Genomic DNA, 72,089 nt, shown 5'->3' on the forward strand with positions numbered 1-72,089 from the left:
CAATTGTGTGACTCTCGATCTAGAGCATGGCTTCTAAGCTGGTGCATGTGTGACAATAAAGAATACCACAGTAACACAAGACATTTTGTCTATGGGTTAGGCAGGTCACTTGGTACCTAATTTACATTATTGCCTTCAGTCCTTAAAACTGTTTAAAAACAGCTTAGTCTCTAGTTTCAGATGAAGAAAAAGGCTGGGAGATTAATGATTTACAGTGAATGGTATATAGTTTTAAACCTACATCTGTTTGGCTTAAAGGCTTTGCCTTTAGATGCTCAATGGTAACTTAAATGGAACTTGGCCATAGCATTAATTCTTTATGTTGCAGAACTGGCTTCCTGTCAATCAATGGAAAACCAGATCATTGCTCTTGGTGTCAGCTGCTCTGACAGCTTGTGCTCAGTGCAGGTCTCTTGTGGTTCTATCTCTAAGATAGGTATTATCTGCTTATTTTTGCCTTTCATGTGTCATGGTGGAAATGTCTGTGTGGAGTGTTTCATAGACACTTGTTGGCTGACAACCAGCCTTGTGGTTATTGGTTAAGTAATTGGCCCTGGATCAGATTCAAACTATAACCCTACTACTTACTTGACTTACTTACTAGAATTGTGCTCCTGGGGGGGGGGAGTTAATTTATTCCAGGTTTTGCATCTGTAATTGGAGGTAGTAACAGCAATCAACTTACTGGCTAGAATGAGTCAAGGTTTTGGGATAACAAATGGTTATGTGAACAGCTTCTCCTAATCAAGCTTAGGAGAGTCCATTAAATATTAATTACAGAAAACAACAAGCTATTTACATACCGCTCATGACGATATGCAATTTCCCACTTTTGGTTTGATTCTTTAAGATTTATGGAGCAGTTGTTATTTGCCACATACTGAACAATTATAGATGTCTTGGGTGCAAAGAAGACTAAAACAATTGTTACTTCTTTCAAGAATATATGTGGGGCATGGAGAGATAACTTAGAGGTTGGGAACACGTGTTGATTTTGCAGAGGACCCAGGTTTAATTCCCAGCATTCACATGGCATCTCACAGCCATCTGTAACTCCATTCTCTGGGAATCTGATGCTATCTTCTGGCACCAGGTACACAAATGGTGCACAGCTATACATGCAGGCAAACCACGCCCCCCCAATGAATGAATAATTAAAAAAAGAAAAGTTGTATGTGGTGGATAATCATGTTAACAGATGCAATTGACTCAGTATGTTTAGAATGTATGTTTATTTGGAGCCTGGATGAGGGACACATGGATTATTTTGAATCTTCAAGAAGGAACAAGAGTTTTATGTAGAAAGATAAGGAAGAACTTCTATGAAGAGAATAGGTGTATATAAAACACACAGGGGTGGTGTCTTAGTTACATTTCTATTGTTGTGAAAAGACATCATGGCCATAGTAAGTTATAAAAGAAATAGTTTATTGGGGGCTGGTTTACAGTTTCAGAGGGTTAGTTCATAATCATCACGGTGGGGAGGCAGTCAGAAAGGGCGCAGAAATAGCTGAGAGCTTATATGCTGATCTGCAAGTTGGACCAGAGAGAGAGAGAGAGAGAGAGAGAGAGAGAGAGAGAGAGAGAGAGAGAGAGAGGAAGAAGAAGAAGAAGAAGAAGGAGAAGAAGGAGAAGAGGGAGAAGAAGAAGAAGAAGAAGAAGAAGAAGAAGAAGAAGAAGAAGAAGAAGAAGAAGAAGAAGAAGAAGAAGAAGAAGAAGAAGAAGAAGAAGAAGAAGGATGTCATATGTCATGGGCATTTGAAACTTCAAAGCCAACCTCCAGTGACATACCTTCTCTGAGAAGGCCAGGCCTTCTAATCCTTCCCAAACAGTTCTACCAACTGAGGGTCAAGTACTCAATTATTTGAATCTAAGGATGCCATGCTCAATCAAACCACCACAGGTGGGAGGAAGTGGCAAAGTGGAAAGAAGGGTCTGATGATGTTACGTATACATTTTATTTTGTATACGATGAGATGAAATGAACTTAGAGGGACTAGAGACAAGTGCAAGAGTAGTCACTTGGGCTTTGTTTTGTAGGTTTTCAGGGAGTCACTGAGGGAATTTCAGTGGGTACATTGTATTGTAGAAGGTGGGTCAAGAGGGCTGAGGAGTATGTGGTCAGGATGAAAGAAAGCAGGAAGGCCAGATGAGATCCTTTGAAATAGAAACTGGCCCAAACCTGTGAGCTCAAGGTAGGATGGAGGGAAGAGGAGACGAGCTGAGAGGTGTTCTGGAGGCGAGAATATGAAACCCTCAGGTTGGATGGGGTAAGGGAGGGAGGTGAGGAGTCTTTGCTCATTACCTCTTGCTGTTTTAAATCCTGATGAATAGACTTCTTCCCCGGGGCTCTCGTTTTAGAAGTCAGTTCTTGCTCCATGTTTTCAGAAGGATCAATTAGATGATTAGTTTCAAAGGAGTTGGAACCAATTCTAAGTGCTTCTAAACCAGCAATGGCTGGAGAGCTCCCACAACACCCCACGCCTCTGGGTCTCTGTTTTCTGTAAAAGCAGTTCTCTTTTTCTTCTGGCTTTCTTTTCTCTAAGGGACTATTTACTTTCTCCCTGGGGCTGCCGTTCAAGTAACTTCTGCTTGCATGAGGAAGATGCAGTCTCTGTAACAATGTCTGCCACGGAGCAAGGCCTCAAACTAGGTGATCCCCAGATGGTCTGCATTTTCTAGTTTCTTGTCAGGGATCTGGTCTCAAGTCTGAATTCAAAAAGCCTCAGGTTTCCTCCTACAAGATGGGGATGAGGATGGGATGATGAGATGTATCCCAAATGTGAAACACTGGCCCTACCCCCTCACCCACTACCTGCCACCCCACTTATTCATTAAACCAGAAAATGCAGGGTAATTCTATCTGATTTGCTCACTTGTACCTGAAGCAATGCTCTGCATAGAGTAGTCATCCACATGAGTGTGCGTGACTGTACCAATGACTGAACAAAGTGTTTAATGAAACTAAAGAGGTGGGGGGAGCGGCCTGCTCAGTCAGGGCCTGGAGGTCACAATCGATAATTCCTGACTTTAATTTTTTATATGGCAGAAAGTTCTATGAATTTAACAGATGAATTACCTGACCCGCTATGCTTTTTAAAAGCCACTTTGAGTTAAGAAATGACTAGAGCTTAACGGCTGGTGAATCAAGGAGAGGTGGCTCTTTCTCAGTAACTCGGTGGGCAACATCATGGGGTTAGAGTCAGTGAAGAGGGAAAGTGAGGCATCTGTGGCTTAGTTTTAAGGAATTCAATTTAGTAGGACTTTGATGATGCAGACTTTAGAGAGACTTTCAGACTGGTTTCCCAACGTATATTCTTCCTTTCTTCCTAATATACTTGCATAATATAAATTATGCAACATCTATAATATAAATATTTGCTGTGACCATAAACTTAATTAAACAAATCTCTATACTTTAAAGTTTCCCTCGGGTTGGTGTATGTATGCTTTTCCACCAATGAGGAATAAGGGAAGACTTGCTAGGCAGAAATTCTGGAAAGCCCAGAACGGCTTCAACTGCTAAAGGAATCCACCCCCTCACACATCTATTATTCTTGCCTGAATTCCAGATGGTGGATTGGAGCAGCTACCTTGAGGGCAAGAAGCAATCTTGTTCTTATATCATTGTGATAAACACCAGGACCAAAAGCAAGAAGAGGAGGAAAGGATTTATCCTGCTTACATGTCCCAATCACTCCCTATCACCAAGGGAAGTCAGCAAGGAATTCAAGCAGAGCGAGAACTGGAGCAGAAGCTGTGGAGGGATGCTGTCCCTGGCTTGCTCAGCCTGCTTTCTTATACTCTCTAGGACCACCTTCCCAGGAGTGGAATGATCTACAGTGGACTTGTTCCTCCTACATCAATCATTGCTGCTCTTTTTTTTTTTCCTACATCAATCATTAATCAAGAAAATGCCCACAGGCTTGGCTGAAGGGGACTTTTGTCCAGTTGAATTCTCCTTTTCCAGAACAACACTCACTGCCTTATGTCAAGTTGACACACACAAAGCAAACAAACAAACATAAAAAACCACCACCACCACCACCACAACAAAAACCCCAACCCAGCAACCAGCACCCCTCTCACTTTGTTTAGGATGTCTGTGTACTTTATTCCTCAGAAAAGAGAAGAGAAGAGAAGGGACAAGAGAAGAATAAACCAACCCTTAAAAAACCCAAAAGTCAAGCCTGTTTTGTTAAATCACAGCGAGTTAAAACTGCTCTCAGCTGCTGTGATCCACAGCAGACCATCCTGAGGCTTAGCATGGGTTTGGGTATAGGACCTTTTGTTATTTTTGCTAGTTTGTTTTTAACGGCAGATGAAGACAAGTCGCAAACTCAGTAAGGAAACCCTTCACTCCAAGTTCTAACTTTCCGTGGTGATTTTCTCATTTCCTCTGGGAGAGATCTCCACAATCACGAAGTGGATGTAAGAGAACTGCTTTGCTTGTGAGCCTAGAAGAACGTTAGCTTCCCATGTATTAGTCTTCTTATCCAAGCAATGGGTCTGCTGTCCTACTCTGGTGGACTGGGAAATGCAGCAATCATATTCAGTGAGGTGGCAGGCACATCGTGAGGAACACCACAGTAGCTTTCATCTCCTCATGGCGCGCTGTGAGTGACAAGCACCACCACCTGTTGGGAGTATTTCCCATCATCCCATCTGAACATGAGCTCTGCAGACAGGCACCACGAACACCTATTGTCTATTATACCCCATTTTGCAGAAGGAAAACTGGGCATACATGTGCACCTGAACATGTGAACACAGACACCACCCCTCCCCCCAAATCAACTAGCTAACCAATCAAATATATACATCAAATAGAAAAAGAAAAAAACTGCTTTTCAAAAGTGAGGCGATTGGCAAGCAGACAGTCCTACACGCACAGGCTCACCAAGCTGCAGAATGAGACTTGCTAGGTGACCAGAAAGGGGGCTCTTTAAGAATAGTTTTGAGAGCTTATAGATTAAAGAGCCTAAGAAAAGTCAGAACTGAAAAAGAACTGAGTGTGGTACAGAACCCAAGATTTCCATCAAATTGGGCATCAATGGCGGAGTAGGTCGCTCTGCCCAGAATCACTGAGTTTATATAGGAAATGGAGCTGGAAAGAACAGCATGTTCCTGGGGTGAGCTCATGATAGCTGTGAGGTGAATTAAGAGCCGGGGGCAGTGAAGCCCTGCTGGGTGCCGGGTGCCCTGTGCCGGGTGCCGTGTGCGGTGCGCCGTGAGTCAATGCTTCAGCGTAGCATGAGCTGAGCCTTGACATTTCCTCCAGGGGTCTTTGGCCTGGGGTGCTGAGAGCAGCGAAGTCCTGGGTGAGGAAGACGACCTCCTAGTCATTAGGTAATCAACCCATACATTTGTTCATATTTGATATGCAATCACTTCTATACCAACCTCTAGGGATACCGTGGTGCAAAGATGAACAATATACTGATTTTTATTGTACCCTTGCTCTGTTAGAGGTTTATGAGGGTAACTGGGAAAATAATTGATGGACGAGATAATATATAGAAACAAGTGGTATGAACGGAGCCAGTTGCGGTGGCATGTCGCAGCTAGAGCTACCTAAGGCAAGCTGAGGTAATAGCGCCGTAGCATCAGAGGCCTTGCCAAAAATGCCGAATCTCAGGAGATACCCAGACGACTAGTCAGAGGCTCCATTTAAACAAGATCAAGATCCCTTCATGATTCATTTTCAAGCTCATGCTTGAGAAGCACTGTGCTTGGAAATGCCCTGGGAGGGGCTTTTAAGGTTGTATCTATGTTGAGCCTGAAGGAAGACCTGGCAGGAGCGCATTTCCAGGCACAGAGAACAGAAAGCGCAAGGTGACAAAGCTTGGTGTGCTCAGAAAACAGAAAGGTGTTTCCTCATCCCGGAGCCCTCTTCTCTTTATCTGGCTAGGACCCAGCTGCCAGTGGCCATCCCAAACCTTCCTTCCTCCTTCCCTTACTCCCTACCTGTCCCTTCCATAGGATCCATTCCACTCAGCTCTAATCCTTATGAGAGTGGTGGACTGTCCATTCCCTAACAGGACAGAGATCTGATATTATTTAATGGCTATTTGAATGAAAACAAGAAACTCAGAAAGGTGGTAGAGGTAGGCTATAGACATGGCTTCTATTGCAGCTTACTGATGACCAAAGCTATTAACTTCTGAAAGCATCTGATCATCCCCACCTCGCTCTTAGAATCATCCCTCCTCACACACTTCCTTGTTCCCGACCCCCCACTGCTGTACAACATGTGGTCAGACTCTCCTTTACTATTTCCTTTCAGCCAGAGAGTTGGGGGTCTTTCAGAGGCTAACTATGTCCTGAGGAAAGTATGTGGAACCATTTAAGCTGCAACACAATGTATTCAGTGCAGTTGTGTAGTTGATAGGATCGACTGTTGGGTCTTAGAGAGGTGTTGGACAAGACTCTAGAAGGCTTGACCAGCTCCACTTGAACTTCTTTGAGGCGGGAAGATGTTTCCTTTCAAATTTAAAGAGATGATGGTAATGGGGTGGTCAAGACGGTGAGAGTTTGTCAGGGTAGATTTTAAAAAATCGTATGTGTTTCACATGGGCACATATGTGAATGTGCACATGTCCACGGTTCTTACGGAGCCAAGGTCAACTTCAAGTATTGTTTCTCAGGAGGTTTCCACCTTAGTTTTGGAGGCAGGGTCTCTCAATGCAATGAACACTTCCTGATTTGTCTTGGTTGGCCTCCCAGAGAGCCTCGGTAGTCCTTCTGTCTCTAATTCCTTAGCACTGGGATGACAAGTGCTTACTACTGTTTTTGTTTTTGTATTTATGTTTTGTAACATGGTTGCTGGGCATCAAACTCAGGTCCTCATACTTGTGCAACAAACACCTTTACCAGATAAGCTATTTTCCCAAGCCTGGGATGCTGGTTACGAAATGGCTGTGGTGATGCGTGATGGTGATGGTGGTGGTTGTGGTGATAATTGGATGTGGTAAAATGGTGGTGAGATGGCTGTGGTGAGAGTAGTAGTCACAGCAATTGTAGTGTTAAAACAGTTTACTCCAGACAGAGGCCACAGCAGACCTGGGAGCATGAAAGATCTTTATAGGTTTATATGGGAAAAGTTCATGTGGTAGGATGATGGCAGATGAGATGGGCAGTCAGCACAGCGATAGATATTAAGGACTGAGATAAGATGATGTCCTGTTCATTAACTCTTTAAGTAGGTGATGGGCTTGGTTAGTTTCGTTTTGTAGGCTGTTCTGTCATGAGGATGGGACAGAGATGACAGCTCCTGTCGTAACTATCTCTTGTTTAGTAACTGTCCAGTTAGATACCATTAGGGAAGAGCCAAAGGATTTTATGAAATCTACACACATCCATTTTTTTCTTTAAGTTACTTTCTCAGACATGAAAAGTTCCTTTTGGCACATGTTAATATTGAAATTACCCAAGAAGGATACTTTGTTATCTTATTCATGTGCTTCTCGTTGATCATTCATTTTTTCTTCTAGTTATTCAACACTCAAACTGTGACTATTAATACACATAGGGTGTGGCCATCAAAAAGAACTGTACTAGTTCCTGTTTTGTTGCTGTGAGGAGACACCATGACCAAGGCAACCTAGAAAGGGAGGTGCTTGATCAGATGCTTCCTTAAAGGATTTTGAGGGTTAGTTCAGGATCATCAAGTGATGGGAAGCAGACAGGTATGGCACTGAACCAGTAGTTAAGAGCTTTATATCCTGACCCATAGGCAGTAGGCAGAGAGAGAGAGAGAGAGAGAGAGAGAGAGAGTTTAGTCTGATGTGGGTTTTTAAAACCTCAGTGCCCACATCTAGTAACCTCCTCCAACAAGACCACATCTCTTAATCTTTCCTTAACAGTCCACCAACTGAGAACCAAATATTTAAATATATAAATCTACTGGGGGGGCCATTTTTAGTCAAACCACTGCAAGAAAGATATATGGCTTCTTTAGCTTTTAGGAAACTTGCAATTTAGAGGGTTCATAGAGGTAGGCCTAGAAGCAGAGGGAACTGAGAAGAATGACCTTGACTTTAGTGTCTTCATGTGCCACCCTCTCCCGGAGTCCTTCCTGTATTCATAGGATAAGTGGGGATAAGCGAAATAGTTCTTGCTCTAACAACAACAACAACAACAACAACAACAACAACAACAACAACAACAACAGAAAGTATGTCTAAGCTTCTGAAAACCTCCATAGCGCTCATTTGTTTTAGTTGTGGTTTGTGATTGGGTAGACAGGAGGTGGTTGACCAGATGGTTTGTAAGGTCCTCTACAAACTTAATGCTTTAGAACAAAAGGATTCAAGATCTGTGGGGGAGGAGTTTCATTATAAATGAATCGGAGTTTAATTCCTATTCTTTTGTTGACTTAGAGATCCTCTAAAAATTAATTACACAAGTCTCCCCTGCATTCCGTACCCATTACAGAATGCATCATCTCAAATCTTGTCAAAAGATTGTGGCAGGTGGGCTCTAGGGGCTGTCAGCCAGGTTTCAAATGTTGGCACCATCCAAGAGAATTTCAAGACCTCAAAGGTCGTGCGTGACTTGGGACACTGCCTTATAGTGAAAGACCTGGCTGTTCTGAGTTCATGCTAGGAACGTGGTTTGAGTGGCTATGGGAACTTAAACTTTCCTGTCACTGAAATCTCAAGCTCCGAGTGTCGGAGGAACTTTTCTGATGCAGCACACAGCTCCTTCTTGACGTCTGTTTTTCTTGTTCTCAGGAGAAGAAACGGTCTAAACAATCCTTACAGGCCAACAGTTGAAAAAATATTTGTTTTGGTTTTGTTGAGCACTTTCCCTGTTTAAAACATGAACATTTTGAGGAGAAGGGGGATCCCCATTGTGTGGTTTGGTTCATTTATGCTTAGCAAATCAATTGTTTTTAGGAGAGACGTTATGTACAAGAAGACTATAGAAAACTTTACTGCCCCTTTCCTTTCAAACAGGAAGTTGCATTTGGCCGAAAGTAAACAAATGTGAACTCGGGAAGGTTTGTTTAGTTTCTAATGATGACTTCAGGACTTGAGAACAGAGTCTGTTCTTGGCGGAAAAAAAAAAAAAAAAAAAAAAAAAAAAAAAAGCCGCCTTCTCCAGGATCTATCTAGGCCAAGATATTCTGTGCTGAGGACCTGGCCTCTGTGCTCTGGTAAACATCCTCCTCTCACCAGCCCCCAGAAACGCGCTGCGAAGCTCCGTTGCAGCTTTCCTTGCTTATCCGGAACATTCTGGAGCTTATGACAACTTGGAAACATGCTTTTGGTGGGACACAGCTTCCTGGAGGGTGGCCACTGGTGGAAAAATCTTGAGGTTTGGAAATCTCAGGGAATGTGATTGCAATTTGGGGTTCTTTGATTTGGGTGTGGCTTGGCCCTCCTTCCCCACGTGACCACATTGTGAAGAAGCTCCTGGGAGACGATTACCGCTCAAGTGGTGAGGCTCAGCCCCTCCTAAGATTGAGCCCATGAAATCTTCCCTGAAGCCCTAGAAGGAAGGTGCTAAAAAGGCTTAGGGATGGGGAAGGTCTTCCTATTAGTTCCAACGACATAACCACAAAACAAAGCCCTCTGCTCTCTCTGCATCTGGTTTGGAGATTTAAAGTAGTATAAGATCAATGTTTGAACTCTAGCATGTTACAAAATATTTGGAGGAGACCCACAGATATCATGTTAGCCTATGGTAATTTACCATGTCGGATTTAGTTTTTAAGAAATAACGCTGGGTATCAGATATCCGGTTCTAGGAGACACTGGTTTATAGCAGCGGAGAGAAACCTGGGCAAGTGTGAGTAGGAGAGATGGTCTAGGGAAATCTGGGATGACTCTCCAAGATGCCACTCTAGGCAGGCTGTGAAGGAATGGGGATTACATAAAGAACCTTTCAGACTTGGGGAGTAAGAATCTCTCTCTCTCTCTCTCTCTCTCTCTCTCTCTCTCTCTCTCTCTCTCTCTCTCTCTCTCTCTCTCTCCAGAAGTTTTACTAGAAGACACAGGAAGACATTTTAAGCATACACAGATCTCCCATGGACAATATCATTTCGTTCTCGGATTCTTACACATCTAAAGAGTTATTTGATGAATCTAAACATACAAAGCAACATATGGCCTGGCAACAATCCTCCCTGGGAGGCACCGATTAAATTAGTAAATACTGAATCCCAAATACCCCTGTTTCCTCTGCCCCCTCAGTAAGCATTTCCTCTCGAGCCTGTGTTCTTTCCACGTACTACTGCTTAGGTTCATCTCTCTCCTGTCCTTACACACAGTTTTACTGACATTAGTACAATTCTGTTATAGTAATCTAGGCCAAACCCATTTCACAGATAAGAAAACTGATACCAAAGGAGGTTAATTGCTTTAGCCAAATTATATGTCATCTTAATGAAGGAACCAACACACTGGTCATGGAATCCTACCTTCTAGCCACTCTACAACACAGTCCTTTAGGACAGAATCAGACTTCCCAGAGAGTTTTAAGCCGGTATTCTGAACTTGTTTAAAAATCCTTACAGAGATGTTAACAGCTTTAAGTCTGATGGTGATAAAACAGATTTGAACACCTGGCTGCATTTTCTTTTCTTCGGCCTGACAGGGACCCAGACCTCTGGCTTCCCTCATGGAACCCCCCCAGCCCCTGCTTTGAAGTGTCTCTGTTTGGTTCATTCAGGAGGACAGATCAGCGTCTCTCAAGCAAGGGCTGGCCCTGTGCCCATCTCACTTTTGCAATGAATCTAGCAACATCTGCTTTGCCCATTAAAGCGATTTTTTTCTCTTTCCTGGACCTGAGCCTGCGTGCGTGCTGCAATTGATTACTGGCCATTTCCTTCCCAAACCAGAGGATTCAGTGAACTCTAAATTGAATTGTTGCTCACTCTCCTTTAGTCCATATGGTTTACGTGCAAAATGATGAAGCCACTTAGTTCCTGAATCTCTAGACTGACGATTCTGGTTAAGCGCAGGGGAGGAGCGATCAAGTGACAGTTCCCATTTTTTTGTACATAGTTGCCCAGGGCTGTGGTCACCCCTGGGTTTCTTAATTTATACCTAAGGAGGGGGAAATGGGTGGAGGGATCACCTTGCTTCCAGCTAGGCTGTTGAAGTGTGCAAACTATGCTTGAGTCAGATTATAGATCACCATTGATTCAAGACCGCAGTTGACTTGGAACCCTGACTAGGAGTTATTTGAAAAACTTAAAACTTTCGTTCTAGAAGGATGCCATGATCGGATTGCACTACTTTGGAAATAACAGGGTTCGAGCCCCCCAACCCCACCCCACCCCACCCCACATGGTTTAATTTTTCCCTTTGTCAGAACAGAGCTGAGGTTGAATAGCTGACCCACCGCTCCATCTCTTCTCTGATTGGTAGGTTTATAGTTATCCTTTGGGAGAGCGGGAATGCTGCCTTCCAGAACGCCTGCCTGCCTCAATTCCTCTCTTTTCTCCAACACACTGAGCTCAGTGAAAGAGTGAGGGAACGGGAAGAATGCATCTTGGGAGGTTGGGTCCCCTGTGCTTTTCCTGATGTGTCTCTCCTTCCGTGAAGGCTGTAAGGGCTTCATATGAAGATGTATCGGTTACTTAGAGAAGTGGAACTCAGGAGTCTCCTCCACCCCACAGGAGGGAAAAAAAAATCAAAGGAACTTCATTACTAACCAAATTGCTGCTGTTTATCAGAGCGGTTAATTTAAAGCCAGGTGTCTAAAAATAAGACAGAGACAACATGAATGACTAAGTCAGTAACGGTGGCTGTGGCTTGAGACGGTCTGAGTCATTGCATTCTCTATTTCTTTGAGAGGATGGTCTCCCTTTTCCACCACAGTGGCTCACGGCACACCCACTGTTATCAGCAGATGCTCTTCTGAAATGATTATTGACAACAAGGCTGCTCAAGGCTCGACAGAACCAACAGAACCCTTTTGCAAACATCGTCAGCATCGAGTTTGAGGCTCTGTGCCTTTATTTCTGCAATGGAGCTCCCATATTGAATTATGACAATTAGCAAAGGATAACTCAGCGTAAAATGGAGAGCCAGACCCCTTAACCTTTGATTGTGAGCTGAACCCCCAAAGTGAAAGTGTTAAGAATTCCTGGGGGTTTGGAGATTCTGGGAAGGTCTTGGGCATTCATTTCTTTATTTAATCCCTGAGCATTGACAGATGGCTTCTTAGGCCTACTGCTGAACCAGGCTGATGAATCACAAGGGGGAGGGGGAGGAGGAGGGGGGAGGGGTGCTTAACTGGGCTTCTCGGGGTGACTTGCAGTTAAGGAAAAGACACCCCACACTTCCTGTGCCTGTGAGAATTTAACAGAAAAAAGACTAGGAAACAGATCCAGCCTCTGCCCTTGGCTTTCACCAGGCACTTACTGAGGTTGACTATTCTGAGTGCTCTTCCCTCCCTCTCCTCATGACAAGTGAGACCTGGCTGTACTTAGTCTTGTTTTGCTTCAGCTGCCCATCACCCCAGCAGCTGGGATGTGGAACTCATTCTTCCCCCTTCCAGGCTTTCTGGCAGAAGTAGAACAGGACTTTTCCAGAGGACAGGATCATGCGGAGATCCAACTCTTCAGGTCAGGGCAGAGTCCTGAAATTCCACGTGGAATAAAGCTTTGGGGATACTCTACGGTTCACCCAGAGCCAACTACCACAGTCACCACAGTGACAGCTTAACCTTAAGCAAATGCTGTCACATAGCAGGCCCTGGATAGGTGGGGCACCTCATCTGAGGTGCTCAGGCAGCTTCATGAACCAGATTTTATAGTCTCCTGTTGCTAATGAAGAAACTGGGGCTCCTAACATTGATTTTCTTCTAGGGGAGGATTATTGAGCACGCTGGGTATTGTGTGGGCAATCCTGTGCATACAATGGGAAATGAGATAAACACAGTCCTTCCTGTAGGCAGCTGGCATTCGGCTACTAATTGTGGCAGCGTCAAGACTGAAACCTTGGTTGGCCTGACTCTGAAGCTTACTTAAATTCTGTGTACAATTTCTTATAATCTGAGATACCTCCTGGGGGCATTCTGGAACATCAGCCTGCCCAGAGCAAACACCGAGTAGGTAAGATATGAACTAGGTTGACCTTATAATGTTAGACTGCTGTGAAGGATAAAGTCACACGGGCAGGCACCAGGTCTATCTCCTGTCACATTCTCAGCTATCCCTGAATAAAGTCTCTGCTGGATAACAGAAAACTAGCAGTTATATTCTGGTTTTCCTTTTGCCTGAGAATGGTTTCCCCAGCCTTGCTGTGAAAGCGCAGTGTGTGTACTGGGGTAGGACAGAGGAAGTCTCTGTGCCTTTTACATGTAGCGGCTTTAATTCTTCTTCTTTTTTCTCAATTTTCACACGCCCCTGCACTTCCTGCTCTTTCCTTTGCCTGGAAGCGGAAGTACTGAAGTACCGAGACAAACTGTTCTTACGGTTTTTAGATGCTGGCTGAAATCAGAAAGGCCAAGACTTCAGAACACCAATCCGTTCTGGGTTCTCTGTCTAGAAGACAGGGCTGGGTGCCGAGAACTTAAGAGTTTCTACTCCTTTGGCTTGTCTGGGCTCAGCAAGGCCAATTAAAAACTTGATCTTACCTGCAGCTCCATTGCTCAACAGCAGAACATCACTGACTTTCATTTCCCCTTTGTAACTGAGTGGATGGGTCGTTAACGAGAGGCAATACTGAGATTCAGCTCTTGATTATAGTTTGATTGTACATTGATTTGCCCACTCAACAAATATCTATCAAACACCTAATACATCCTTCATAAAGAACCCTTATGAACATTCCAAAGGAGACAACACTGTGTAGGGGGGGAAAAACCATTTAAGTATGCGCTATGATAGAAGAGGAAATTGCCGTGGTGCTTTGGGGTGGGGGAGACAATGGCTCTTTCAATATGACTGTCAGGAAGACCTGAAGGTGTCGAGGGAGCTTTCTATTAGATGTGGGGGAAGAGGGTTCTAGGCAGAAAGAAATATCAAATGCAAGTGTCCTGAGGCTCAAACTCCCAGTGTGCATAGAACAGCAAGGCAGCTAGTGGACTTGGAACACAGTCAGCCAGGGTCAGAGAGGAAGGAGACAGTCAGAGGGGAAATGGGGTCAGCTGTGCCCTGAAGACTTGAGAACAGAGGAAGTCTTTCAGGCTGTTCTGGGAGTGAGCTGGGGAGCCTCTGGAAGGTTTTGAGCTGAGAAGGGCCATGCCCTGATAGTTGCTAACTGCATTAGGTATTTTTGTAGAAGCAGAAGGGACCTCCAACTGACCTGGATGCACGCAAGGAGCAAGGGACAATGGATGTGAGATATGTTGCTGTCTCCTTACCTCTCCATGGCAAGGTAGCAGGCATAGTTCTAGAAAGCTCATGCAGGCATGCTTTCCCCAGCATCAAGGAAAGCATCTCTCTTTGCTTTTCCCTGCATCAGCAGCTGCTTGCCATTCTCGTCTTTAAAGCTGACAGAATCTCATCTCTCTCAGTTTCCCTCCTTTTGTCAGTTTCTCTCTGACGCCAGATGAAAAGGAGTCTCTATTCCTAAAGGATTCTCGAGGTCAAGTGGGGCTCACCCAGATGATTTGGAATCAACTTCTCAGCTCAAAGCTCCTCTGGAAGATACTCACAGATTCTGTAGTCGGTGTGCATGTTTCGAAGGATGATTATGCCTCACATAATCTTTAAGCACTTAATTATTATTACATTTAAGCATTATGACAACCGAAGGAGAAAACCGCTATTCTAATGTTTGTCCCCAAGGTAAGATAGTTAGTGCATATCAAGGAAGTTGGAAAAGGCTAGGGCAGTTAAAGTCAACCAGCTTAGTAACAAGATTCAAAGCAATGAATTGACTGTGTTAAGTCTTCAGAAAGGATGGGTGTCGGAAGAGGTTAGGGGATGGACAGGAGTGGAACACAGCACTTCGTCTGTGCATTAAGGTCTTTCAATAGAATTTTGAGGATTTCCAAACCGTTAAGATACTTTGACTCATTCTGGCCTTGACTGTAATTCTTCCATAAGGTGAGTTTGTCAGTTGCTTGTCTTCAGACCTTTGAGTCCCAGAAAAGTGTCTCATGTATCATAGAGCTTATGGAAATACTTCTATCAGGAACTAAATTTCTCCATACTTCATGCCCTACTTCAGGAACTTTAAAACATCCTTGGCATTTTTTGGGTGGTATTTGTTGTAGCAATTATGGGTTTGGATGCTGTGATAGTTTGTATGTTTGGCCAGGGAGTGGCACTTTTAGGAAGTGTAGCCTTGTTGGAGTAGGTGTGTCACTGTTGGTTAAGACCCTCATCCTAGCTGCCTGGAAGCCAGTCTTCTGCCAGCAGCTTTCAGATGAAGATGTAGAACTCCCAGCCCCTCCTGCATCGTGCCTACCTTAGATGCCGCCATGCTCCCACCTTGATGATAATGGGCTGAACTTCTGAACCTGTAAGCCAGCCCCAGTTAAATGTCCTTGTAAGAGTTGCCTTGGTTATGATGTCTGTTTACAGCAGTAGAGCCCTAAGACAGCTGCTTTGCTCAGACAGAGAGAATACCCAGATGTAGAGAACAGTCCTTACATTATATCCACAACTGGGAAGAAAATCTATTCACTCTTATAATCTTGAAATGACTTAATAAGGTAGGATTTATCAGCTCATCGTAACAAAGAAAGCCCAGAGAACAGAAGCTCATCTGATGTTGTGTGGATGCTTGGAATGGAATTCATTGAGAAGTCCTACTTGGGGCTGTTCTTATATATTATAACCAATCCACTAGGCTAAAGCAACAGAAATTTGCTCAAGGGGCCAGAAGTCTGATATCAAATTCACGAAGGCGTTCTGGCGTCTCTTTGGAAGCCTTAGGTGATGTCCCATGCCTTGTCTCTTCCAGTTTCCTTTGCTTGCTGGTATCTACACCTTATGGGTTTAATAAACTAGAAGCCATTTTCCAGGCCAACAACTTCAAATATCTCTAGGCTAGGGTTCTGGTTTCCTTTCTGCTACTGTAATAAAACACTGCCTAAGCAACTTAGGGGACAAAAGGGCTTATTTGTGTTATGCCGTCCATTGAGAGGAATTAGGGCAGGGATTTGAGCAAGAACGTGAAGAAGAAAACATGGAGGATGGTGCCTTCTGGTTTACTTTCAGGCTTGCACATTTTCTTAAATAGCCTAAGCTCACTTGCCTAGGCATGGTGCTGCCCATAGTGGGCTGGGTCCTTCAATATCAATAAATAATCAGGACAATCGCCACAGATATGTCTACAAGCCAATCTGATCTAGGCATTTCCTCCTCAGATGACTCTAGGCTGTGTCAGATTGACAAAGTTAACTAAAACAGCTAGGTTTTTATATTGACCCGACTGTATTTATCTCTTCCGCTCTTTGTGTGCTACATCTTCCTTGAATAAGGACAAGCACAATGGTATTTAGTGTCCACTTGACTAATCCAGGTTAAATACATCTCAATTCCCTTAAGGTGTTCACATTGCAAAGATCTTTTTTTTTTTCTCTGAATAATGACAGAATGATAAATCCCAGGGGCGGATCAGATATATTTTAGGGACTGTTTCTCAGGCTTCTGCAATGCTTAGTGTTCTCAACGACAACAGTAAAGACATGGCCTTCTCTTCTGATGTCATCTTGCTGCTTATGGGAGTAACTTAAGCACCCTATTATAAAGTTCCTTATTTAAAATAAAAAGGTCTTAATTGTACATAGAAGCAATTTATAATTAACTGCTGGTGTTGGGTATGTCTCGTTTTGATTTTTCTTCCATCTTGGAATTTTGCATGTGTGAATCCCACAAAGATAATCCACCTAGCCCACTCCTGTCATTCCTGTTTCCTCTTTGGACCACATCTGGCCCTTCTTGGCATGGAGGCCTAAGGTACATATTCCACCACCACTTGCACAGCCTCACCTGCTGAGCTCCACAGGGATCTACATAGCTGTGTGCTCACCCTGGGAGTTTCCTGTCTCTCTCTGAGTTTAAATAAATCCCCAGGTCCTAAAGAATCTCACCCCCCCCCAATTCACATTTTCTTGTACTTTCATGAGGGAGTCATAGCCGCTAGGGCCTTGGTGGCAATAGCTTTACCTCATTTCCAGAGCACAGGCACTCTCCACATCCCGTAAGCTCTTCACTGCCCCCTCCCTACCACAACACCATTTCTATTACTTTATATAGAGTATATTGAGTCTGCTCTTTGGGGCTGGGAACATTATTGTCCCCAGACACTTGATTCCAGCAAGGCACCTTTTGAGGTTTTCAGGGTTCTGTGTCCCAGGGCCAAAAAAAAAAAAAAAAAAAAAAAAAAAAAGACTATGTCATATGGAGAGTAGCAGAACCAGGAACAGTTTATTAAGAGTGTACTTCCAAGAGAGGAAGTAGGCCAGAGCTAAGAGAAAGGCTAGATGCTCAACGGCACACCCGCCTATCCGATTGGTCGTCATTTGCATAGCTCACAGGTTTCGTGTGGCCCAAGTCTTCCTCTCTGCCCACTGGCTTCTCTTCTGTGCTAATTGGACCTCACTCTCTGCCCTCCTCTCTGGCCACACTCTGAACTCCCAGTAATCATCTGCTTGGGTTGCAATCTATACCACAGCTGAATCAACAGAAGAAAGTTTCTATTCTCTTGTCCCTTCCTGGTCTCTCTGTGCCAGGGCTCAAGCAGTCATCCCACTCTGGAATGTTGCATATACACCCCTTCTTTTGTGTCCTGGAAATTCTTCTCTTCTTTCCCAGCTTATCTCAAACACCATCTCAAATCTCCATGAAGTCTCTTATGACCTTTCCCCATAGGCGTGACTTATCCCTCCTTTGAGTCTGTTCTCTGGGGCTTTGTACCTCCTCTTTGGGGGCTTAGCCCATTTTCCAGTTATTTGTATGCCTGCCTTTTCTTTCCTATTAAATTATACTCTCCTCAGACCAGGCATCCGATCCTGTTCCTGCTGAATTCCCCCATGGCCTCAGCACACATGTTGCCTTCTGAATTCGTGGCAAGAGCGTGTGCAGTCGAGCGTCTTGCAGTTTGTCTCAGAGTTGCTTTAGCTTATCGCCCACGTGGATGGTTGAGCCTAGGTCCAACGAGAGATCATTAGAACCAGTACTATTTTCACGGGTTATCTGCGTTCGTTATTTTAGTGACCTGAAAAGATGATTTTCACTGATGCTTCATTGAACTTGGCTGTTTGTTATGTGACTAACACGATGGTTCCTTTAATATTAGTTTGAATAGACTAATTTTACCTTGTCTTGAGCCATACATCCCACAAAATAAATAGGTTTGATGTGATATTTGCGTTAAATAATTACCAAATAAATACTGTTACAATATAATAAATAATATATGGACTGCCCTTTGGGTAATTGCTGGCCTGTGACACTGATAGGCTCTAAACAAGGTCCTTGGGCTGTTCTCTGTCCACTAAGCAACATTGCTTCCCCCCCATCCCTGTGGAATTTAGATGTGGGAAATACAGGGTCTGTGATTTTATGTATCTTATCAAGCTAGGAACCAGGTTGGTCATGTCTCCTTCTGTGTGGCAGGTACCAAGTGCCGCCTTACTAAATTAATATCTGCAGAACATATCTTTATGGTAGGTACTGAGTAATAACAGATTGAATTAATATCAATAAAATGTATCTTTAGAACTATAGCCATTCATGCATATATTCACATTTTCTGTACATTTTTAATTGTATTTTTTAATATTTGAGAATTTCACACGATAGAATATGACCCTATGTATCCCACTCCCACCCCACCCCTCCTTTTCCCCTCCTACTCCTCCGGTATTCTCAGCAATATGTCCTCCTCCAATCTTCAGGTCTCCTTTGTTGTGAGTGATAGGTCATTAAGTCCAATTGCTGTTGTTCACATGTACATGGGGTGTGGAGCTATTCTCTGAAGCATGGGAAATCTGTCGAATGGCTTTCTCTCCCAGCAGCAGCCATCAACTGTCGATAGTTCCTCATTACTAAAGGGTGGGGGCCTGGGGAGCACATCTGCCATCTGTGCAGGAATTTGGTTGCCTCAACTTTGTACATCCTGTGTAGGTAACCACAGTTGTGAGGAGAGTAATAGTCAGGTCACGTCCAGAAGACAGAATGTCACAACATTCTTCCCCACCCTATGACTCCTCTTACATCTTCCTCCTCTTCTTCAATGTTCCTTGAACCATGGAGGGCAGAAGGGGAGGAGGTTGATAAAGATATCTTACGTCGGGATAGGAACTTACGTCTCTAACTCTCAGCACATCGGCCAGTTGCACATCTGTGCACTGCTGCTCACTGCATAAAGAAGCTTCTGAAGGCAGCCCAGGAATTTTTGTATAAACATAAATGTTTAGAAAGCAATTCGGCAGTATGGCCGTTAAGCAAAAAAGCAACAGCAGGTTTGATCTCTCTGACTCGCCTAGTCCTGGCTTTTGACCCGGATTTCAGTGTCAGGCGTGAAATTCCCTACGGCGGAACAGTCCTCACCTCTAAGGAGAGAAGAGTCATGCAGTACATCCTCTGTTGTCCCGGTGGGCACGCCTTGCCTGGCCCGCCAGCACCGCGGCACGCAGGAGGGGTTCAGAGCCGTCCGTGTAAGACGATTTGTCTATTCTCTGCCAGGAACTTGCACAGCACCTTCTGCCAGTAGAAAGCTAGCCATCAGGGAGGAAGTTTCCTGATTGGTTTGTGATTGATTTTTCTACATCCTGCAGCCAAAGTATGTGGTGTCTTCAACAGTAGGGTCTTACTGCGTTGTCACGGTGAATAACCAATGATAATGGGATAGGCCATGTTGTTTCAGAGCACCCTCGGGTCTCCCTGACATTACTGCATAGGGAGGACCCTTACACCTTCCCTGAGAGTTTCATTTAATAAGCCATGCCTTCTGAGGACAACATTGTTTACCCATGCAGGATGCTTTCCTGATTTTTTTTTTAAAAAAAGTTTTATTTACAAAGTTACTTACTAATCCATAGGTCTCTATAAGGCTTCTCATATGGTATATAAAAGTGGTATGGTTTTGGTTTTGGTTAAATCACCCACTCTTCTATCTTCTAACTCCCAATTCTACCTGATTCTTTAACTCTAGTGTTCCTTCCTCTCCTGCCATGTCTTGTAATCCGTTCTGCTAACCCTCTAATTGTATTTTGTAACCAAGTTACAGTAGGTGTTCATATGACTTTTTCATATGCCCTTCCTTTGAGTCAGCTCAACCCCACAAGCCTCTGATTCCTCCTAGGCCCCTAGACTGCTTCCTGCCTAAGCCTTCCACCCCTACTTCATTTTACTGTAGGCTGCTCTCCTCACACACCTTTATACGGTGTGTCATTGTCATTCCGGCTCTCTCTCAAGTCTTCAAATTTTCCTCAGACTTCATCGAATAACGTGCTGTGGTGTGAATGTGTTCCTCCGTTCCTATGTGGAGACATAATAGTTATGTCGATGGCATTTGGAGATGGTGCCTTTGGAAAGCAACTGACATCAGATGAAGTAATGAGGGTGAGGCGCCGTGATGACATGGGTGGCTTTATAAATCGAAGAGAGACCTAAGCTTTGTTTTGGCATGTAATACCCTCTACCATGTTAAAACACGTTAGTAGATGGCATTCCATGCTCTTGATTGAATCTAAACTGTAAGCCAAATGTTTATGATCTGTAGCCTGAGATACTTTGTTACAGCAGAAAAATCGAAGTCAGTTTTCCATCCGGTTGACCTATGGCATCACCTCTGAACCTCAGCAAGATGCCAACTTGAGCTGCTCTGTGGGTGTCAGCCAGTGGGTTGCTTCCTCTGCTGCCTCTTTTGGGGTAACTCTCTTGTCATTCTGCCCATTCCCGCTGCCACATGCCTGGGAAACCCTTCTTAATATATATAAAGACAGAGAAATTCTTTTTAGGCCTTCAGATTTTCACTGTGGCCAGCCAGAAGAGACCCTGTCTTTGAAATTCTCTGGGAGATTCTCTGCTGAGGAGAACCATTGCTCTGAAGTGACAGGCAGGAAATGTGACCACGCAGTGCCACTCCAGGGCAGTGAGCAGCTCCCAGATCCCTGTTTTTCTCCACTCTCACAGTGGCTGCCCTTCTCCTCAAAACGAATGAGAACCTAAGACTTGTAACAATTTCACTCGCTCTTCAGAGACCTTCTTATCTTAGATCTGGGCTGGGACAAAACAGGCACATGAGTGTGAGAGAGGTAGATTTTAACAGAAGTTCTCTGGTGCTGTTCTCTGCCCCTGTCTTCACCGATGAAGCACACTCCAGTGATTTGACAGGCTGTGGGAGAAGCTGTCTGGTGTGAGGGGTGAGAGTTATCTCTGACATAATTTGTTTCCTCACTTCTGGCAGGAGTGAAGAAAGGGATGGAGAGGGGAAGACAAGAGTGGGAGGCCTCAGGCATTGGTAAGGAGAAATGATGGCGTTCTAGTCAGAAAGCTCCGAGTGTGAACCCCACTCGCACCTATGCTAGCCTCTCCCTTTCCACATTCAGTTTTCTCACTGTTGAAAGGAGAAATATTTCATATCCCAACCTTGTCCCTACAAGGAGGAAAAACATTTTATCTTGGGGTGTGACACACAGTTGGGGTTCATCAGCGCAAGCATTCTCTTCTCAGAAACCCTACAGCGAGTGACAGAGCTATCAGAGTGACTTATTCTTCGTCCACGTGATGAGGACTCCCAGTGTTTTAAACAGTGTTAGGAATTGGTTCTAATGCTTTGTCTTAACTCGGCTCCCAAAAGCTGCACTTCCAGACCTGAGGGTCCCTAATAAAGAATTGCCTTACTGCCAATGGCTGGGCAGGGAGATGGAGGCATGACTTTTAGATTGTGAGGGCAAGAGACGGTGTGTGCGCGCGCGCGTGTGTGTGTGTGTGTGTGTGTGTGAGAAAGAGAGAGAGAGAGAGAGAGAGAGAGAGAGAGAGAGAGAGAGAGGAGAATCACCATGACTCAGAGGCAGAGGGATCAGATTTAAGAACTGCAGGAAAGAAATTATCCCAGAAGGTAACAGGGCACCAAAGATAAAACATAAATTTAGAAGTTATTAAGCCAGGAATACTGGAGGGGAGTGTTAGCTAGTTGTGGGGAAGTTTAGAAGTGCCCAGTCATTGAGCTAGTCAAAGCATATCAAAATCAGCTGGTGTGTGTGTGTGTGTGTGTGTGTGTGTGTGTGTGTGTGTGTGTGTGTGTGTGTGTGTGTAAGTCTTTCATTCGAGAAGCCAGAGAGCTCTTGGGAGGGAGCCGAAGCGGTCTAACCAGTTCATCACTACATTACAGAGGCAGAGAAAACTCAAAAGTAGCAGCTGAAAATCTTCATGAAGCTGTGAGTGAAGTTTACAGGTTTTGTTTTTGTTTTTCTTTAAGCTCTGAGTAGGATGAGTGGAAAGTTCTTCGGCCTGCCTTTCAGAATCTGCTGCGTGGTAGATGTGGAAATCTCTCTCACAGTCACAGATCCCTATTACTTATAGGAAACTTTTGTGGATGAAAAGGAGTGCTATTAAAAATCACACCTGGCACCAGATATGGCTGTGGCCTGTAGTCCCACGAACGCCAGAGGCAGAAGCAGGCAGACCAGGCGTTCAAAGTCCCCTGTGGTTTCCGAGCAAGCTTGAGGCCGCCTGGGTTATACGAGACTCTATCTCGAAAATCCAAAATAAAGTTAAATAATATAACATAATAACCCGGTGTAAGTTAGGCTCGTCTGAGGGAAACTGCCTCCATTTTTACCCTGATCTCAATACACACGTTTGACTGAAACCTCTGCGTAGCCTCTGAGGCTTCATCCTTACCCAACTTCCATGTACTTTGACTGATGTCAGTTCTTTGGAATCTCCTTTGGTTAATGGTTCTTGTCATTTGCAGGGACTATCCGAGGGGAAGGTTAAGATGCATAGGACAGGGTACAAGTGAGGGTCATGCAGGCCAGAGAGTTAGTCAATCCAGGACCCAGGTAAACTTACTGCTTCCGACCCCAGCCCACTCATTGCTGTCTTACACTTCTGCAGCCTCCATGGTATCAGCTGTGAGGAAAGAAAGCAAAGAGATTCAACTCCCGGGAAACTCACACTAGTTTCGATATCTGCTCCTGGGCTCAATGGCTGGCTCTGTTGCTCTAGACTCATGAAGATGGAGATTAAAGGGACAGGTTTTATGACTGCTGCCTTTGGGATCCAAGGGAGTGCTCTAGTGTCTCTGGAAGCTGAGATGTGATGTCTCAGGAGCACACACTATATGCTCAAAGGGGCCACAGAGAAATCTTAGACAAAGAAGAAGAGGTCTTGGCTTCTTATGTCTGTCTCTGCCTCATCTTTCTATGTCTCTGTTTTTCTGTCTCTGTGCCTTGCATGTATATATGTGCACATTGTATGTGCCTTGAGCCCAAGAAGCGCAGAAAAGTTCTAGATCCCCCTAGAACTAGAGTTACAGACCATTGTGAGCTGTCATGTGGGTGCTGGGAACGAACCCAGTTCTGCAAAAGCACCAAGTGCTCTTAACTGCCGAGTCATCACTTCAGCCCAGCTCTTGGCTTCTAATCAATATACTAGGCCTTCCCTTTCTGCTGAAGAACTTCAGCATCCTCGCTTGGAAATCGCGGCTAGCCAATGATGGGATAGCCACAGACCCCATCAATGTCTACAGCTAGGAATTGCTGGGAAGATGAAGTGAGTTGGTAAACTTGATGTAGCACACAGACCCTGTGCAAATGCAAGGGAAGTGTCACTATTCAAGGTCTTCAGTTCCAACTCTAAATTTGAACATGGGAGCTGGAAGGAAGTATGTAATAGGGAGAGAATTGGCTGAGATGCTAAAATTCAGGAAAAAAAAAAAAAGAGAAACCAGGGACAACCCCAGAAGACAAAATATCCTCAAGGAGCTTAATTTGAATCTGTGTGGGATGAGAGAAGAAAACTGATTTAAGGGTTGTGTTCTCCAGAGAGTAGGACCCTTCTTTTTTTTTTTTTTTTTTTTTTTTTGGTTCTTTTTTCGGAGCTGGGGACCGAACCCAGGGCCTTGTGCTTCCTAGGTAAGCGCTCTACCACTGAGCTAAATCCCCAGCCCCTGAGCAGGACCCTTCTTCTCTTTTATTTCTCGTGATTATGGACACTTATGGGTGCCTCGGTCTGGGACCCTGAGGCTAGAATCAATTACTCTGTTCATCAGAGGTGTCACCATCCTCTCCCTTGAAACACTTCTTGCACCAAATGTGGACTGCATGCTTATAACCCAGAAGTTGGAATGGATGCAGGAGTAGTTCAAGGCTACCCTGAGCTACCAAGGGAGGAGTTTTATGTCACCTGGAAGCTAAAGCTTTTTTAGCCTGCTCATCCTAACTTGACACAGGCATAGGCAGTAGGGGCGTGGCAAAGTTGCAACAGGCTTTGAGGGCTAGAGAAGACCTATTTTAAGCAGAGGAAGATAGAGGCTACTTAGCAGAGGCAGAAGGTGCCCAAAGATGGGCTAGCCTTGGGAAGAATGCCAGCGCGTTGCATGTCAGCTCTGCGCCTTGGGTCAGTTCCTTAAGCTCTCTGAGGCCCAGCTTCTCATCTGTAGAATAATGTGAGCAGGCCTCAACACGACAAGTCTAAACAAGCTAATGCATTTCTGGTGCTTAGAAAGATGCTCGTCTTCAATGCCTCTCGTTCTCAGTTATGAGTCTTCAGGCATCAATACCACTGCAAAAGAAGCTGGGAGCTTGACCATTCTTCAACGAGCATTGGGGCCGCATACATTGGGCCTGGGAGGGTTTTCTGAGGGGAGGGGAGCGTTCAAGGATCTGTGGGGATAGGCAGCTGAACAAGGGAGGAATGGGAAGCGAATGTGATCAGGGTACATTGTACAAAGTTTCCAATAATCAATAAAAATATTATGTGGCGGGAGGAAAGGAATGTGTGTGCCACACATTCAACCCTGTTTACTTGTTTATTAAATAGAAGCAAGTATATGATGAGTAAGAGGAAGGGAGCACAACAGAAAGGTCGTGATTTTTTTTCTTTTTTCTTTTTTTCGGAGTTGGGGACCGAACCCAGGGCCTTGCGCTTGCTAGGCAAGCGCTCTACCACTGAGCTAAATCCCCAGACCAAGGTCGTGATTCTTGTCACTAGACATGGTTGCTTTGAATTCTGACCCCTAAGAACGTTTATATCAATATTTATGTTTTTATAACTATAAAAGTCTTGCATACAGCGGAAAATAAGGAACACTAGCAGAATTCTGGTTCAAACTAGTGCTCCCTTTGCATCTAAGTCTGGTTCTCATGCTAGAGGCTCACTGGATTATAGCATTTGCTCTGACTTTGCAAAGTCCTTATCGCAGTATCCAGCAGTCAGTCAAGAACAAAGTATGAATACCTAATAAAGAGACCATTTGATGCATAGCTCAGGGGCCTTAGTCCGTATACCTCTTATAGTTTCTATTTTTGACTTCCAGGAGTTCCGTGCTCCAGGGACATAGCATGCCAAGCATTTAGATAGAAATTCATCACTTCCTCCGTAATTACTTGGCTGTTCATACTATCATCAATTGCCAAGTGTGGCCACTGAATGACAGGTAGACAGCTATTTGTGCCTGGTGTGGATCATCCTAGTGCTTGGTCTGAGGGTTTCTGTTGACTGCTTTGGGCTGTCAGTGGGCAGCAGAAGCAAAGTAACAGGAGAACTCTACTGTGCGATAACTTGGCAGCTCAAGGAAAGTTGTAAATGAGGCTGTTAGAAGGGAACTTTGTGGCGAGCTCCGTGAACAAATATAAGGTGTGAGGTGGCCAGACTTGGACTGAGCTAACTTTCTCTCTTACTTGGTGGTTTCCTCCTGTTGGTTTTTCTGTGAAGTGGTTAGATGTGCTAACTATCACCCAAACAGAATATACATGGCTTTGGAATCGGGATGTAGTGATGGCCAACAGTGGAAAAAGGGAGGGCTACAAATTCACACACCTAAAAGCCAGAGTGTCTAACCGGCTTTGGAGAAGTGTTGACAACATAAACAAATCGATTTCTGTTCACGGCCTCCAAGCAATGACATAAATCTAGTAAATTCCCTGGGAATATCCCCAATGGCCCTCTCTTTCTCTCTCTGCTCTCAACTTCAGGGGATGAGATGGCCTCTAACACAAAGCCATGCCATCCGTACACCAGACCCTGAAGGCACCGTTGCTCTTCTCTTTCCTCGTTGTGGATAAAACAGACCTGAATATGTGTGGTCAATTCAATTACATAAGTTTATTTTCCTATTTTCTTTTTAGTGAATGCCACAACAATTTACATCGATTACAATGCCAAGAACCAGGTTTATCGATTCTACCAGACCTCATGACAAGGCCAAGCAGTGGCTTTAATCAGAATGACCATCCTGGTTTGCTTCAGGCCATCACAGTTACACCTCTTCCTCTAAGCAATAAATATTCATTAAAATCCCATTTTGTTAAAAACTATTCTAGTTGAAAGTGTAATTATACAAAAATGAATGAAATCAGGGAGAAGTATGCCAGCATACAGGAATACTTTGTTCAGGAAATTGTTCAGTGTCACCAGGGCCATGGTTGGGTTGTTTCCATTGCCTCAACAACATGCCTTACCAACCTGGGATCATTACTTCTTAATGAATTGTTTTCCAAACTTTCAGCAGCAGAATTTATGTTTGGAGAAGAAGAGTTAGGGTAGCAATGTCAAAACAGGTAAAGTGGAGCCTTTCATGGTTGAAAAGGGAGTAGAGAGTTTAGGGCCTGACACAGTCAGTCTTTCATTTCTTTCCTAATGAATGTCATGGCCAAAGTCTACTGTGCTATCCTATGAAGTTGCTACCATTTCATGCACCGAGTATACCCGTCTTCTAGCCAAGTTAGGCCACAAGTGGATAATGACAAGACTCAGAAATAGTGCTCAGGCCTCATCATTAATGCTATGTTAGGCTGCTCTCACAGAACTGACTTTATCTTTGATAATTTCATGTATATACAATGTGTCATGGTTCTCTTAATCCTGTTAAACTTTCTTTCCCCCCCTTCTCATTTCTGCTGACCCCTCCCTGTTTCTAATGCATTCCTATCTTTCGTGTGTGTGTGTGTGTGTGTGTGTGTGTGTGTGTGTGTGTGTGTGTGTGTGTGCTTCATTGGTAGATCCAAGGGAACCTGGGCTCAGAGCTTAAAGCAGGGTAGCAAAAAGTACATACTACAGCCCTCTGTGAAAAGGAATTTCTCAGACTCTTACTGACAACAGTACTGACCTATGGGTATAAACACAAACATTTAGAAAGTAGTTTGCCCGTCTGTCCATATAGCAGAATCTCAGTAATGAGTCTCTCCCTAGGGCCTGTGACCTATTTTACTATAGGCTTCCACTGTGTCTTAATTCTTGAAGCAGTGGAAATTTAGTTGCTTGCTTGGACTTCCCCACAGAGCATTACAGAAGATCCCAGGACCCAATTTTTACCATTGGTCCTCTGGACTAGTGGTTCTTAACTTGTAAGTTGTGACCCCTTTGCTGCATCAAACAACCTTTCCAGAGGGGCTGCCTATCAGACACACTGTCTACCATATACTTACATAACAATTCACAACAGCAGCAGAATTACATTTGTGAAGTAGTAATGAAAATAATTTTATAGTTGGGGGTCACCATATTATGAGGAACTTTTTTTTTTATTAACTTGAGTGTTTCTTATTTACATTTCGAGTGTTATTCCCTTTCCCGGTTTCTGGGCAAACATCCCCCTAATCCCTCCCCCTCCCCTTCTCTATGGGTGTTCCCCTCCCCATCCTCCCCCCATTGCCACCCTCCCCCCAACAATCACGTTCACTGGGGGTTCAGTCTTAGCAGAACCCAGGGCTTCCCCTTCCACTGGTGATCTTACTAGAATATTCATTGCTACCTATGAGGTCAGAGTCCAGGGTCAGTCCATGTATAGTCCTTAGGTAGTGGCTTAGTCCCTGGAAGCTCTGGTTGCTTGGCATTGTTGTTCATAAGGGGTCTCGAGCTCCTTCAAGCTCTTCCAGTTCTTTCTCTGATTCCTTCAACGGGGGTCCCGTTCTCAGTTCAGTGGTTTGCTGCTGGCATTCGCCTCTGTATTTGCTGTATTCTGGCTGTGTCTCTCAGGAGAGATCTACATCTGGCTCCTGTCGGCCTGCACTTCTTTGCTTCATCCATCTTGTCTAATTGGATGGCTGTATATGTATGGGCCACATGTGGGGCAGGCTCTGAATGGGTGTTCCTTCTGTGTCTGTTTTAATCTTTGCCTCTCTATTCCCTGCCAAGGGTATTCTTGTTCCCCTTTTAAAGAAGGAGTGAAGCATTCACATTTTGATCATCCGTCTTGAGTTTCATTTGTTCTAGGCATCTAGGGTAATTCAAGCATTTGGGCTAATAGCCACTTATCAATGAGTGCATACCATGTGTGTTTTTCTGTGATTGGGTGACCTCACTCAGGATGATATTTTCCAGTTCCAACCATTTGCCTACGAATTTCATAAAGTCATTGTTTTTGATAGCTGAGTAATATTCCATTGTGTAGATGTACCACATTTTCTGTATCCATTCCTCTGTTGAAGGGCATCTGGGTTCTTTCCAGCTTCTGGCTATTATAAATAAGGCTGCTATGAACATAGTGGAGCATGTGTCTTTTTTATATGTTGGGGCATCTTTTGGGTATATGCCCAAGAGAGGTATAGCTGGATCCTCAGGCAGTTCAATGTCCAATTTTCTGAGGAACCTCCAGACTGATTTCCAGAATGGTTTTACCAGTCTGCAGTCCCACCAACAATGGAGGAGTGTTCCTCTTTCTCCGCATCCTCGCCAGCATTTGCTGTCACCTGAGTTTTTGATCTTAGCCATTCTCACTGGTGTGAGGTGAAATATGAGGAACTTTTATAAAAAGGTTGAAACATTGGGAAGATTGAGAACCACTGCTCTGGACCCTGCTTTTGGGAATACTCTGATCTCACTGGTTTCTTTCTGGGCAAGTATTAGCCTAATCCTGGATTTATGACTGTGATTTTAATTACAACATCACCTCAAATTTTGAACAGACTATCCTGGGTCATTTTTATTGCCAAATTCTAGTTTTCAATTCCCAAGTTTTCCAAAGTGCTTCCATTCAATATATCCCATGTATCTGTGCACTGAGAGCCCCCTCTGGCATATATATTATCTTTCCCAGTGTTACCACTTGAGTCCTTGCATCCAGATATGGTCTTTCCTCAGGAACAGACCCATTTCAACCTAAGTTGACTCACCAGTCTTGATTCTGAACCCTCATCAGTTCTTGATTCTGAGGATCAGTTGTTTTTCTTGGTACAAATCCAAAACATTGAGGATAGAATTCAGTATTAAGCTGGACTCTCTAGGATATCATAAAGAGGATTTGGTCACTGAGATACCATAGGATATTGACATAAAACAACAGTTTCATTCAAAATGGCTCTGAACCGACCAGGAATGGATGCCTTTGTCAATTTATTTACTTAGTTACAAATGTTTGAAATGGCATGGACTTTTTTTTTGACAGCTAATTTGACATACTAGTAATGACCTGTAGATGTGTAAACATATTCAAACAAATATTTTCTTTAGTCAACTATTTCTTGCTTGGGACATTTGTAAAGAAATCATTTACACTTTGAATAAGGCAAGCATTCGTATACATTGCACACCGTACACAGAAAAGTTGACTTGAGTTTTTAAAAGGGGATTTTTTTTATGTGTTTAAGAAACAAATTTTTATTGTACAGTTCCCTAGACTTTAACTGACACACTCTTATAAGAGGGAAGAATCAATAACTATTTGAACTTAAACCAAAGTATAGTGTTTCTTGGCCTTGGCATTATTGACATTGAATCCAACTATTATTTGCCATTGTGGGTTGTCCTGTGTATTCTTAGGTTTAGCAGTTGGCTTTCTATCTAGTTGATACCAGTACCATCCTGTTACCATCGGATTAGTGAGCATGTTTTGTTGAGAACCAGTTATAGAAAACAGGACACGTATGGAGGAAGAGCTGGAGATAGGACAGGCCATAGCAGCACAGTGACATCAGCTCCTGTGATGATGAGAATTAAGACTAGTCTTACCTGCTGAATGAGACCTTTCCCCTACTAGCCTCTCTTTAGTTTCATCTTTTATACTTTTTCTGAGACAGTGTCACTGTGTTGGGAAGGCTAATCTTGAACTCACAAGTCTTCTGCCCTAACTGTCCAGTGCTAGGATTATAAGCATACACCACCGTCCTTGACTTTTTACCAATGTATTAAGGTATCTTTTGCCTTAAGAATTAGCCCTGTGTGAAAGACTACAGTGCTCTGAAATGCTGAATAGCTGGCATTATTTTTATTCAGTTAAGATAAATAACTTCAGAATGTGCTCATTCCATTTATCTTTTGCTTTTTAATAAATCAATTCAAAGCTCAGTGGCTAAAAGACAATTTGTCACAGCTCATATACTGTGTTGTCTGTGGGTCAGCTGATCTAGACTGAGCTGGCCGGGCAGTTCTACCTCTAGTTGTAGGTCTTGAACTAGCTGGGGCTACCATGACCAACTGAACTCTGTTATGTCTGTGTCCCTCTCTTCTTTGTCTTGGGACTAGTAGTCAAACTCAGGTCATACTTGTCTTACGGTAATGGCAGAAAACACAGAAGAGGGGTTGGGGATTTAGCTCAGTGGTAGAGTGCTTGCCTAGGAAGCGCAAGGCCCTGGGTTTGGTCCAGCTCCGGAAAAAAAAAAAAGAAAACACAGAAGAATTTCTAAACCTGAGACTCCGAACTAGCAACCGTTGCTTTTTAATCAATCCAGTGGCCAAAGTGAATGACGTGCTGGACATTAATTGGAGAAAGGTGCTTGGACCATTCCTTAGCGGGATGCACTACAGTGGCAGTTCACAACCCCTTTGACAAACTTCTATCTCCAAAAATACTTACATTATTATTCATGACAGTAGGAAGTAGCAACAAAGATAATTTTATGGTTGGGGCCACTACAACATGAGGAACTGTATTAAAGGGTTGCAGTATTAGGAAGTTTGAGAACCATTGTACCATCTAGTGAAAGAGGACTTCGCTTGGGAATGGTAAAGAAATGTACCCAAGGAAATGCCCTGGGAAAACCCATCCCTTTGCATTTTAGTTTCCTTTCATATAATTTAACAACAGAGCTCCTTACTTTTGTTGGAGGCCACAGTAATGAGAGGATATCCTCATAGTACCATTTCGAGAATGGAATCATCTGGAAAGGGAGAATGAACTGAGCAAATGGTCCGAAAAAAATGTATCTTAACTCCAGTGAGTTCAGTCTTGTTGAATGTAAACAGAATTATATTTCTGTGGTTTTACAAATGGGAAAGGCCAGACATGTCTAACGCGAAGGCAGAGAGAAACAGCATTTTCCAAGGTGTTTGTGAGATTAAGATGTAAAAACACTGATATTTAAGGACTGGCAGGTTGCAGATGTGTTGGCCAGAGGAATGTTCAATGAAAATCTCTGGAATGTTGGAGCTAACTATTATGTTTATTGCCAGGAAATGTGTGTTGCTTGTTTTTCCTGCATCTTTTTAAAAGATCTCTTGTAAGCCCAGCCCTTCCTGGTCCAGGTAGAGAGGTTTGGCAATGGTGATAAGTGAGTATTCTCTGGAGCTGAGCTCTGCCCCAGCCAGACCAAACCCTGTTAATGTGTAACTCAAGCCTGACCATTTCTTGTATGCTTACATTGGTTTCGGTATTATTTTTAACTGGTGAAAGGGCAGTTCGAAGTATTTACCCCCTCTTGGCACTAACTGTAACTGCATAAGGCCAACTAGCAGAGCGCCAATCAGTCATGTTGTGGGGATTTGAACAGGGCAAACATTTAAAAAACGTCCTGAAGACGGGTAAGGTAATGTGCAAGGACAGAGCATTGTATCCGAAATCACAATTACTTATGCACAGACCCTGGATTTAGAGGACAATGCTCTACGTGTTTGCTATAATCCATCAAAAGTGGGCGTGTGCCACATGCCTAACAGAGGAGCTCAAAACTAACGAACAGAGCGAAACCAGAGGGGCAGCAATGCCAAGCACTGGAAAGAGAAGGCTCTGAGACCTTCTTTGCAAAACAGTGTCTTTCCTTTTTAAACATTTTGTATTTGTGTGTTAAGTTATGCACGTGCTATATGCACTTGTTTATGTGGACATGTGCACCTATATGGGCTGGTGCAGGTGCATTTACTTAGTATAGAGAGTGGCATTGAATGTCTGTCCTTAGGTCTGTCTACTCTTTACTTTTTTTTTTTTTTGTTTGTTTGTTTTTCTTTTTTTGGAGACACTTGAAGCACAGTGATTGTCAGGCTGGCTGACCAATGATCTTCAAACACTATCAGTCTCCTTTCCCCTCCCCTGCCCTGGTGCTGAGCTTAGGAACATGTGCTGTTATGTTTGCTTTTGACATAGCTTCTGGAGATCCAAGATCAATTCTTCTTGTTTGTGCTCCAGGCACTTTCCTTGCGGAACTCTCAGAGCATTGGCTGCTCTTCAAGAGGACCCGAGTTCAATTCCCAGCACCCACATGGCAGCTCACAACTCTTTATAACTCTAGTTTCAGGGGACCCAACACTCCCCCATAGACAAACATGAGGCAAAACATATTTCAATACACATGAAATAAAAATAAAGTAAAAGTTTCTTATTAAATTAAGTGGGTGTTTACTATGGAATACAGGAATCCAACCTTTTAGTGTCCCATGGAAACTGAGACTGTGTTCACAAACGAGTGTCTGTGTGCACATTCACAGTGTCTAGCTCACAACCACCGAGTGTCCTTTACTTGATGGCCTGATAAACCGTTGAGGCTTCTGTGGAATGGGAAGCTGCTTGGCAACAAAAATGGATGAAGCTAAATGAAACCAGGACCAAATCTCAGATGCATCCCACTTAGCGAAAAAGGTCAGACTCAGGAAGCTGTAAACTGAATGCTTCAACTTACTTGATTTTCTGAAGAGAGAAAAATCTGTAGGGGAAAAGAATAAGTCGAAGACTGCCAGAAATTGTGGGAACGGCTATCCTATAAAGGGTGGGGGATAGAGGCAGGTGTGGGTGTAATGACAATTTTCTGAATCTCCATCGTGGTAGTAGTTTTATGACTATATAGGGAGGCCAAAACAAATACAATTTTGCACAGAGAGGGGCAAATTTATATTCAAATAAGCATAGCTTTTTAAAAAAATACATATTTTAACGTTCATAGGAATTTCCTCTTTTTATGCTTTTCAGTGTAAAATACCCACTGGGTTGACCACTGACTTATACCTATTTTCTTGGAGATGGGTCCTTGCTTCCCTAGCTCCTGTTGAAAGCCCAAGTTTAGGCTCTGCTTCTTCTAGGTGGTTCTTCATTCAGACATCATTTGTTGGAATCACAGAACACATCTACCCTGAATTGAGATCCTCTCTCCTCTCCTCTCCTCTCCTCTCCTCTCCTCTCCTCTCCTCTCCTCTCCTCTCCTCTCCTCTCCTCTCCTCTCCTCTCCTCTCCTCTCCGCTGAGATCCTCTCCTCCTTTCCTCCCTCCCTTTTCTTTAGTAGGCTCTCCTATATCCGCAGTCTCGAACTTGGTATAGAGCTGAGGATGACCTCGACATTTTGATCATCCTGCCTCCACCTCCTGAATGATGGGAAGCCAGAGTTACGGGCATGCGCCTCTGTGCCCAGGTTATGCAGAGCTAGGAATGAGTCCAGGGTCTTCAGTGTGGTAGGCACTTTCTCTCCCAGGTGAGCTGCAGCCCCAGCACTGAAACGAAACCTTAAGTTTGTCTTCTGAGACTCTGCTCTTAGGGATATTGAAAGCACACTCCAGAGGAGGGCATATGTAGATCTTGGCCCGAAACTGTGTTTTTCTTGGCCTGCACAGTTGTTTAAAGAAATTCAATTAGTTGCCAAGATTAAAAAATGAGGAATTTCATATAAAAATCCAGATTTACAGCTTCTCTTTAAGAAATAGGAGGATCTGGTAAAATGGACCTGAATTCTACATGGGGTTGGAGCTGAGGCTGAGATGCCCTTCTGCTGGCTGCAGGCCTCTGCCCTCCATCCTGGGGCTGCTGCTGCTTCTCACAGAGGCCTCCCATGGTCCTCCTGGGCCCTTAGTTTGCATATACAGCAGTAATAAAGGAAACAAGAGCCTTTTTAACTCTCTCTCTCTCTCTCTCTCTCTCTCTCTCTCTCTCTCTCTTTTTAATATAAAAACTGGTGATGAGGTGGGGTGGACCATGTGAGCTGGTTAGTTTTTGTCACCTTGACACAAGCCAGAGTCATCTAGAAAGCAGAAACCACAACTGAGAAATGCTTCTATCAGATTGGATTTTAGGCAAGCCTTGGTTGATGTGGGAGGCCCCAGCCCTTAGTTGGTGGTGTCACTCCTGAGCAGGTGGTCCTGGGTGGTAAATGAAAGCAGACTGCTGGGCAAACCATGAGGAACAAGCCGGCTAAGCAGTACTCCTCCATTCTCTCTGCTTCAGCTCTTCCCTCCAGGTTCCTACTTGAGGGTCTGCCCTGACTGGCCTTCATGATAGACTGTAAGCTGTAGGGAGAAATCAAGTTGTTCTTGGTCATGGTGTCTATTAAAGCAGCAGAAAGCAAACTAGGACAGCGTCTGGGTTAGAATAAAGGAACAGCATGTCACTGAGTGACTCTGCTCCTCGTGGCGACCGGGTCATGCTGGAAAGATCCACATTCAGACGGTTTCCTGAAACAAAGGCTTGCCTCACACTTAGCCATGGCTTGTGCTGGCAGATGAGTTGCACTCAGTCCTCCCAGCCAAAAGGACTATTGAGTAATGGAGAGCCCAGTTTGCACAAAAGAGAGAGTATGGTGGCCTGCGTCCATGTCTGAACTGTGTTACTGGAGAGGAGGAACTGTGAGCCACCCAGAGAAGCAAGTGTAGACAAATTCAAGAGTGTGTGTGTGTGTGTGTGTGTGTGTGTGTGTGTGTGTGCGTGCGTGCGTGCGTGCGTGCGTACGAGAGAGAGAGAGAGAGAGAGAGAGAGAGAGAGAGAGAGAGAGAGAGAGAGGAGAGAGTAATTGGTAGCACTGATAGCAAAGATGTGTGACTATGCTCTCCTGTCCGTGATTTTCAAACTCTTGGGATGGCGAGAAGGTGTCCATCTCATTCAGAGGCTCCCAAATCCTGTGTTCCTGATCACTTGAACACTTGAGTGCCAAATTTGATTCTAATTTAGCTTATTATTATTATTACTATTATTATTATTTTATTATTATTATTAATCACTCCATTCGTTTATATCTCAAATGATATCCCAGTTCCCAGTTACCCCTCTACCAACTCCCCCCACCTAATTTAGCTTTTAATGATCTATTCCATGTGGCAGAGTGTCTCACTGAATCAGAAGTTTGGGTCTCTTAAAATGCCACACCTCCTATATGGTGTGTGTGTGTGTGTGTGTGTGTGTGTGTGTGTGTTTTCCCAGGATGAAGTACGGTATGAGTGACAGACAGGATCCTTCTTGCCTGTCTCTGTAGCCCTAGGCTAGTCACCAAGGTCTCTGGCTTTCCCAGCAGCCTAGTGGAGGTGAATTCTTGACCTTGCAAACTATTGTGAAAGATTTAATGAGAACCTGTGAAGGCTGCAAGATCTATGGAGGAAAGGCCCTTCAGAAGCGCCAAGTAATTTACAGCGGCTCTCATCATTTCCTTCTGAGTTCAGCTGGTACAGCAGGCGACACATCTAAAAGTCAGTCTCTATAATCTATGACTCCCTCATGGTTGAAAATACCAGAAGAAGATCAGAGCTCTTCACTGAAGAAGATAAATCATGCTTCTTTTGCACAGTTCTTGGTATTTCTCAGATACCTAGAATTAGTATGGTAATTTCTGCACTTAAGGAAGAAAGAGTTTTCTTTTAATTGTCCTTTCTGCATCCAGGACTGTTGCAATGTATGTTTAAAACTTAGTTGGCTCTGGTCAGAAAAGGGATACACTTTTTTTTTAAATCAGCACCCTCAAGGCTCTGTCCAATAGGAATGTAGTATATTGACATGCACAATTTTAAAAGATTTATTTTATTTTTATCTATGTGGATGTTTGTGTGTGTCTGCACATGCGTGCAGGCTCCTGAGAATCCAGAAGAGTTTGTCAGATTCCTTGAAACTGGAGCTAAAGATGGTTGTGAACCACCTTGCAGGTGCTAGGAATTGCACCCAGTCTTCTGCAAAGAAAAGCAAATGCTCTTCAGCTCCTCTGTATTCATATTTAAAATTTTCTAGTAGGCCTAGTTTTAAAAAGTAAAATTAATTTCAACCAGCACTGGAATGTTGCCTCAACAGTTGGGACACTGGCTGCTGTTCCAGAGGACCTAGGTTCAATTCCTGGGTCTCACAGAGTAGCTCACACCATCTATAACTCAGTTCCAGGGCATTTGACGTCCTCCCTGACGTCCTCCCTGATCTCCACTGGCACTGCATGCATATGGTAAGTAAACATACATGTACGCAAAACACCCAGTGACATAAAATAAAAATAAAATGAAAATAACTAGCTTCAATCTTGTTTTTAATTTTTCGTTTTATTTTTTTTAATGTTTGTTAATGTTACGATTCTTTATTATTTTATCTGTATACCCTCAAATGTTACCAGAGTTCCTGGTTTATGACAAACATTTGCTCAGATCTAATTACTGAAGGAGATGTTCCTTTGGTTCTCCTAGTCACATTTGCTTGCAACAGTCTGTTCCTGGCTCAGCGTGGGGATTTAGACACAGCCTTGCCTACAGCTCGGTGTCAGAGGACTTCAGGAGTGAGGTACGCATCCGCAGAGAGGCAGCCTCGGGAGCTGAGTCAGCCCCATTATTCTGCGTCACAGGAATATTCTTCCATGTTTACTGTCTCAGGCAACAGGCAGGCGCTCCAGCTTCTGTTGAAGCTAAGGAGAGTGGCCTTCTCCTCGTCCTTGGAGTGACAGTACTGGGTCAGTTTTTCCTGGGTGAGGTAAGGGTGGCACTCGACCTGGTTGGTCACTGGCTTATGTTTCAGTCCAGACTTGTTTAGGAGTCTTTCGATCTGGAAGTGGTTGAAGTTGGAGATGCTCAGAGCTTTCACCAGCCCCTGGTCCACCAGTTCCTCCATGGCCTCCCAGGCTTCCAAGAATGTTGTTTTACTGGTGAGGATATTGCCTTGATCGTCTTTGGGGAATAACTCATTCCCCGGCTGTAGGCTCTGTGACCAATGAATAAGATAGAGGTCCAAATAGTTGAACTTGAGATCTTCAAGGATCTTCTGAAAGGCTTCCTTTAGCAGTTTTTTCTCAAAGCAGGTAGGCCACAACTTGCTGACGATGAAGACGTCCTCCTGCCTCACAGCCTTCTCTTTGATCTTCTCTTGGATGGCTTCCCCCACCTCATTCTCATTGCAATATGCATATGCACAGTCAATATGACCATACTCAGCATCAATGGCCTCCTTCACAGCTTCTTTGACTTGGTCTGGGGGAGACTTCCAGGTGCTCAGACCCACAATGGTCACCTTGGCTTTGGTCTGAGCTCCACGAAGGTTGCCATGGTTCCTGCTGAAATCTTTCTGAGAGCAGATGTCTGTGTCCTGGTTAAAGAGCGGATGGAGGCCCATGTTTTTTTATTTAACTTAGATCTATTTCTAAAACACCCTTTCAATATAACTGATGCTAGGATTACTAATGAGATGTTTTGTCTTTCTTGTTATTGTCTTTAAAATTTAGGGAATCTTAACAATTACAGTGTGTCCCACATTTCCACTAGGAAATACTTGTCCTGCCTTTGGTTCCAAAATTTACAGCTTTTACATATTTTCAAATTGGCCCAAACACTCTTAAATTTTCTTTAAACTGGGATTATTGGTTTTTAAATGTAAATGTTCATCAGAGAAGGAAACAACTTTTTTTTTTTTTTTTTTCCGGAGCTGAGGACCGAACCCAGGGCCTTGCACTTGCTAGGCAAGCGCCCTACCACTGAGCTAAATCCCCAACCCAGGAAACAACTTTTAAGCATTTCTTCCTTGGCCACACTGTAATTTTAAGCTCCGTAGACACTAACCCCCAAGTGCCTATCCTGTGATGGATAGGGTAGCTAGCACTAGACTCAGAAGACCTGAGCTGTGGGATTTGCATGTTCTATTTCCACATCCACCACTGGTAGCTTGTGTGTGTTCCTTGTTGAGGGAGTCCCAGCAGGAAGAGAAACTCTGTGACTATGATGAAAGTTCCCCTCTTCAGTCAGCACACATGATGTGCCTCTACTCTTCAGGGTACTTCTCGGTATAGCTTTGTGCCCCTCAGGACGGCCCATAGTCTCTGGAAGGAACTAGCAGGTATCCAATTGGAAGCGGCTAGACTGAAATAGCATCTATCTGTCTGTGACACCATGTATCCACAGAAACAAGTTTCTGTGTCCAGCCTTGCTAAACCCCGGGGAATATTTTAGCTATGGGAAAGGATCCCAGGGCTACTGCCTTTGTGAAACTTGATGTCTAGCATTGGGGAGGGTGGGGGAGAGGGAATATTGAATCTAATCATATGGCCAATGACTTAAAGGACAGCATACTAACTCTAAAGTGCAGGTCTTCATGAGATCACATGGTTAGGGCTTGGTGAATCCTCGTCGAATATGTGAAATTTCTATTGGGACCTGAAGGACTTGGCGAATGAGAAGTGGCAGAGATGGTCTTATCAGGGATACGAGTAAAATCAAGTGTAACTTGACCGGAATGTGTTCACTTAGGGAGGGATAGAGAGAGAGATGGGTAGAACCCAGACCTGCAGGGCCTCCCATATGTCCAGGAGGAACTTAGTCCTTATCTTTATAGACTGGAGGACACCCAGAGCTTTTAAGCAACCATTTATGATCCCATTCGGATCCCTCCTTTGGGTTTTATGAGATGGCACGTGCTGCAGGTCTTCTGAGTGATTGCCACCTTAGGTCCAGTCCTGGTGGGAAAATGACTGCCGGAATAAAGTAGCACTGTTGTTTTCCTGCTTGTTCACAGGCAACCCGCCCCAGCAAGTTTTGAGAAAGAAAGAGTTTAACCAGGACAATGAGGACAGAGGCAGCCTAAGAGCTTAGAAGGAAGGGATGACAAAGCACAGAAGGAAAATTTGGATGTTCCAGCTCAAATTTTAATCAGGTCTGCAGGAACTAAGGCTCATCATTCTCCTGTTATCATTAGCGGTACTCGCTATGGCTTGAACGTCTCCACCGCAACTCCGGTTGAAATTTAATCCCCACTGTGCATTATTAAGGCGCTGGAAACTTAATCTAACCGTGGCACTTGGAGGTGGGGCCTTTGGGAGGTAATTAGAATTAGATGAGGTCATGGGCATGGGACCTACGCGGTTGCATTAGTGGTTGAATAAGAAGAGGGAGAGAGAGAGAGACCCAAGTCAGCACTTTGGCTGTGTCTCAGCATGTAAGTCCCTCCGCTGTCATGTCCCCTCCAACAAGATGGACCTCACAAGATGTGACCCTTCCTTGACTGTAGACCTCAAGAACTAAGAGCTGAATAAACTTTTACTGTTTGTGAATTACCTAGTCTATGGCAGTCCGTTATCACGAATGATAATGAAGATAATGTCGGTGAGAACATTGTGCCACAGTTCTGTCTACACAGGGCCGTTGTTTTCTAGCTCTATATCACATGTGTGATTAATTTACAGAGACCCCGCCCAGAACATAGATAGCATTCCCACCTTAGCTGATATACAACGAAAGAGAGATACTGAGGTTAAAAGCCTTGACCCTGTATGTGTTCTTCATCATTAGTGCCTGCTCAGTGGAGGCCTGATGACTTCAGACTTGAGCACGCGTAGAAGAGTGTGGGTGGGTGTAGGTGAGGATGGATTCGTCATGCCTGTGGATGGGTAACTATACTTGACTGAATGACTCCTAACCGAAACACTGGACAACAACACCACCTTCTAACTCTTCCCTCCAATGTGTGTTAATCCTGAAAGGCCATGGATATAATTCCACTTTCTCTCAGTCCCCTTTCCTTTCTTTAAGTCTTTAGCCTTTCTCGCTGCACTACAGACCCATTGGCATCTCTGTTTGGTCGAGCTGGACTGGATCCCTCTCTTTAGACATCAGTTTAGTGGTCTCTGTAGCCGGACACAGACTCTGTCATCTGTGAGCCATTCTATGTGCAGGTGGCTTCTTCGGGCCCGAGGCAAATACATGTCTAGGAGTAAACAGGGATGTTTCAAGACAACACCCTTGACCAAATGGAGTCTTTATCTTAGGAAGATGGACAGACAACAAAGTAAGACTTAAGACCCACAAGCATGTTGAATGACAACACAAACTAAAGAAGAAAATGAGAGTGTTTGAGGAAATCGGGATGGTGGTGTTTGAGTTGCAGCCCTGCAGGAAGTAGGGGAGAAGAAGAGGGATAGGGGGAGAGAACGTTCTAAGCAGAGCAAGCACCAAAGGAGAGAGCCTGAGGCGGGACTGTGCGTGGAGCATAAACGGAATAGCAAACCAGAGTGGGTGGGATTGCGTGCAATTGGAGGTGGGGTTGCAGATATAACTGGGGCTTCCAGGACCTTGCAGCCACTGTGAGACCTTTGGTTTTCCTGTGGGAGAGGTTTCATAGTACAGGAGCAGCAGTTTTCAAGTACAGATGTCAGTGCAAACGCAGACGTAGAGGTGGGAAGATGAGTGAGGACTCATTGCACTCCTGTGTGGGAGCTGTGTGGAAGCTTAGACGTGGAAAATCAGGGAGGCCGTGGGAAGTAGTTGAATAGACATAGACATAGGCATATGTATATATGCATGTACACATGCACATTTGACACAAAGTCTTAGGTAGCCCAGGTTAGCCTAGAACTCACCATGTAGCTGAGGCTGTCCTTGGCTTTCTGATCTTTCTTCATTTACCTCCCAAGTGCCTGGAATCACAGATGTGTGGCAAAACGTTGAGCTGGTTCTACAGCTGTTCTGAGGAAGAGCGTTTAGGACCTGGTGTTGGGTTAACAAAAACAGTTTTGGAGTAATTTTATTTTCCTACCCAGAAGTTATTTTAGCTCTCCTTCGGGCACGTGTTAACAAGCCATCTCAGCCATTCGTTCTCCTATGTACTTCCTGTATTCTTTTAAATGATGTTTTAAAATTTCAAATTGTACAAGGAAGCCGTCACTCCAGCCTTCTTGTACAACATCGCGCAGAGCAAAATGAACGTCCCCATTTGTGCCTCTGTAGTTCTTTTTCCAAGAAAGAGTTCATCCTTACAGTGTTTTGACTTTTTTTCCTGTGCATTTACGTGGCACACATACATTCTAAAGCTGAGGAGTTAGGTTTATTCATATGAAAATGAAGGCATGCTCTCACACTGATTTTCTTTTTAATCCAAATATCTTGAGGATCTTTCCACATCGGAACACGGAGACCCACTTCCTTCTGCTAAATCGCCTAGGGAGTCCTTCAAAAATGTATCTGACTCATTTCACTTCTCTCTCCCCTAATCACTCTCTGAATTAGGGAATCAAAGACAGACACCCACGCACATGCCCTAGGCAGAGTCTCTTTTCCAGAAAACATCCACAAGATGACATTTAAGGGCTCAGAGAATGAGCTTAACACGCAGAGTCACCTTCCTGAAGTGGCTTTCTTGTTCTGGCAGGGTCACAGCTGCCTTGATCATTTTTGTTTGAAATGCTTCTGCTGTGTTAAACTCTGGGCACGCCTCCCATGTCTTCCCCTCACTAGCGAAAGTTAGAGAGCCCAGTGCAGCAGGGTGACCAGGCCTTGAATGGTAAGTAAGCACACTGACCATGCCAGAAGGGAAGTGAGGACTGCAACAGGAGCGAGGGATGTGAATGGAGCAGGGTCACTCCGCACGCATGCCTCGCCGCCCTCGACCGTCACTTATTAGATCATAGCGTTTATTGCTATTTGTCATAAATTCATATAAACAGCACAAGAGATTGCAGAGACTAGTTATGTAATACATATTATGTAATTAACTCTTTTCGTGTTACGTAATTATGCACTGTATTAACTTTTTGCATTATGAGATACAAAAAAGAGTTAACCATTAAGCGCCAGAGAGCTCCCACCACCAAGCATTTTATTTTGATGGTTACAAAAGTGTTCAAAGTTTCTATGGTATGCTTGGCTTACCCTGTCCTGAAGGTACAAGCTTTTACATGGTTGCCATAGGACAAGCAACTCACTTTGCTCAGGTCTTTTCTCTTTCTTTCTTGAATTCACCCTAGGACAGGCAAGAGAGAGCAACAGACACAGCCGATTGGAAAACCACCCTCAGTGTTGTGCTTTGCAGTGCAAGCGGGAAGGACTGTTATATTCTAGGGAGCTCTAGTGAATGGAGGATGCTTTCAAGCACTGGGGCAAGGCTTGAAATTCGTCAGCTTTAGTTCACCCTGTTCTACCGCACTCACGTGAAGGCATAACCAGGCCTGTATTTTGTGTTTGTTCGTCTGTTTTCAGTGAAAGGGAGGCATCACGTCCCCCATTGACTAGAATGATGGAGAGCAACAGAGACTCAAACCAAGGAGAAAGGGCTTCTCAGTTGAAGATCAGAGACGATGGGCGGGAGGAACTGGGCCACAGACACATTGGAACTCAGAGCTTCTCAGCATAGCTGTGCGTGGTGTTTATCTTGGTATCTAGTATGCCCTTCCCCTCAATTAGGGCACAGTGTTATAGACACAGACTTGGAAGCTAAGAGGAAGCCCTGTTGCCTGTGTGTGAGCCACCCTTGCTGCAGAGTGGAGCGTTGTTCTCCAGCCTTTGTTGAAGAAATAAAAAAGATAGTATTAGACTTAGCATTGCTTTTGAGGCAGCAAAAAAGCCTGTTTTTGCTCATTAGGATCAATAATAACTGATAAAACATAAGAACAGTGCTATGAGATGGGAGTTTGAGGAGATATTAGACAAAGTTCTTACCCTTCAAGAACCTATAATCGATTGGCAGGGGAAGATTGTGCAAGAAAACAGGCAGCAAGTGGCATCTACTGCATGAGCAGAAGGGGTGTGTATGGTGGAGATACTCAGCAGAGGAGGCAGTTCCATACCCTAAAGTGAACAGGAGATGAAGTCTCATGAAGAAAGAACTGAGTATGTAATTTACAAGGAGTTGAAGTTAAAGGCAGTAAGGAGGAGAGAAATAGAGGGACGGGAATGTTGGGTAGATGAGAAGGCCTAGAGGTAGAGGGGAGACATGAAGAAAGGATTATTGTAAAGTTTACGAAGGAAGAATAGAAAAGTAGGAGGAAGGTCCAGGGAAAGAGAGGAGAGGCAACAGACATTCCCCACCTGCGGAGATGGTTTTATTTGGGGTGGAGCTGGGAGAGGAGGATGCCAACTAATTGAAGTAGACATTCATGGAAATGTTTGGGGAACATGACTTTGGTGGGCTTGCTAAACTGAAAACCAAGAACCCATATGGGTTTGTCCAGCTTGAGTGTAGCTGAGGCTGGAGTGATATATCTGAGCTCATTGCAGGCCCACGATGTGACTGTCTGAACGCCTCAGAGAAACCGTAGGCTGACTGTTGTTCTAGCTCACATCCAAGAGTGGTTGGAGGAATTAGACATGACCACAGATCAGGACTGCTGGCCTGAGTGGTCTCAGTTGGCTGAAAGCAAGAAGTTTCACACAGTGGAGCACTGGCACTTCGAAAGATTGCCTCAGCAAAGAGAAGAATGATGTGGGAGAAGAAGCCACTGAACATGGCTGCTGGAAGTTCTCTAGAACACAATCAACAGTTTGGGAGCAGGTGCACCGAAATAAGTGTAGGAGGTAAGCCTAGTGGCTTTTAAATGTCACCATGCCTTTTAATCATTTGCAGGGATAAAAAACCAAAAAACCAAAAAAAACCTCACACATTCCTATGTTCCCTATCATGAAGAAGGAGGAGGAAGAGCAGTAGTAGGAGGGGAACAAGACAATGACTAAGAAGATGAAGGGCACTCAGGTCAACTCAGGCATAGGAAATAGCAGAAGGTACACACACACACACACACACACACACACACACACACACACACACACACGCACCCCTTTAAATTGTGTTCAATTCACTTGGGAACCTTTCAGGTTCCCCCTTAGAATATTGTTGAGCAAGTCACCCAGCACCGTCATCCTCGGGGCTACCTGGGAACCCAGGTTATGAAAGTTCGGAATTATGAAATGACACAGGCTGTGCGGTTACACTCAAGCTTATCTTTTGAAAGTGTCTATTTCCTAGTTTCTGTGGGGATGCGCTCTGCCCGAGTCTTCAGGAGGCTGGAGTGAGGAGGAAGGAGCTGCTCACATCTGTCTCGGCACCCTGCAAGTCATGCTGATAGTGTAAGGGGACACCCCAGGGCCTTGACGTTCCAACCACTACCCATGTTGCGGCAGGAAGTGCCAGGTCACAAATCACAAACCCCGCTTCTCGGCAGCTACTTGTCTGGGCTCTGTCTGAGATCTCTGGTCTGAAACCTCCTCCTTCTACTCTCTGCCTGTGACCTGGGAACTGCACTGTCCCACTGCCAACTGCAGACTATCTTTGCATCTTGTGTGCTCTTGTAAGAACACTTATCTCAGTGCTCTAGGCAGTGAGTGATAATCACTGCTCCCTCTGACATTTGCATCATGATTATTTTATCTAGCATCTTTCTGTGGAATGTCCCTTGGTCAAATTTCCTCTGAAATCTTTTTCAATTAAGTAACATAGTCTTACTCTGAGACAAGAAAAACCATTGTGATTAGCAATGGTATTCATTATGTCTTGGGCACTATTATAAACATCTTAGATACTTCAGCCTTGGAATATCCCACCAATACAGTTATTATGATTTCCTTTATCCTTTTCCTTGTTCTGCTCCCATTAAAACTCCACTCTACTGGCTCCCAAAATCCACTCGGAGCTGCTATGATTTCATGGAGCTTGTTAGTTTGTTCTATGTGTCCATGCCCCAGAGTTTGAGATACAAGAGGGCTATTCATTATTCATTAATCAGTCAACCCAAATATTGCATTCCTCTTTTGTCACGCCTAGGTGTTTTGTTTTGTAGCAAAAACAGAGATTTGGGAGAACACGGTCCTAGGAGGGGACATTCCTAAGGAGATAAATCAGGTCCATTTGGAGTGATCCACTCATGGGAGACAAAGTTTAAGAGGTGGACCCTAACTCAGTGAGTTGAGCAGGACATTAGTACCTTTGAGCTGAGGTTTATTCTGGGGTATAGGGTAAAACCTATGAGCTTTCAGACTCAGATCGGGAGGAAGGTACAGCTCCTGGTGCTTGGCCACAGGGACTAGTGACTGCTTCTGTTTTTCTCGTGAGGAAAACTGTACCAAGGGCGTGTCTCTAATGGCCACCTGGTGAGAGTGCCTTTCTCATTGAGCAGATGCAGTGTGTACTCTGGACCAAGGAGCTTCTTTCCCAACTTGCTGGCAGAGTGACTACTAGAAGAGGTGTCTTTAGGCCAGATATTTACTATGCCAACTCTCAAGTTGGGGAGAAGAATGACTACTTCATTGGATTGTTGGGAGAACAAACAAGTCATTTACTTGCTGCAGATGGTGGGGAGACACTGATGGCTGAGGCTTGGTCAGACCAGGTACTGTTTTCACGCCCGTGGTTTTTAACTGGTGAGTGATCTCGCTTCCTCACTGGGTACACTGGGCGACATCTGAAGATCTTTTAAATTGTCAGTATTTGAAGAGTTTACAGCCAGCATTGATTGCTTAGAGGTCAACGGCGTTGCTGAAAGTCTTATACGTAGGCATGCTCTCTGCATTATCTGACCCTCTGCTCTTAAGTCTGCATTGGGAACTTTGTTTTATTAATATGCTAATGCAGAACCCCTTATTTAAAAAAAACTTCTCAGCTATTTGCCTGTCACTATTGACCTTTTTTAGATCAGGGGACAGTAACTCACTGAAGCATGAACATGAAGAAATGCTGGGACTTGACCTCTATTCCACAGTTCTGGCGTTTAAGTCATGAGTTTGGGTAAACCTTTGTGGGTGAGGGTCAGTAGTCAGTACATGTGGGATATATTAAGAAGTTCTCCCAGACCCCCACCCACTGTCAGTGATTTGTAAACTCCAGGCATCAACAAGACTCAGAAGAACAAGTTAGACATGCAGCTTCCAGAACCCACTCCTGGTCTTTCTGCTGTGGTGCTCCCGGTGATGTGCTCTTCACCAGCACGTGAGAAAGTATCTGTAGGTAGAGTGACAGTGCGATGTCTTCCAGATAACTTTCTGCGTCTCTGAATATGTTGGGCTGCAGTTTCAGGTATAGAATTCTGGCTCACGAGCCTCTAACGCTAGGCTCCCTGCTCCCTGGGCCCCATGTCTGTTGTTTGTAGAGTTTCCCATCCACAGTAAAAGGATGTGTACCTGACTGCTAGCCCAGTAACCTCATGGCCAATTCTGGACTTGCCGTTCTTTGTTTCCCACACCCTCGTCCCTTCAGTTACAATGTGCGTGATGCTAAGAGACGTACAGAATGCTGTAAAATAGTCTATTGCTTTATTCCCAAGTTCACCGATCTGTGCCGGGCACACAAATTTCTTGGTGTGACTCTGTTACTGTCACATGAAGCACATGGCCCTACCAGGACCCTCTAGCACCCAGGGTTCTCCAGTTCCTTTAGTGTCACAGCCTGTTCCCCTTGTCAGGCTACCTGCTTCTCTGCTCTACTCCTCGTGTGCTCCCATTGTCCACCAGTTTGTAGCTTTATTAGGCTTTACCCAAAGCCTCGGCTCTCCATCAACCACACGAGTGACTCTTACTCATTCTCCAAAGTCCACTCCTGATCTCATTTCCTCAGTGGTTGCCTCCATGAACTCCCTTATCTAGAAGGGCGTTTCCTGTCCTGAGGTCTGACAGAATCTTACGTCACCATCCCTTCCACAGGTCTGGTTTACGCACAGACTCATCTTTATGCATGCCTAGTAGGATACTAGAAGTTGCCATCTCTTTGTGCACGAGCCCTTTCCTGAATAAGTGTAGCTACCATCCTCATCAAAGCATCCTAGAAAGTCACAGTGGAACACAATTCGATCCCGACGAGCCCAGGTCCTAATGGCTACATCTACATCACAGCTCCTACATCTATGACTCAAGGAATGCTGTGGGGGAGGGGCCAGAAAGATCTCAAGAACCAGAATACCAGGAAAGCCTCTTCAGAACAGTATCTTCTAGAAATGGATGCATGAACCAGACCTGAACAACGGCACTGTCAATGGTAACATAAAAAGGTAGAAGAGGGGAAATTCCATGGGGTCTTATCCCGAGACAGAGAACCAGTGACTGTTTAAAGAGGCAGACTTAGCTTTTCCCAGAGGTGAGCCATCTTATTGGTTGTCCAATGCAAAGTAATCCACTCTGAAACCATATGCACACAAATAACAAAAGCAGACTCAGGCTTTTGTATTTTTATGTATTCATGGACACAGAAATACATACATACATGTGCAGATGCACACATATATGTACGGACAAAGAATAATCAAAGAGAAAGAGGTTATCAACTTGAGAGTGGGGGGTGGGCATGGGACAGTTGGAAGGAGGGTACATGGGAGTGGCTGGAGGGAATAAAGGGAACGGGGAAGTGATGTAATTCTATTTCAATCAAAAAAATAAATTAGAAGGACGTAGTCCCTCTGAGAGTCATGGTAGACAGAGACGGGAAGTAGGCATGTCTCTGACAGAGACGGGAAGTAGGCATGTCTCTCACAGCTGTAGCTTTCAGTTCCTGTGCTAGGCCCCAGAGCCAAAGACCCAGGCTTTCTGCCTGGCTTACCCACTTGGACCAAGTGCGGCTTCTCAGAATAGCCAGAACCCACAGCGGCTCTAGTTATTCTCTGCTTGGCAATAGTTCCAAGAATTTCTGAGTTTGTCCTTCAGTGATTCTTCCCAGAGGCCTGTCGGCTGGGGAGAAGGAGGACTGGTAACCACAGCATGGGCTTACGGAGTGTGTCCTGTGCCCTGAAATCTCCTGCCAAGTGCTGTCCTTGCATCTTGGGTAGCCCGATACCTACATATGGAATGAAATATTGCAGTAGCTCCATTTAATGTGAAGAACTGGGGCGGGGGGGGGGGGAGAATTCTGTGTTCATGGTGGTGTCCAGGCTGGTCCTATTTCTACTACTCTTAATTTTGGATCCTTCAATACAAGGGTTGGTTATAAAAATGTAGGGTGGGCCAGTGAGATGATTCTTTAAGTAAATTCTTGCTGTGCAACGGTAAGAATCTGAGTTAGAATCCCAGAACCCAGGTAAAGCTGGGTGTGTTAGCATGGGCCTGTCATTCCAGTGCTGCTGTGCTGAAGTCAGAGGCAGGAGACTTCCCAGAAGCCCATGGGAGCTGAGCGCAGTGCTGACCATTGAAGAAATGTTGCCTTCCACACACGCACACGCACACCATGACATGTATGTGTTCATGTTTACTTATAAACATGCTTAAGACTGAAGAACAGTGAAAGCTTTAGTATATTCAAATGACCCCTGGAGTTGACGCTGGCCAGGTGAAAAACTTTCCATCCACGTGAGGATGGTTTTAGAAATGACATGATTCCGGCTGGAAAGATCTTTAGTCATATTCAGGTTTTAAAGATTTAAAATGATGGTTCTTTGGTCCTAATCATATTCGGTCTTTAGAGGCCATCCCAGGGCTGCTGATCAGAGGGAACATGGGAGGCCCATGTGGGACAGCATTTTTCTAGGAATGCTGGAGGGTCAGAGCCTTCCTAAGAAATTTCGCAGTGACAATAAATAATCCTGTCAGCTGTACTTCAAGCGGACAGTGAAATCTTTTCTTCCTGGAACATGATCTCTACTCTATATGTGTCACTTTTCCTGACCCAAGTGGCCCAAAAGGTTTGATGTTGAGAATATTCGCCATTTCTACTCCCAGGTGGGTCTCCTGGGAAGCCTCTTACGGGGAACGGTCACGTGACCCAGAGAAATGGGGCGTGTCCACAGCCAAAGGTCGAGGCTGGCCTGGTTTTTAAATGTGTCTGTTTGAAGGGCCAATCTGGTGGTGACAGTGGAACAATAGTTTTCAAATATGCCTTCTTCTCTTTTCATAGAAACTGAGACTTCGAGAAGCACGAACTGAGAAGAAGGGTGTCAATTTTGGTCGCGAAAAGAAACGCAAGGAAAAAAAAAAACCCCAGATCTCTTGATGTTCCCTAAAATTGCAACTTTTCTTTGGAGGCAATTATAATTTTTATGTCAGTTCTTATTAAGATAATAGCAGACACATTGGCAATGAAGCTTTGTTAAAGGTGGATGAATCCCCAAGGGAGAAAAATAAATGGTTCTGTGAAGCCCAGAGAACATTACCGGTGTCTGAATCCTCCCAGCCTCTTGCAATGTGGATCCTGAAGGACGCTTCGTATTTAAAGCCTTTGTTAATAATGTGAAATATCAAGTCACTTTTATTCATTTTAATCTTTTCATTTTAACATGGAATAAGCCTCCTCATACTTTCATAGTTAAGATTCTCAGAATTATGTTGGGAAAATGTAATTTTGCTTACATTTCCTTCAGATTTTGCTAATGTAAAATTGAACTTTAAAAAAAGATATATCAGCCCTTATGAGAAATTGAGTTTTTCTTTTTTTTTTTTTTTTCAGTTCCTCGGAAGGTTAACACAATGAAAGAATACTGTCCTTCCTGGATTCTCTGTTAAGTATATTCTCCATTCATCTCCTTTATCTTTCGGTCCAAAGACAATGTTGTGGATTGTGCAATGTAAGTTCTGCTTCAGTGAAGAATTAATTTCATTTAACTATTCATGTAAAAGACATCTAGCTGTATATCCACTAGAGATTTGACTCTTCTAAAAATCAAGGAATGATTGGCTTGATGAATGTTGATTTAATATGTCAACTCTGTATGTTTTTATGTCACTAGAACCAGGGTCCAGCAGTCTTTCTCCCTTATAGCCTCTAATGTCAAGAATGCTGCATGGTCTGAGCTGGCTGCTGGAGCTCCACTTGTACTGAGTTCTGTTAGAAGATAATAAGGCAGCCTACTGAAAGACCTGTTACTAATCTTTCATCCCACTGTCTGCTCCTACCTGATGTAAGAAATACTATAATGTTGTGTATAGCACAGTGTAATAATTCTTTTAAACTCTGTATATTGCCTGTCTCTTTCCAGAGTGAATAAAGAAAGGCAACACTGTCATCAATGGTCTCTGTCAGAGGTGTGTATTTTAGACTGACTGGCTAGAATATGAGGAAGGAATGAATTAGCCTTTAACACCAAAAATACCTTTGTGTGTGTGTGTGTGTGTGTGTGTGTGTGTGTGTGTGTGTGTGTATGTGTGTGTGTCTATGTGTGTCTGTGTGGTGTGTGTGTGTGTGTGTGTGTGTGTGTACCACACATTTGCAGACACTCTAGCACTGCCTCCCTCCCCAACATAGCTTCCTTGCTCACGTGGTGCAGCTTTCTTCCAATGATGACCACTACCTTTGACAATTCCTGCTCAGCCTGTGGCTTTGGGGACGCTAATATGAGGGGAAGATACCTACAGAGGTTCCTGGGGCTTTTCACTGCCCAGGTTGGCACTAGCCTGTAGCACTTTCAAAAGTCATCACAGCACCTTTTCCAGCTACAGAAGTCTAGGAAGGACCACACGGTGATGAGGTCTCTGAGTTATACTTCCAAAGTATTGGATTGAATACCATGAGGCAATATGGCAGCCTCCTCTCAGAGCCATCCCTCAGTGGTCACTCAGTGCCAAATCACTGGGTCAGATGCTGGAGGAACCAACTTTAAAAATGTATCCAGGCAAGAGAGATGGCTCAGAGTGTAGGAGTTACTTCCTGTAATTCCAGATCCAGGGGACCTGACATACTTTTCCAGCCTTTGTGGACACTGAGTACCCATGTACCCCCTGCTCATTCTTCCCCAAGAGAAAGAGAGAAAGTGAGAGACACAGAGAGGCAGAGAGAGAGAGAGAGAGAGAGAGAGAGAGAGAGAGAGAGAGAGAGAGAGAGAGAGGCAGAGACACACACAGAGCAACACAAAGAGACACAGAGAGATACACAGAGATACACAGAGATACAGAGAGGGAGGGGATAGACCAGAATGGATATGCTGGGCCAAAAAAGAATCTCTACACTGTAGTAGACTCTGCATTTCTCCTCATGAAGTCTGCTCCTCCCTGCCTCCCAAAGCACGTGTACTTCACCATGTGGCGCTACTTCCAAAGAACACTTGTGTCTTAGAGAAATAACTATACAGCCACTTTTCAGATTATATCTTCTTTAGTTCTGTCATAAATTATGTGACTCCATTCTGGCAAAGTCTGAAGTGAAGGCTGGTTTTCTCTCCTCCTCCTTAACTCAGAAAAGGAGTGGCAGTCAGTGAAGTTGGTTTCTGCAGATGAATTTGCCACCTGAAGGAGACAGCTAAATTCATGGGGGAAAAAAAAAAAACAACTCGGTTTCTCAACTGTTTTCCGTCATCAGAGCCACAGTGAAGCATGGAAGATTTGATTTGCATTTATTTATTTTTCTTGTCACTAAAACTGGGGCAGACTTTCACTTATGATATTTATAAGATTTATGATCCCAGAGGAAACCATTACGGTTACCTTCATTGCATTAGGTTTCCAAAGTTTTACTTAGCATATTCCTTATGGTTTGGAAATAGCATAATGAACCACATTCTGGCAGTGGATGACTGAAGAGGTTGTGGGAAAACATAACTGGAGATCCACGAGCCTGGGTTCTCAGCCAAGAGTGACCCTTCTCCGCAGGGCTGTCTCAGGCTGGCCCTCTGAGTCTCTGGCTCTCAGGGTCTCCCCTGTAATCAAGGATTTGCTTATGTGGCTTACCGAGAGCTGGGCACCATGTCCAGCTCACACATCTGTTAGACACAGTTGCTGGGTCCTTGGAATTGTTCACTGGAGTTGAATCAGGCTCAAGTCAAATGCTTTCAATATTGTCTTTCCAGATCTATCTGAAAAAAAAAATCTCACTGAAAATAGGTAAAATACAAGAGGAAAGGCATGGTTCTGCCTTGGGCGAGTGCAGTGGGACAGGGTGAGCCCGAGAACCCTCCAATCACTAGAGATCTCTAGAATACAGTTGTTACGGCCTGATCTACATTGTATCTTTTCTACCTAAACATTTTGCCGGAAGTAGATTCACTTTAACCATTTAAGGACATTCACTTCATTTTAATTTGACAACCTCTAAAGCTATTTCAGGATTTTCTTTGATGAAAGTTCAGGGAGTATTAATGTGGGAGTTCCTGGTTCCGGGGGGCTGAGGCAGGCGCCTGTGTTTCCTTGGATTCTGGCTGCACCTCTGCTCCTGTGGGTTATGATTTGGTAACGAAGCCAGGAAGGCTTTCTTGCTGCTTCCCAAAATTGATTCGCCTTTCAACAATTCTTAGCAGATTTTTGTCAGTTAGGAAACTGAATTGGTGATTTTCCTCATAGGTACCCATTCATTTATCACTCATTGGGTATAAATTATCTAGCGGGAGCTGTGAAGGAAATGAAGTTACTCATATAGATTGTGTTTATTCAAATAATTTCATTAATATTACATACAAGATAATATATAATTTTATAAAAACAAAACATCTCGGTGTATTATTTTCATGCATATGTGTCATTACTCCTGACTCTAATCCGTCCCCTCTTCCCCTACCCTCCCTTGTGTGCCCATTGTCTATGGCTGGTTCCCTTTTGTCCTCAACATCCCGACTTATCTTTGCTGTCATGTCACAGCAGGCCCTTAGGAGCCCTTCCTCCTACACACACACACACACACACACACACACACACCATACTGTACATACGTTACTCCCTCCCCCACATTTTTCCACTGACATATATCCTACTCTCCCATATATAATTTTAAGTTTAGTTTGTGCATATTAAAGAAAATATATAGAATTTGCCTTTCTGAATCTGGCTTACTTTTGCTTAACATAAAGATTTCCAGATCCATCCATTTCCTTGCAAATGTCATAATTTAATTTTTTTAATGATTTAGTATGTCTGTGGTATGCTGACTTAGAGTCCTTTGGTGATATATATATATATATATATATATATATATATATATATACATATGTATATATTCAACACACATTATTAAAGCTTCAACAGAAGGAGTCTTCCAAATTAGAGCAGGTAATGGCAAAATAATTTCTTTAAGGTTGACTTACTAAAGTATAGTCCCACCTGAGTGGTTTGGTTTCGGTGGAATCTACCCCAACCTTCCTTTTATTACCAATTTGTTTACTTAAGTTTTTACATTTAAACATTAATATAAGCCACATAAGACCCAAAACATACCATTTGGTAAGTTTTCAATTTATTTACTTGTTAGGTCCAAAACAGCACCCTAAAATGGAAGTCCTTGTGATAACAGCCGAGACAGGAGGACTTTGGACTAGTAAACAGGAGGATTATTATTGGATAAACAGAGGTCTGGAGGTGGGTTTCTGTTTACCTGGAGCTTCCCTAAAGCTACCAGGAACCTCCCTTAATCCACTCAAAGGTCAACTCCTTAGGGCAAGGACATCGAGTTCCCAGTACATCTGCAGAGCAGCTCAGAGCACCCCTCCCTTGCTGACAGACATCAGCTTGCTTTTCCGCCACTTGCCCTTGTCCCACCCCAAGATACGATCTTGGCAATTTGATCTCTAAAATACCGTTCCTTTTACTCACGGAGCAGTCTAGTTTACGACACCCTCACTTACACTACTAAGTTAGTTTAGTTTGCACAGTCACAACCATTATCTAATTACAAAATATTTTGACCATCTCAGAATGACTCTGAGATGTAGTCAAGAAACAGACAGTAAATGTAGCCCAGTCAACTCGAACACACTTGCTGTTTTTGTGTGTTTGCCTGTTCTGGGTACTCCATATAATAGTGTGCCTAATGATTTTAGTTTTTTACTCGTTTCATTGCTGAATAATATCCTATCATGTGGATATACAACGTGTGGATATGTGTTTTCATCAGCTGATGGACATTCGCTTTGTTCCTGTCATTTGTCTATTATGAACGAAGCTGCTATGGAAATTTGCATACAAGTTTTTGTTTGCCCTCAGTTGCTGAAATCCGTGATGATTCTGTCTTTTAGTTTTTGTGCTGCCCACAGTTTTTCCTAAGTGTCTTACCATTTTATAATTCCGTAAGAATATCTGTAACCTCAGAACATATTTTAACTACTCTAAGGCTTAGGTTAGTAGCTCTCCAGCTTTTAGACGAAATGCTAAGCTGATAAACAAGAAATACTTTCCTAGGGCTGGGTCCCGGGTTTGTTCATTGAGAATCCTGTGGATACAGAGACGGCGGCCATGTTTCGTCTGCGAGGCAGACTCTCCAGTCTGTGAGGCCTCCTTGGGAATCTTTAACAGTGGGGAGAATGCCACCTGGGTGATTTGGCAAAGCTGGAGTCTGGCCAGAGAGAAAGGTCGGGCAGAGTCAAATCCCTCTCAGTGCTGGCTAAGTTTTGGATGCCGACCCTTAAGCTAGAACCGACTTTCTGTTCTCCACAATAACCATCGGCTTAGGTTTTGTTTTCTTAATGGGGAAAATGTGTGAAGCTTCAGCATTTCCTGTCTCTCTGGAACAAACAGTTTTCTGCAAAACCATCTAAATCCCAGGAGTCTGCACATGAGTTTATAACTTAAGCTGGGAGAGAGAAGCATCCTGGGAGTTTGTGTCATTCTTGGTCAGCCCTGGAGCCATCATGTCTGCTCGGTCGAGTCTCACTGACCACAGTCCTCCAAGGTGGGCCAGGCCAGCTCACGCTATCTCCACTTCATGCACGAGAGTTGATCCTCAGAGGCGTGGCTCCATCTTCTTCACGTCACCCGTGTAGTCCAGAAGTGGCTTTGCTCAAGCCATTCATTCTCAAGTGTATAACAAAACTCCCTTGCAGGTCTTCGTAACACAAATTAAGTTACTTGTAGGTAAAGACCTCACCCCTTTTCCCCCTCCAGTCTAAGCCTTGACGAATAGGAGATTTTCAAGAAAAATCCACTTATTCTGGCCCTACCCTGAGAGTCGACCTTGCCTGTCACTCAAGCTGTCAAGAAACTCAACCTGTCACCATTGATGAAAGCTAAAAGGGGGCCTTGGGATGATGAATGTATTCAAATAAGAATAGTTATAAAAACACTACAGCTAGGCTACCAATCACTTACTATGTGCATCCTACACATTTTAACCCATGTCACCCTGCCTATTACCTTTTAGCAGGTTAGTGCTATACTCATTTTACAGAAGGAAAAACAGAGGCTCAGAGAGGGCAAAGGCATTGACCGAAGTTATAAAGCTAAGTAAGAAAGGGAAAAATGCAACTGTCAGTTTCTAGATCTGCAATGTGTTTTCTTGGGGAAAAAAAAATCATTGTTCTGTTTCTCCCACATATTATACGTAACAACATTCAGGATGACTAACATTTCCTCTAATTTATTTATATATTTTAAATGATTTGTTTATTATTTTTATTTTACGTGTATGAATGTTTTCTCTCCATGTGCAGTAAGCGTACTGTGCCAGTGCAGGGACTTCAGAGGCCAGAATAGGGCATCAGATACCCTGAAACTGGTGTTATAGATAGTTGTAAGATGCCGGGGATGGTGGAAACTGAATCTTCGTCCCTCGCAATGGCAGTAAACATTTGTAATCATGGAGTCATCTCTCTAGCCCCATATAAATTTGCTTTAAGTGATGTCCAGTGGCCTTCATTTCATCTATAGTGCTTATAAAGATCTTGGGCAAATATTTTAGCATTTTAAAGCTTCCACTTTCTAATCTTCAAAATGGGAAAACAAAGCTGCCTACTGTGTGATGTTCTCTGAGGACAGATGGTACAAGGCACTCACAGTGGTTGGCCCACAACTGCTGTTCAGCATATTCTAATTATCAATTGTTAATTTGATAAGTGCTCCAGGCTGGCCTGGAACTCACTCTGTATCTGAGGCTGGTGTCGAACTCACAATGATCATCCTCTCCCAGGCAGCCTCCCAAGTGCCGGGATTGCAGACGTGCACCACAGTGCATGCCTTTGAAGTCCACATCGATGTACATCAGAATCCCAAGTGAGAACTTTTCGAAGTACTGCCCTCTGGGTCCCCTGTGGGACATTCTGAAGAAGTTCCCCAAGTGATTCAGCTTCACGGTCGGTGGGCTCAGTGCCAGCTGTGCCACACGTCCACCAAGGATGTGCTCGCTCAAGACACTGTTTTATGCACTACAAATAATGAAGTAAATGTCACATAAAATCCGTTGGAGCTTCACTGAGGTGACCATAGATGGGTGGGGCTTGGAGGCTCAACAGCGCCACCTTTCTTAAGTGGTAACAGAATAATCTGTGAAGACAGGAAGTCCAGAAGTGTGGTGAGCAGACTTTGGAGAGAGCAGAAAGAGGAGATCCAAGGGCGAGCCGGAGTTAGAGAAGGTTAGCCTTGGATTCCCGACCTTGAATTTTTTTCCCATTATGACAAATTTGAAGACTCATGGTTGAGACGTTGAGCTTTCCTGAGGCAGAGAGCGAATTTTAGAGACTGCTCGTGCAGCTGCTGAGTCTTGTGCCCTGATAAGGCAGAAGAGGAGGAATGGAAAGGTCTCAGAGTGAAGGGGAGCTTGGGCCAAGCAGGACACTGACAGGTGGCCAGGGCGAAGGAACAGTTATGTAAAACCTATTAGATGTTGGGGGAGGGGTGGAGAGAGGAAGAAGAAGTGACAAGAACATTGAGCCAGGGTGAGGGGAAGAACTGTGCCACACAGAGAAGGGGAAGTTGGAGTCTGAGCTGGCTGGAGGAGGGGAAAGATGGGGTGATCTTGAGTGGGAGATGCTGGGACTGCATACGCATATCCAAGGGCCATATGGAGATGTGGCTCTGAAGGGATGGGGTGGGTTACACACATACAAATAAGCTACAGTAAGAGCCATAGGCATTGAGGGGAATTGCTTGGAGTTCTGGCTCTGTGCTGTGGGACACCTGTGAACCTAAGGCTCTGTAAGCAGATCACTATGTGTTCTAAGACCACCTCATATTATTTACCCTAAATAGAGTCACCTGGATAGAAGTGGTGACACTCCTTGATCAGTTGAATCACTGTGTTCCTGATCGCCACACCTCAGGCTACTGAGTATTTTTGCCGTGCCTAGACGGTTGATAATATTTCACTTTGTAGAAAAATAATTAACTTCAATTTGGTCAAAGACCTGTATACAAGAGCTAAAATTGTGAACTCCTGAGGAAGAAAACAGCATCAAAAATGTAAATCTTTGGGGCTGGAGAGACGGCTCAGCAGTTAAGAGCACTGACTGCTCTTCCAGAGGTCCTGAGTTCAATTCCCAGCAACCGCATGCTGGCTCACAACCATCTGTAATGGGAACCGATGCCCTCTTATGCTGTGTCTAAAGACAGTTATAGTGTACTCATATACATAAAATAAATAAATAAATCCTAAAAGATCTTTCATAAAAAATAAAAACACTTCATTAAAAAACTGTAAGTCTTTGTACTAACATGCCTTAAATTGGGTAATATTAGATACAGTACTTAAAGTAAAAACAATTATAAAATAAACTAGATTTCATCCAAACTTAAATTTTATATTTCAGGGGCTGTCAAGAAAGTGCAAGAACTCATTGTGTGGTAGGCACTGTCTGCCAATCTCATCATCTGAGAAGAGTCTAGTACTTAGAATAAGCAAAGAATCTTACAACACGGCATTGAATGACAAAAACCAATTAAAACCGAACAAACCATTACAGTAACTATTTCTCCAGATACAATGTACAAATGAAGCTGTGTGGTGTCCCGTACCGATAATCCCAGCATTCAGAGGAGACTGAGGCAGGAGGACTGTGATGTCAAGACTGTCTGTGCAACGTCAGGAGACTCTGGATTAATCCCCTGACATGTATACACACAAGTGGTCAATGCTCAATGTCAAGCCATCTGAGAAATGTAAGTCAAAGGCACAATGAGGTACCCTTTCACGCCTAGTAGGGTGGCAGTCATCACTATCGTTACCATGGCCATCATCAATTATCCTGAGATAATAACAGAGGTAAGTGTGGTGGTTTAAATAAAAATGGCCCCAAAGCTCCATAGGGATGACATTATTAGGAGGTGCGGCCTTGTTGAAAGAAGTGTGTCAGTAGGGGCTTTGAGGTCTTAGACGCTGAAGCCAGGTTCAGTGTGCCTCAATCTCTTCCTGCTGCCTCTCAATTCAGATGGAGAGCTCTCCGCTCCTTCTCCAGCACCATAACCCCGTCTGCCTGCATGCTGCCATGCTTCCTGCCATGGTGAATAAATATGGACTAAACCTCTGATCTGTAAGCCAGCCCCAGTTAAATGCTTTCCTTGATGAGAGTTGCCATGGTCACGGTGTCTCTTCACAGCAGTACAAAGCCCTAAGATCATGAGAGTAAAGGGAAACTGTAATCCTTCTACATTGCATGTGGGGATGTAAAATGGGGTAGCCACCTTTGAAGATCAGCTCCCACTAACCCCCCAAATTATGTGTATGGTTCACATCTGGTCTCAGCGATTCTTCTTTTAGGTATATGCCTGGAGAACTGGAGGCCTACACAGATGTTTATAAATAGAAAGGATCACCGTGTTCACCAACTGATGAGTGATGTCCATCAGCTCTGTAGTATAACTACACAGAGTGTCGTACGGGGGAACAGAGTGAACCAACACATGCGTAATATGGGTGAACTTTGAAAACATAAAGTAAGTAAAATAACCGTTACTAAGGGCAGCATATTATATAGTCGCACCAATGACACATTTAGAATAGAAAAGCCCACAGAAATGAAGAAGAGCTTAGCTAACCGTTGACAGATGAGGGAGTGAAGAGGAATGAGAATGACTCTTGAGACAGTGAACATCCTCAACAATGCAGCATTGGCTACCCAATGCTGTGGCTATGAACTCACGGGAGGGGAAAGTTAGTCAATACAATTCTTATGGTGTCATCTGAATGCCCAAGTGTCTTCCAATGACATGGAAATAAAGAAGAATGTAAAGAAAGTTACAGAGCCGGCAGGGTAAGGGCAGATTCAGTCAGTAGTATATTCGTTTAGAACAGGTGTGACAAGAGAGAATCTGGAGATGAGGCTGAAGTGAGATGTTGGGTCTCGAACTTCCAGTCAGCCTGTGGGTCTCTGAGTGAGTTTCACATATCATGTCTATCATGTCGGGCCACTGCTCTTCCAGGTGCTTGAACAAAGAGAGAGGCTTGGCAGTATAAGTGAGGGTGACATTAAACAAACACTGCACGCCGGAAACACATTTGATAGGTACTCCTCGGCGTGATGCAATCCAGGAATGTGCAGGTATTCTGGGTACACTTACAGAAGTCATGTTCGGGGAGATGTGGTGAGAGTGATGTCATAGGAAGAGCTGTTGGTGGGTCTCAAACACCCCCTCTCGAGGTGCTGGCAGAGCAAGGAAGCAATGAAGCGTCTTTCCACGGAGACAGCTGTGGGCTGAATGTTGAGCGCTCTCTGTCATGCTTCATCCTTCCAGCTACTGTGGGAGAAATGATACTCACGACTGTTCAGGAGCTGACGATGGACTGGTCTAGCAGATCTTGCTTTCTCCGTCACCAGAAGCAAGGATCCAGGGACCTCCCTGACTCTTTCCTCCCTGCTTAGGGAGGCATTTGCAAATGTCATCACAAAGTTTCTTGGGTCAGGGTCACTTCCTTGCTTTAGTTTGTCCAAGTGAGAGTTGTCAAAAATGGACTAGATCCTTCCAGAGTTGGCACCAGTACAGGGGAGGGGAGGAGGACAGAGCACAGAGAGCAATCTCGTTGAACACCACCCCTCCACAATAAACATTATATTCCTCACGGGAGGCGCATGTTTGCTTTATGAATATATTCTGTGCTATTCTTTTATTCCTCCCCCTTCCCCATATTTCTTCACTATTCATCCTTGCCTGCCCCTGTCCCACAATAAGTCCCTAGGTTCTAGTCACAGCACGGCTAAGGCAAGATGTTAAGAAACCTGTCAGGACAGCTGCTCTGGTCCTGTGCTTTACGAGCTGCTCAGAGTGTGCTTCAGCTGTAGGGAAGCTCAAAGGGAAGTCCAGGCTTTAGCTCTGATGAGCAAAGCTAACACAAAGGTTGCTCACTGCAAGCCAGAGCACAGCCTCCTAAAACCCATCCTTCTGACTCACAGGACAGAGACCTCCTCAAGCTCCTTGGTCAGAATCTGCCGAGGCTCCAGGTGTCAGAATCTGCCAAGGCTCCACCCACCGGCGGCTTTCTGTGAGCAGGTGTGCATGGAACTTTGGATCCCATGTTTTGAAATTTGTAATCTGAGGCCCTCAGAGGTCACAGGCACCATCTAAGGGGAGGGATTTGAGGCAAAAGGGGGATTATGTTTCTGACTTCTACCTCATGAGAGGAAAGAACCAACCCAGTTAACAGAGAGTCCTTAATGAGGGTTGAATGTGTGAGGGTCTGTCTTGGGGGGATGCAGTCCAGAGAACTCTCGTTCATCCCTTTCTCTCTGCACACACTGTTCTCTGAGCTCCATGGCTTCCTGTTTCCTTGTCAGACTTCATATAAGCATTTGCGGAGGGTAGAGCAGGTGTTAGGCTCCACAGCCAGGATGCAGAAGCAGGTGGAGGGCATCAGATGTGAATGACACTTGGGCCGGAGCTCAACAAGTTCCCCTTTTAGTGAGCAGTAAAGGACCAGACATGACTGTAATCTCTGTTTATGATTTGAGTACTCAGGAGAAATGACTCATTTCAGCAGACGAAAAAGAACTCTGGTGGGCAAGAATGTGCAAGGCCAACGAGAGCTTCAAATGCTTTGAAGAAAGAATATGACCTGAGAGTGTCCCCACAGGCTCTGTAGGTCTCTCATAAACCTAGCTGACACACCGAGTAGTTCTCCAACCCTTTGCTTCCGATCTCAGCCAATCGTCTCCTTTGTGATCACACAGTTGTAGGGTGTGCTAGGTGGGAACAATTCTTGCCTCTATTAAATGATGCTTAAATATAATATGTGTAATTCTTATAAGGCAGTCTTGGCCAAAATAGAAAATCCTGTTGCTGTGCCACTTCACCTCCCACTCTCCCACTCCTACGTTCACACCACACCATCCTACAAGGTTTTTTGCTTGTTTTCTTTTCCTTTCCTTTCTTTTCTTTTCTTTTCTTTTCTTTTCTTTTTTTTTTAAGTACTTAAAGCCATTGCTTCCCAGGAAAGTGTGTTCCTTGAAGAGTTGGCTGTGGTCTGGACAACTACCTCAGATTGCCTCAGTGGAAAGGAGGGTGACCAGGCCAGTTGTGCTGAGCATAGGTTTTGCAGATGGGGGACCTGGGGAGCTGAGGGGTAGTGGCAGCTCAGTCTTTCATCTGGGCTCCTCTATTGTGCTGGTTGCTATTGGTTCTCTTCCTTTCATTAAAGTACAGTGGTTGTTCGCTACAGAGGCTTTTGTTCAGAGGGAAACAATGCTTCTATGTTCCAACAGGAAAAGCGTCAGCAGTGGGAGGAGAGCAGGGGTGGGAATCTCCCTACAGAGCCCTCTGGTGGATTTTTTTCAGTATGCACAGCGTCTGCCTCATGAAAGAATGGCTTCCTCCAGCTCGTGAAGACCCCCGGATGTACTGATGACCGCCTGTTGTGGCTTTCAGGGCCCTGCAGGATCTGCTGGCCCTCCTGATGGCCTGCATCTCCAGCTCCACTCACTGGCTATTCTGTTCAGGGTGCCTTCTCCAGCAGTTTCTCTAGTTTGGTCTTGGTCCACCACTCCCACTTAGCTTCATCAAACACTGGCTACTAAGCAGTCCCTACCCCAAGCCGTTCTCACCAAGGGCCTTTTACTTCAGCCATCTGCCTCTTGGCAGGATCTGAAACAACTTTGCTCAGCAGCTGTTGGTCCAGGGCAGTAAGACCGTCCTGTCTGTTTCATGTCTGTGCCCCGACATGCAATTGAGTATCTGGCTTTTATTGGGCACGTGAAGAAACAAATAACAAAGACAGACAACATGGCAAGGGAGACACTTTGGGGTCTTCTGCCATGGTTTGTCAGAGGTTGCGTGGGATGCCTCCTATGCTGAGGAAGGGTGTGTCTGCAGAGTTGGTATCCTCACTAACGGTCGCCTGGGGTGTAGGAACAGTTGAACTGAGGAATTGTCTTTATCCCACTGGTCTGTGGACATGCCTGAGAAGTACCGTCTAGACTGCTAACTGATATAGGGCCACCATGGATGGTCCCATACCTAGGCAGTTGATTTGGGCTTATATAAGAAAGTAGGTTAAGCTTGAGCCAGAGAGTAGACCAATGAGCAGCCCCAACATCCCTCAGTGACTGACTGTGACCTGGAAACGTGAGCCAATGAAACGCGTTCCTCTTGGAGTTGCATTTGACCACACTGTTTTATTACAGTAACAAGGGAACCAGACCAGTTTGCCTCCCCTCTTCTCTGGGATTAGAGTTGGGTTCCCAGGAATTAGGGACTTCCCTTTATCTTTCTCATTCTCTTTCCTGCACTAGTTTTCCCAGGGCTCATCCTCACGCTCTTTAACAGTGATAACAGAGGCTACAACTATATAGAAACCCGACTGCCATCTTTGAAGACCTCCAATTTTCGGACACTTCCAAATATTCTACCTAAAGGCATTGGTCCATCAAGGGAAACCCATGCTTCATCAGCTGAAATGCTCCTGATCAACTTTCTTTACTGTGGGGACATTTGAGGTCCTTATCTCCATCCCAGTGTATCCAGCAACCTGTCTCTTACATTGATGAAGACAAATCATTGGCAGTCAGAGGCCAAGGTTCCATTTGTTCAGCATTTGCAGAGAGGAGCCCTCAGATTCCAGAGGCATCTGTCAGTTGCTACCAGACATAGGGTATGTCTGGTCCTGGATTTGGTCAACTCTGTGTGTGTGTGTGTGTGTGTGTGTGTGTGTGTGTGTGTGTGTGTCTGTGTCTGTGTACAAGCATGTGTGCATGCACATATGTGCGCATACATGCATACACAAATGTTTTCTTTCCTGTTGACAACTGGAGAGATTAATCTGAACCAGCAGGGTAATAAGTACATCAGCCGTTCTCCAAATTCTTTGACAGTTCTTCTCTGGTAACCATCCTGGTCTCTAGCTCTCGCTTTTTTCCCCTTTCTGGCTGCACTCCTGCTGTTGTTTTAGCCCATGTTAATGCAAGCCTGCAACCCAGTCTCTTCCCTGAGTTCCACCAACCCAAGTCCCTAAGAGCCACTTATTCCTGGAAGTCTGTAGGAAAGATTTCATGGCAGATTTGAAAGGCAGATGAAGAGGCTTTTATTTTGAGGGTCCACACCTTCATGGTGACATTCTGCCCCTCCCCCATGCTTGCCAATGAACCAGTGTGAAGCCCTCGCCCCTCTGGTTAGTTGTGGCTTTTCTTTGTCTTCTATTCTCCTTCTGTTAGTTGCCCCTGTACATCCCTTTCTGTTATTAGTTATCTGAAGCCATTCAACTCTTCCATGAGCCTCTCTCGGTCTCAATTAGCTAGGGGTCATTTGCATATCCAAAGTCATCCTGGCTCTCAAGTTTTCTAAGAGTCACTCTCCTTAGAAAGTAATTATGATTTACAGAGAATTCCTTTTTTTTTTTTTTTTCAAGGAAAGGCCAGTGGGATCCCAAGGTCCTCCAGCCACTCAGACAACTCTGAAATGCCTGAGCTGGGGGTAGCTTTTCAGAGGGCTAGGCAGAATCTCACTGCTGTCTTCTGAAATGATAAAAAAAAAAAAGGGTGGTGGTGGTGGTGCAGATGAGTCGTTAAAGTCCCCACATCAAAGTTGAAAGAGTAGCTTTACTCTATAGGATACTCAGAAGCCCCAAAGGTCTGTCTGCCCTTCTGCTGGGGATGTCTTTCCATCTTGGGTGAATTAGGGATTATCATGTGGTTCTCTCAACATGGAATTTACGAAGGAAAAAAAAAAGAAAGGAAGGAAAAGTACTCATCATTCCATCTTTTGTACTGGCAAAGGCAGAACTATATTGGTGACAGATTGATCATGGCTGGAGTTGATTCTGAAGTCCACTGTACAGGGGAAGGAGAATGGCAGCACAGAGAGCAGAGTCATGGGATATGTGTGGGGAAGGGTAACTGCAGGCTCAGGGTAGTGAGGTGTATATACCCCTTTCCACCTCTACCCAGTTAACTTGGGCGGCACAATGAGATCCCCTACAGGAGAAGGCTCACACAAAGGATGTCAGAATTGTTCTAGAAAACCCTCAGCACTTTGAATCAAGGGAAAAATGAGCCAATTGCTCCTCTTTTTCAGTTCTTGAACTTTAGAAATTTGACTGCGGTTCAGTGTTTGAGGGGGCGGAAGTTGACAGGCAGGATTCGGAAGGTGGTGATTGGGTTCTAAGATGTCTGGGGGTGGAGGAAGAGTAAGGGAAGGAAGGAGGCAGGCTCCTTCTGCAGAGGTGGACTAAGAAATGTAAATGGGTCAACTTGACTGGCTCTGGCCCTCCCAGATCCAGTGAAATTAGCTCCAAGTTAATGCTTCCTCTGGCAGAATAACTGCTCTGTACTCAGGGATGGGAAAAAAAAATGGCTACATAGAATTGTTTGTGTCGGAGAATCTTCTTTAACCAATTTAATTTATCTTGATGAGGAACTCTCAAGCAGCCATTATGTGCCTGTCACAAGGTCCGATGTATTGTGGGAAGCAGAAGAAAACCGTTTCAACACAGCTGCCCTCACACTCCGACAATCTCGTTAGGGAATTGAGACTCACATACATGGCCAGGCGAAAAGTGAGATAAAACGTCTTCAGTACCCCAAGTCATGGCACTGACAATTCACACTCTGGATAAAAGAGAAGAGGTCAGGAGGGGTTGTGAGGAAGTGGTTCCTGAAATGGGATGAAAGCTGCTTCGTTGGGGGTACTGTGGCTGCCTCCTTTTTGGTTTTCCTAGAGCCATCCAAGTTGATGCTACATTGACACTTCTCCAGAGACGGAAGGAAGGTTCAAGGCAAGAACAGAGGTCATCTAGAAGTTTGTAGCACTGTGACCAAGGCAGAGAGAGTACAGGGATGATGTGACAGGGGCTGGAAGGTTGGAGATGAAGAGTTTGGATTTTCTATGTCTGCAAAGAGAACCAAAGGAGAAGCAGGGGCAAGGGCTGGGGAAAGTTGTCAGAGTGGAGTTTTTTCTCTGGTGCAGCTTTGTTGAAGGTGATTACCATGGTTTAGATAATCATTGTTCTCCCTAAACTCAGGTGCTTAAGGGGTTGATCTACAGCTGATGCTACTAGAACATTTGGAAGGTAGGGCCTTTAAGTCTTGAGGAATATGCCCTGCAGGAGATCCTACCCTACCTTCTAGTCTTTGGTATCCATGATAAGGACAATTTATGCAATGCTGTGGGCTCCTACCACGATGAATTGCCCCCATTCCCACTAGAGGCCTAGAGGCAGTGAGTCTATTGAATCATGGCTGAAAGCTCCAAAGTTTTGAGCCAAGATAAGCCTTTGATCTGTATCAGTGATTGTGACACACATGTATCACAGTCGTGGGGACCTGAACGGCACAGCGGTATTTGGGTGTAACTATAGTGTGGTTTAGTAGCAGCTCAAAACATTGGGTTAGAGGTTAGATGGTCATGGTGGGGTAAATGTGGGGCCCTGGAATCAGATAAAATGGTTTTGGGTCTCATGCGGACCAGTTGGATGGCCCCAGGCATGTGGTTGGAGCAGGGTAACCAACCCATCCAGTTTGCACGGGGCTTTCCCAGTGCTGGCACTGAAAGTCTCATGCCCCGGGGAATTTCCAAGTCCTGGGAAAACTGGAGCAGCTTGCCCGGGACTGTTCTGAGTTTAAAACTTAAAGGTCCATGTCCTGAGAACTGTTTCAGTGGTGAGCAAATCAAGGCAATTAGGGGGAACCCATTTGACCAACTTTCACCTTGGTTCCTTTATGTAAAAAGTAAAGAAAATAAAAGTTCCTTCCTTAGCGTCTTATGTGGGTTGAATGCGATGGCATACACAGAGCCTGCAGCACACAGGCTGTCACGGGGAAGGCAACACACCAACATTTGCTGGATAGATGAGCGAGAGGGATCCAGGGATGAACCAGTGAGGGGTGGAAGGGGAAGGGAGAGAGCCCCAGCTTGGCTGAGAGAACGAGCAGAGCCAGTGGCTCTGTGTCGGGAGCTTTGCGCTGGGATTCTACCTGTGTTTATAAAAGAAGATTTGCCAGGAAAGTTAATGAAGTTAACAAGGAAAATGCTGGCCATTGAAGAGGACAGACAGGCGACAGTAACACCATTTCCTTTTAATATGTCTGCTGATGTAATGGGTCTCCACCCGAGGATTCACAAGATGGATGTCTCTGCTCTCTGGTTCAGCAGATACTGTGGACTCATGCTCAAGTGAGATAAAGGGGTGTGTGACTTCCACGTCCATTCATTTGTTGGTTGAGGCTTTCATTCAATGGCCATTTAAGAATATATGTATATGTACATGTGTGTTTCTGTCTGTCTGTCTTCTGTCTCTGTGTCTCTGTCTCTGCCTCTCTCTCTCTCTCTCTCTCTCCTGCGTGTGTGTTAGGCACAGTTAGCCTCTGGGAAACTACAAAGAAACAATACAAAGTAGTTCATGTGCTTGGAAATTTTTATGATAAAATATTTTTCAATATACTTATTTTACACACACACACACACACACACACACACACACATGAGGAATGAGCTACAACTCCTCTTTCCTTAGCTGAGCCTTCTGATAACTGTACTTAAAACTGGAGTCTTCTTTTGGATCTGACAGAAATCAGAAGCAAGGAAATCAGGAAGCACTTATTGAGATGGTCTGAGGTCAGTAAAGTCAGACTAGACAGAGAGAAGGAAGGGGATGGAGAACAGTGGGTATAGAGAGAAAGAGGCAGGGAGGAGAGGGGATGTCTTAGTTTTCTTTCTATCACTGTGAAATACCACAACCAAAAGTAACTTGGCAGGAAAGACTGGTTCACAAGTCCCTAACACGGTGCATTACTAAGGAAAGTTGGGGTAGGAACCCAGGAGCGGAGGCAGGAGCCAAGGAGTACTGTGCTCACTGGCTCACTCCCCATCACTTGCTCAGTTCTCTCTCTCTTTTGCCCAGGGGCAGCACCACCCGCAGTGAACTTGGCCCTCTCATGGCAATCATTAATCAGGAAAATGACCCAGAGACTTGCCTATAGGCTAATCTGAAGAAGGCCTTTTCTCACTTGAGGTTCCCTCTTCCCAGATGACCTGTGTCAAGTTGACAAAAACCTAACCAGCACAGGGAAGCAGGGATGTGAGGGACAGGGAGGGGGAGGGGGAGGGGGGAGGGGGGAGGGGGGAGGGGGAGGAGGAGGAGGGGGAGGAGGAGGAGGAGGGGGGGGAGGAGGAGGGGGGGAGGAGGAGGAGGGGGGAGGAGGGGGGGAGGAGGGGGGAGGAAGAGGAGGAGGAGGGGGGAGGAGGAGGAGGAGGAGAGAGCAAGGAGGAAGTAGAGAGGAAGAGTTGTGGGGGCAGGGACCAGGGAGGAGAAGAGAAAGGAGAAAAGGAGGGGGAGGGGAACAAGGACGTGGGTTGCAGAGAGGAGAAAGGAGGCAGGGAGGGTGGGGTCCGTGGAAGGAAGCAGGGAAATTGGACGTCCGAATGAAGGGGTCTGAGAGGCATGGGTGGGAAGGGCTGACAGAGGACACAAACAGAAGCTGAGGGAGAGCAACTGCATTCAGGCAGGCCGCTTCTTAGCTACAGGCAGCCCCTGGTGGAATCAGAAGGTGGAGGGAGACTCTAAGCAAGAGGCCCTCATTTAATAGAGATGTTTTCTGTTTAACCACAGCTAAGAGGAAATGGGGGAAAGGTTAAGGCATGGGGAGGAAGATGTGATTCGACTGTGTCTCTCCGTCCATTTTGCCTGTGATTTTTTTTTCTCTTGGGCTCCAGTGTGTGGCCCTAGACCCTTTCTCATACCAAAGGTGTCTTCAGGGGAGAGCTGTTCCCCTGACATCAGCTGAGGTGAGTCTTGCTGACCTGGGACACCTCCCTCAGGCACTGGCAACATTGCAGACCACTGCTTCCCCAAAGAGCTTCCTTCCTCTGCAGAACCGCTCTGATGCAACTTAGAACACACCCTTCCTTTTCTATCACCTGAGAGCAGGTCAGGGTCTGGTCAGAACTCCTTTATCTCATTATTCCTCAACACCCATCCCCCCCTTTCTGTTTATACATTTCCGAGTCTTTCATGAAGTAAGAGACTGTGAATAAAAGCATCTAGTGCATGCTAGAACTCAAGAGTCCAAGAAGGAAGAATTGTATGGGAATAACAAGTTCTCTTGGCCTTGGCAAACATCAGACTGAAGAGGCTTTCAGAGCATAATATTTAGGGACCATGGATAAATTCCGTGATGTGAGCCAAGTGGTCAGATCTTTGGCTGCTGCCACTAGGTGAAGCCTCAGGTCCAGTGTGCCTAGCCCATGGCGGATACCATTAGGACATAATTCTTCAGCCCCAGATGGCCATTTTTTTCCTGTCTCGGGTTGTTTTCTTTTGCTTTAGCACAGTGGCTCTCAACCTTCCTAACGGTGCAACCCTTTAATATGGTGCTTCATGTTGTAGTGACCCACAACCGTAAAATTATTTTCGTTGTTTTTTTCCTAACTGTAATTTTGCTACTGTTATGAACCGTAATATAAATATCTGTGTTTTCCAGTGGTCTTAAGCATCCTTATGAAAGGGTCATTCAACCCCCAAAGGGGTTGTGACCTACAGGTTGAGAGCCAGTGCTTCAGCATACTGGCCAAACCTGGATAATTTATAAAGAACAGATGTTCATTTTCTGGAAGTCCTCTGACTCCACTTGGCTTCTGATAAAGGCTTTAGGTGGGAGGAAGGGCAATTAGCCCCATGGCAGAGAGATCACAGAGTGAAGGGAGACAAGGAGAGCCTGGGGAAGCAGAACACACTATGTAACCCACACTCCTACAGCGCCTAACCCACTCTGTGGGAGCCCCATTCATCTGTTCAAGAGGGCAGAGGCCCTGTGACACCAACCATCTTTTAAAGGCCTTGCTATAGCTTGGCACTGTTGCATTGACATTTAATCTCAGCATGGGTTTTTGCAGAGACAAACCATATTCAAGCCACAGTACTTAGGCTTACCTGAATAAGGACAAAACCATTATAGAGTCAAGGGAGCCAGTGCTGTTGAATGTCCACTGTGTGTGTGGGGGGGGACACGATACAGCCAGTCTATTTGAAGGATGCTAAGCCGATAAGTAGACTCAGTCAGGCAACCCTTTCATAGAGATTGCCCTGACACTGGCCTCACATCCTTTTGAGTCCATGTTTCTGTGCTTCTGACTTGTTTGTGCTTTGCACTGGTAGGCATTAAGGATGGTTTTTGGTTTTAATCCATTACCCAGACTGTCAACTCCTGTCAATGGCTCAGTCGCAGGATAATATTAGATTACATTGGATATCATATAACAGTTTGCAATTGTGCCATACGTAGCACCCTGAAGCCTCAGAAAGTTCTCAGATGGCCAACCATCTCCAATTTGTGGGTGAAGAAACAGGAGGCCTAGAGATGTGAACAGAGTAGCCCAGGTGGCAGGTATGGATTTCCTGATGTAAAGTGTACGCTTTTCTGCAAACCTGTTGCCTGCCTATGACATAAAAATAACAATAGTTACCTAATATAAAACCAGTGGAACACCATATGCATTAATGCGCATTGTTTCATTTAATTCTTTCAACTGGCATAGGAACAGCTTCTTTTTCCCTTCTGTTACAGGTAAGAAAGCTGAAGCAGAAAGAGACATAGTAAATAGTTCATCATCATATGGAGGAGGAGGAAGCAAAGAGCCAAGCCTACCTAGTCTTATCCCAGAGCTGGTGTTCTTAACTTCTGGCCACTCCCAACAGGCTAGAGGTGGGGCATCCAATCTAAATTGGCCCCCTGCTTTAGATTGTTCATTAATTTTTTATTGGTGCTATAAAGGGGAGAGTGGGGAAAGTGGAGGGAGAGGCTTTTAATGTGGAGTGGGAGAAAGGGATATACAGAGACAGAGGAGGGGAAGACGGATAAACCACACTAATGATGCTTGAAAAGCTGTAAGGAATCATATCCTTTTCATGTTTACCTAGAATAACACACACACACACACACACACACACACACACACACTCAGACACACACATACTCATACACACACTCATACAGACACATTCATACAGACACTCACACACACACTCATACACACACAGAGACTCATACACACACAGACTCATATATCATACACACACACACTTATACAGACACACACACACCCATACATACACACACACTCATAAGACACATATACTAATACACACACACAGACATACACACACTCATACAGACACACACACTCATACACACACATTCATACAGACACACTCATACACACACATTCATACAGATACACTCATACACACACATTCATACAGACACACTCACACACACACTCATACACACACAGAGACTCATACACACACAGAGACTCATATACCATACACACACACACACACACTTATACAGACACACACACCCATACATACACACACACACACTCATACACACACACACTCATACACACACAAATACACACACACAGTCATACACACACTCATACAGACACACTCACACACACACTCATATACACACACTTATACAGACACACACTCAGAGACTCAAATACACACACAGACTTATATACCATACACACACACACACTCATACACACACAAATATACACACACAGTCATACACACACTCATACAGACACACTCATACACACACACTCATATACACACACTTATACAGACACACACTCAGAGACTCAAATACACACACAGACTCATATACCATACACACACACACACACTCATACAGACACACACGCATGCATATACACACAGACTTATATACCATACACACATACACACTCATACACACATACACACACTCATACACACACACTCATATAGACACACATACAAACACACATACACTCATACACACACACTCATATACACACACACTCATACACACACACTCATATAGACACACTCATATAGACACACACACTCATACACACACACTCATACAGTCACACATACAAACACACACACACTCATACACAGACACACTCATGCAGACATACACACATTCATACATACACACACAGACTCATTTACACACACACACAGAGACTCATATACCACACACACTCATACACACACTTATATACACAAACACACACTCATACACACACTCACATACTCATACACACACTCATAGACACACATAAAAACACATGCACACACACTCATACACACACACTCATACAGACACACACACTCATACAGACACATACACAAACACACACACACAAACATACACGTGTATACAGAGGTTGGGGGAGAGGGAGTTTAATTGAAGTTATGCCACTTGGTGTGCTAATGCTTTCTCAAAGAGCCGTAGACTAACAACACTCCCAGTGTTTGACATGGGAAACCTCCTTATGTACATACATGTCTTAGTCACTGCTCTATTGCTGGAAGCCATGATAATGGCAACTTTGATAAAAACAAGCATTTAATTGGGAGCTTGCTTGCAGCTTTAGGGGATTAGTCCATTACATCATAACAGGGAACATGGTGGCAGGCAGGCAAATATGGTGATGGAGAAGTAGCTGTTACAGTCTGACCTGAAGGCAGAGAGGGAGGGAGGGAGGAGAGAAGTGAGCCTGAGCGTAGGCTTTTGAAACCTCAAAGCCCACATTCCCCATAGTGACACACTTCCTCCAACAAGGCTTTACCTCCTAGTCCTTCTAATCCTTTCACACAGTTCCACTCCCTGGTGACTGTGCACTCAAATCCATGAGCCTATGGGGGACATTCTCAACCAAACCACATAACATACCACACACACACACACACACACACACACACACACACACACACACACACAGACAGAGTGTATAAGTCTCCATGAGATCCAGCTATAAGGCATTTTCTTCATTAGTTATCAATGGGAGAGGGCCCAGCCCACTATGGGTAGTGTCATCCAGGGTTGGCAGTCTTGGGTTCTATAAGAAAGCAGGCTGAGCAATCCAG

At 44.5% G+C, this 72,089-nt stretch overlaps 1 long non-coding RNA gene and 1 pseudogene across 3 annotated transcripts; one reads left to right on the plus strand and one right to left on the minus strand.

Moving 5' to 3' along the window:
- The first annotated feature begins 12,266 nt into the window (after positions 1-12,266).
- On the plus strand, positions 12,267-59,798 carry LOC102547905 (uncharacterized). 3 transcript variants are annotated; one of them, XR_005499647.2, is made up of 5 exons: positions 12,267-13,069; positions 49,566-50,140; positions 55,938-56,379; positions 57,553-58,675; positions 59,474-59,798. It is a non-coding gene; the product is annotated as an uncharacterized LOC102547905 (long non-coding RNA). The 3 variants fall into 3 exon arrangements; XR_005499646.2 differs by having other exon boundaries at positions 57,553-57,901; positions 58,500-59,798; XR_005499645.2 differs by having other exon boundaries at positions 57,553-59,798.
- On the minus strand, positions 36,490-37,498 carry Akr1b8-ps1 (aldo-keto reductase family 1, member B8, pseudogene 1; annotated as a pseudogene).
- Positions 59,799-72,089: the final 12,291 nt, after the last annotated feature.

This window comes from Rattus norvegicus, chromosome 1, assembly GCF_036323735.1.
Source record: "Rattus norvegicus strain BN/NHsdMcwi chromosome 1, GRCr8, whole genome shotgun sequence".
NCBI classification, from domain to species: Eukaryota; Metazoa; Chordata; class Mammalia; order Rodentia; family Muridae; genus Rattus; species Rattus norvegicus.